General features: G+C 44.8%; 3 protein-coding genes across 3 annotated transcripts in view; 1 reads left to right on the forward strand and 2 right to left on the reverse strand.

The window, feature by feature from the left end:
• Positions 1-19,233: 19,233 nt before the first annotated feature.
• Positions 19,234-30,606, reverse strand: MIS18A (MIS18 kinetochore protein A). The gene is made up of 5 exons (XM_034793663.1): positions 30,319-30,606; positions 30,120-30,186; positions 29,308-29,430; positions 21,025-21,118; positions 19,234-20,290 (listed from the first exon to the last, which is right to left on the reverse strand). The coding sequence occupies exons 1-5, from the start codon at positions 30,512-30,514 to the stop codon at positions 20,213-20,215; spliced, it is 558 nt and encodes a 185-aa protein (XP_034649554.1). The 5' UTR covers positions 30,515-30,606; the 3' UTR covers positions 19,234-20,212.
• Positions 30,607-42,845: 12,239 nt separating this feature from the next.
• MRAP (melanocortin 2 receptor accessory protein) lies at positions 42,846-59,624 on the forward strand. The gene is made up of 3 exons (XM_034793672.1): positions 42,846-43,134; positions 48,921-49,020; positions 57,676-59,624. Exons 1-3 carry the CDS (start codon positions 43,029-43,031, stop codon positions 57,839-57,841), a joined length of 372 nt encoding a protein of 123 aa, XP_034649563.1. The 5' UTR covers positions 42,846-43,028; the 3' UTR covers positions 57,842-59,624.
• A 2,718-nt stretch (positions 59,625-62,342) lies between these two features.
• The window catches only part of URB1 (URB1 ribosome biogenesis homolog), a 79,665-nt gene continuing 70,574 nt past the window's right edge, over positions 62,343-71,433 (reverse strand). Inside the window, exons 30-33 of the mRNA XM_034770176.1 lie at positions 69,636-69,833; positions 67,724-67,965; positions 65,076-65,681; positions 62,343-64,427 (exon numbers count right to left, since the gene is read on the reverse strand). Coding sequence (XP_034626067.1) covers positions 64,222-64,427; positions 65,076-65,681; positions 67,724-67,965; positions 69,636-69,833 — 1,252 coding nt within the window. The 3' untranslated portion in view covers positions 62,343-64,221. The remainder of the gene's footprint in view (positions 64,428-65,075; positions 65,682-67,723; positions 67,966-69,635; positions 69,834-71,433) is intronic.

The raw sequence follows: 71,433 nt of genomic DNA on the forward strand, positions 1-71,433 counted from the left end.
GGAGCTGCACAGAGACAGGGCAGGTAGGGAGCCTGCCTTAGCCCTGGGGCCCTCGCTATGTCCCTGACTGGACTTTTAACAGCCCAGTCAGCAGTGTTGACCGGAGCCGCCAGAGTCCCTTTTCAACTGGGCATTCTGGTCGAAAACCGGACACCTGGCAACCCTAGTCTCTCTCCACCTATTGTCTCTTGTCTTCCACTTAGCTTGTAAGCTTAGAGGGGCAGGGACCTTCTTCTTGTTCTGTGTTTGTAGAGTGCCTAGCACAATGGGGTTCTAGTCCTTGACTAGGGCTGCTAGGTGCTATGGCGGCAATACATAAATATACTATAATACATACATTAGTTTCATGTTAGGAGACAGGTACAACCTGTAACCATACAACCAAAAACCATGAGCAAGAATTGGTAGAATTCATGTGAAAAACATTTAAAGTACAGCTTCTGTGAGCTGTTAACAAGAGATCCAAACAACTGTGATCCTGCCTTTGCTACAGGTCTACCTTAATAGCCTGGCTTTCCGTGTGCAGCTCCAGTTCTTGCCCAGTAAGCTCACAGTGAAATAATTGACACTTTCTTGTCACATCTTGCTACAAATGAATATAAGGCAGGAAGTGAGAGAATAACTCTTTAAACAATCTTGCTGCTGTTTCATCGTGTTATAAATGTTCCATGTCTGAACTCTGAGAGCATCTGACTGAAAGGATAAGGAAAGACCTGTGTTTAACCTCTAATAATAATAAAAAGAACATCCAAAGGATGCCATCTTTGCCACGTCTTGGAAAAAATCCAGACAGAATGGCTGAAACAGGGAAATTCTGGAAGATAGGAAGAGAGTAAGTGGCTGAGTGGTGTTTCTGCTGGCTGACATGTTATGTTATGTGTCATCTTTCCCTCATTTCCAGTGACTTATACATCTTTGCTCCAATTCTTTTGCTTTGAGTTTTCTTACAACATAAAGAAGTGAACAAATGTAAAAATATTATGTTACACAATGACAATCTCTAAGAATGCCCTTACTCTTTTCCTAATTCATTGTAGTTCTAATTCTTCTTTTCCTTCATAAAAGAAAAGAAAGAAAGATCTGTTGTTGTGCTGGAAATGGATACAATGGTTGCATGAACAACCACTCTGGAAGCTTATTTCAACAGAGTAGAAACAGATATGGTACCTTATCCTGCTACCATTGAAGTCAATGGCGAAATTCCCATTAGTTTCAATGGCAGCATGAAGAGGGCTACAAAGCAGGCTACAGTGCACAACAGTGCCAGAATCAGAAAGTGAAACAGAAACAGAAAGCAAAATCCATCCACCCAGTTGCACTATTTAAAATAGGCAAAATACAAAGATCAAGCAAAATAGCTGAAGTGGAGAAAAGTAAATGAGGGAGCTATGGGTGTTTGACACCTTTGAAAACCAGGCCACTTTTATTCAGCTGCCAAAACAGGATTTAGAGGATCATAGTTTAAGTTTAGCCTAGGTACCCATGTTTGAAAATGTGGACCTACCATGTTATCTGCAGTCTGATTGTTGTAGCTGTGTTACCTCACCCACCTGGCCTACCATGTTAGTTAGTTAATAGATATATTGCTTGGCTTCTAATATATATTGATGATTATACACCTGCACATGCACACACGTGTAGTTGATTTATTTTCTTGACAGTGTCCATTTTATATCTCCATTTACTCCAATTTAGTCAAGCATCTACCCAGAAGGTTGAAAAGGATGAGAAGCAATCCACCAGCTCTTTCTGACCAGATGGGGATTTTCCATCAAGCTTTCCTATAAATCTAGCTGACAGAAATAAACTCCATCAGACAACAGAAGCGATGCCTTGAGTGACGGCTTTAATGGACATTGCATCAGGCCCTAGATATGATGGGCCTGATTCACAGCTGCTATAAATCAGTGTAACTCCTTAACAGGCAGAATGATTCTGCTGAGAATCTGGCCTCATGGATTTGGATGCATTAGAAATCCATACGTCAATTAGACAGACAACAGGTTAGAGGCACAAGTATTGAAGTCAACATTGTTAACATGACTAAAGGAAGTAGACAACTCTTTACTGGAGAGAAATACAATGTCTGAAGAGCTTGTGAACCTACAGAGAGTTTTGCTTTCCCTTTAGATCTGTTAGAGTTTTTGTCCTTCAGACACAATTCACATGTGTGTCCCTGCTGTCTGTGAAACAGAGCATTTCTGAATCTCATGCTAAATAATAATTAATAGCAGATTTCTTTTTTTTCACCTCTCACCAGGGTAATTTTAGGAAAACCTGGAAATAAATAAAGATAATTTATTTTGTCAGGTTCCCTACAGTGTTGCTAACATTAGACACATTAACAAGAGTTGTGTGTGGAAATAGTTCTTACCAGACATTTCCTGAACCCAAAACCATGTTATTCATTATTATCTCTCAGTATTACAACAAATAGCCTTCACAACATACAAGATATTGAAGTATAAAAAGGGGAAAGCTACTAAAATTTATCCCCAAGTCACCAACAAACCCCAACCACAAACTGACTGTAGGTTTGGGTAGCCAGGAGTTTTGTTAAACCCTCCACAAAATTCCTGCATTTTTAGGTGCTCAAATGCACTCATTCTCCTTTGACTTCTCTTAAATGTCTCATAGTACCAAAGAACACTGCTGTCTTCTGGAGGTCACTGATCATGATGTCTTAGGCCTGGTCTACACTATGACTTTAATTCGGATTTGGCATGCTAGTAGCAAGTAATCTGGTATCATTGCATGACAAAGCCTGGCAGCATATGGTCCTGATGTTTGCTGGCATTCAAGGTGGCCGTTCCTGAGTTTATGTTGGGGGTGGGGAGAAGAGAGGTCTGGAGGTGCTAGCCATGGGAAAACTAACAGAAAAAAAGTTACTCACCTTCTCGTAACTGTTGTTTTTCTAGATGTGTTGCTCATATCCATTCCAGTTAGGTGTGTGCACACCACGTGCACAGCTGTTGGAAAGTTTTTCCCCTAGCAGCACTCGTGGGTTTGGTTGTGGAGCCCCCTGGAGTGGCGCCTTCATGGCGCTCCATATATGACCCTGCCGACCTGGCGCCTCCTCAGTTCCTTCTTGCCGGCTACTCTGACAGAGGGGAAGGCAGTGGGTCTGGAATGGATATGAGCAACGCATCTCGAAGAACAACAGTTACGAGAAGGTGAGTAACCGTTTTTTCTTCTTTGAGTGCTTGCTCATATCGATTCCAGTTAGATGACTCCCAAGCCCTACCTTGGAGGTGGGGTCGGAGCTATGGTATGACAGACTGGAGCACTGCTCTGCCAAAGGCTGCATCATCTCTAGTGTGCTGGGTGATGGCATAGTGAGCGGCGAAAGCGTGCACCGAGGACCATGTCGCCGCCCTGCAGATCTCTTGAATCGGCACCTGAGTCAGGAACACCATCGATGAGGCCCGTGCTCTTGTGGAATGAGCTGTGAGAGCCGGGGCTGGAACGTTGGCTAATTCATAGCAGGTGCGGCTGCACAAGGTGATCCACAAAGATCCTCTGCGACGAGACCAAGAGACTTTTCATACGGTCTGCCACCACCACGAATAGCTGGTTTGACCTTTGGAATGGCCTCGTGCATTCGATGTAAAAGGTGAATGCCTGTCGAATGTCCAGAGAGTGGAGCCTCTGCTCCTGGCTGCTCACATGAGGTTTGGGATAAAACACAGGCAGAAAGATGTCCTGGCTGGAACTGGGATACGACCTTTGGAAGGAAAGCCGGGTGAAGCCTGAGCTGCACCTTGTCTTTGAAGAAGACCGTGTATGGAGGGTCAGAAGTGAGGGCTTTGAGCTCTGAGACCCTCCTTGCTGAAGTAATGGTAATTCAAAAAGCTATCTTCCATGATAGATACAGGAGTGAGCAAGTTACCAATGGTTCAAAGGGAGGTCCCATCAGTTTGGAAAGAACCAGGTTGAGGTCCCATGTAGGGATCGGCTGCCGAACCTGTGGGGACAGAAGCTCCAGGCCTTTGAGGAAGTGGGCAACTATGGTCTTCGCAAAGATGGAGTGCCCAGCTGCTCCCAGGTGAAATGCAGAGACAGCTGCCAGGTGTCTTGATGGAAGAAGCAGCAAGACCTTGCTGCTTGAGGTGTAACAGGCATTCCAGGATGAGAGGAATGGGGCCTTCAACAGTGGAGTGTGGCCCTGGGAGCACCAGAGTGCAAACCTCTTCCACTTTGCCAGATAAGTGGCCCTAGTAGAGGGCTTACTGCTACCGAGCAGAACTTCCCTGACTGGCTGTGAGCACGTGAGCTCCAGGGGGTTTAGCCATGAAGCTTCCAGGCTGTGAGGCGGAGAGACTGGAGGTCTGGGTGACAAAGCAACCGTGGTCCTGGATGATCAGGTCCAGTAACAGTGGCAACGTGACCAGGACATCCATCGACAGCTCCATGAGTGTGTTGTACCAGTGTTGGAGTGGCCACATTGGTGCTACTAGTATGATCGCCGCCTTGTCCCTGCGGATCTTGAGCAGGACTTTGTGTATGAGTGGAAATGGTGGGAATACGTACAGCAGATGGTCCAACCATGACAGGAGGAAGGCATCTGTGATGGAACCTTGGCTGTGGTTCTGGAAGGAGCAGAACCGCTGGCACTTCCTGTTGCTTCGAGTGGCAAAGAGATCGATGATGGGGAGTTCCCCACCTCTGGAAGATGTCTGCCGGATGGACCACTTGTGGTTGCTGAAGGACCTGCTGAGGTAATCTGCCATCTCATTCTGAGATCCTGGGAGATACGTTGCTTCCAGGTGAATGGAGTGGGCTATGCAAAACTCCCACAGCTGGAGGGCTTCCTGACATAGGGGAGAGGAACAGGCCCCACCCTGTTTATGTAAAACATCATAGTTGTGTTGTCTGTCATGATTCCCATGCACTCACCCTGCAAGGGCACCTGGAAGGTCTGGCATGCTAGCCGCACCACTTTCAACTCCTTGATATTGATATGGAGCGAGAGCTTGTCCTGGGACCAGAGGCCCTGTGTCTGCAAGACGCCTGGGTCAGTGCCCCAATCCAGCGCTGACGCATCTGTTACCAGTGACAGGGAAGGCTGGGCCTGTGGAAGGCTGGGCCTGTGGAAGGGGCCCCCTTTGCACACCTCCTGCTGATTGAGCCACCACTTAAGGGCCTGGAGGACCTGCACTGCTAGAGTGACCACTGAATCCAGACTGTTGCATCCTGGGAGAAAAGTTGATGCGAACCACGCCTGGAGAGGTCTGAGTCACATCCTGGTGTGTTGCACCACATATGTGCAAGACACCATGTGGCCGAGTAGCCTCATGCAGCCCCTTGCTGTGGTAGTGGGGTACTGTCTGAGACTGCATATGATGTCCGAGATTGCCTGAAACCAGGCCTCCGGCAGGAACACCATGGCCCAAGTCGAGTCTAGCACTGCCCGGATCAACTCTATTCTTTGAGTTGGTATCAGGATTGACTTGCTCTCATTGAGGAGGAGGCCTAGTTTGTCGAAGGTGGATTTCACCAGTCGAATCTGCTGTTTCACCTGGTTCCTGGAGTGCCCCCGAAGCAGCCAGTCGTCGAGGTAGGGGTATACTTGCACCTGCCTTCGATGAAGGAAGGCCGCTACGACCAACATGTACTTGGTGAATACATGGGGGGGGGCTGTTGACAGGCCGAAAAGGAGGACTGAAAACTAGTAATGGTTGTGGTTGACCACGAATCGGAGGAACTGTCTGTGCGCTGGATGTATGGATATGTGGAAGTAAGTGTCCTTGAGGTCCAGGGCGGCGTACCAGTCTCCCAGATCCAGAAACGGAATGATGGTGTTCAGGGAGACCATGTGAAACTTCAGCTTCTTCATGAAGCAACTGAGGCCTCGCAGGTCGAGAATGGGTCTGAGACCCCCTTTGGCTTTGGGGATTAAGAAATAACAGGAATAGAACCGTTGCCCCTTAGCTGCTGAGGAACCTTCTGCACTGCTCCTGTGGCGAGGAGCATGTGCACCTCCTGGATAAGGAGTTGCTCATGAGAAGGGTCCCTGAAGAGGGATGGGGAAGAGGGTGTGTGTGTGGAGCAGAATTGGAGAGAATATCCCACTTCTACCGTGTGAAGAACCCAGTGGTCTGATGTTATTTGGCACCAAGCACAGCAGAAATGGGACAGACGATTCAAGAAACAAGGGGAAGGATCCGGTGTCGTGGCTGGTGCACCGTCCTCGGGCACACCTTCAAAAGGCCTGCTTTGAGCCTGACGATCGTTTGGTCGGGCCTTGACTGCCCGGGCAGGGGCTGGGAAGGCTTGCGCCTGCCATTCCTACACCTCCTCCTATAGAAATCCTGCCTTGGCCAAGGGGGATAGGAGCATTGCTGCTGTTGTTGTGACTTAAAATATTTGCGTTGGGTTGCCGGGGTGTGCATGCCCAATGATTTCATGGTAGTCCAGGAGTCTTTTAGGTCATGCAGCCGAGTCTGTTTGCTCCGCAAACAGGCCTGCCCCGTCAAAAGGCAGGTCCTGCAGAGTCTGTTGGCCCTTGGGTGGAAGCCCCAAGGCCTGCAGCCATGAACTACGCCTCATGGCGATTCCAGAGAACAAGGTGCGCACCGCCGAGTCGGCATCGTCCAGTGAGGCCTGTAAAGAGGTCCGTGCCACTGCCTTGCCCTCCTCAACGATAGCTCCAAACTCATCCCTGGACTCCGCTAGCACCAGCTCCCTAAATTTTAGCATAGAGTTCCAGGAGTTGAAGCTGTACGTATTCAGGATTGCTGGCTGGTTGGCAATCCTGAGTTGCAAACCCCCAGTGGAGTACATCTTGCACCCAAACAGATCCAGGCGCTTGGAGTCTGTTGACTTAGGTGTGGGACCTTGCTGCTCCTGCCTCTCCCTCTTGTTCACTGCAGCCACCACCTATGAGCAAGGTTGCAGGTGGGTGTAGAGGTATTTGGACCCCTTAGAGGGAACAAAATTTTTCCTCTCCACACCCTTAGCGGTCGGAGAGATGGAGGCCAAGGTCTGTCAAAGAGTCTTTGTGCTGGCCTGGATATTTTTAATGAGGTGTAGAGCCACCCTCAATGGGCCTTCTGGGGCTAGGATGTCCACCATAGGGTACTCTGACTCTACCACCTCCTCGGCCTGCAGACCCATGTTTCGTGCCACCCTGCGGAACAGGTCCTGGTGGTCACGGTTGTCTATGGCGGGCAGCCCTGAGGTGGAGGACCCCGCAACCGCCTCATCTGGGCAGGATGACAAGAAGGCTCACGGGGGAACGGGTCCTCCTGACCCTTCTGGTCCCTAGGGGCCTCCTGCCCTGCCTTCTTTTCTGGACCAACTACCTCAGGGTCTGGCCCGGGAAAGGGGGTCAGCTCTGGGGGAGGTAGTGTGGCCAGTGCAACCTCGATACCCCTAGGGGTGGGGCAACTGACCGATACCTCTGGCACTCTTGGTTCGGATACCACCGAATGGTAACCCTTGGATTGGGTGTCCTGGGCTTGGTGGTATGCCCACAGGATCCAAAATGGCCACTGCGTTGGTCCCTGCCACTGCACAGGCCATGGACCTGCACCGACATTGGGCTTTCTATGGGCCAACCGATGCCAGTTCCACTCTAAGTATCTAGACACCCCCTGCAAGTCCAAAGATGAGGACCGGGACTGTGATGGCCAGGGTGGTGCTGAGCAGAGCTGAGCTGGGGAGCGGTGCCGCAACCTGGAGCAGTGCTGGAAGTAGGGTCTGCGCGGAGATGCTGACCAGTGCCAAGACGACCGGTGTCGAGACGACTGGTGCCGAGAGTGGGACCTGCTGTGCGACGGGTACTGGTGCCGCAAAGATCAGTGCTGCAATTGGGAGCGCTGACGCAACCTGGAGCAGTGCCACAAGTCCAACCGGTGCCGCAAGCCACAGCAGTGTCAGGACTCTGAGCGGTATCTCGCCTCCATTGGCGGTGCTGAAGGATGAAGCATCGCCGGTTTGCCTCGAGATGGTGCCTCATGTTGTGGCACCAGAGGCTTGTCTCGGAGCACCAGGGACTGTGGTGCCGTCATGGTGATCAAGTCCCTCGCGGCCTTGAAGGTATCTGGGGTGGATGGCAGCTCCACCTCGTCAGCTACCTGGCTTGGGGAGTCCAACGGCACTGGACTTGATGGTCCCCCTTGCGGGGCCGAAGTCGATGGTGCCGGCTCCAAAGTTCTTGGTGCTGGGTGCTCCTCCCTGGGATGCGCCCCATTGGCCAGCTCCGAAAGGGTGGGTCTCGGAGTCGGAGATCTGCTCCTCCCCTGCTTCTGGTGCCGCTTCTGTGGTGCTGAGGAATGGAACTGGTGCCGGGCCATTCCCACAAGTTTCGGCCCCGGGGAGCGACGGTGCCGTGCGTCTCTGTGCCCAGAGTTCTTCCAGGGTGCCGCTTCTGCTACGGATGCCAGAGCACTGTGCATCGATTAACTCGGTACCGGGTCTTGCCGCGCCGAGGAGGGTTGTGGTCTCAAAGCCACTGTCATAAAGAGCTGCTTTAAACGGAAGTCCTGCTCCTTTTTTGTCTAAGGGTGAAACCCTTTACAAATCCTGCACTTGTCCACTTGGTGAGCCTCCCCCAGACACTTTAGACAAGCGTTGTGGGCGTCGCCTGTTGGCATGGGCTTATTGCAGGACTTGTAGGGTTTGAACCCTTGGGACTTAGGCATGCCCCGAGTCCCCAAGGGGGAATACATGGTGGGGATGGAGGCAAAACCCCCACTCCCAACAGCTATCAGTAGTGACTACAATAAAGCTAAAACTAAACTAAAATTAATGCTAAACTACACTAAACTGAAAGGCTAGGGAAAATGAGGAGAACTTGCTAAGCAAGTCACCACAATTCCAATGACCATCACTGGTGGGAAGAAGGAACTGAGGAGACGCCGGGTTGGCAGGGTCATATATTAAGCGCCATAAAGGCGCCACTCCTGGGGGCTCCACAGTCGACCCAACAGGTGCTGCTAGGGGAAAACCTTTCCGATGACTGTGCAAGCAGCGTGCACACACCTAACTGGAATCGATATGAGCAAGCACTTGAAGAAGAAAAGGTGGATTTTCAGGACAGATTTGAGGAAGAGCGAGGCTGTAATGCACAAAACATGAACCAAAACAATCAAAAGCTGGACCAAGTCTCAGGAGCTCTCAGTTGGAGAGGTGAAACTCAACCCACTCTACCACTACTTTAGAAATCTGGACATCATCAAAAAGCAGGCTCATGGATTTTTCAAGTTGATGCAAGAGCACCTTTGGGTGTTTTGTTTTTTTAAATCTTTCCAACTAATTGCTGTGACCTCACAAGTTTATTTGTGCATGGGTGTTTTCATTCTTTTGCATCAGACCTCAATTAACACAAGAGGTAGAAAAATGATTAGCAAGAGTGCTCCACCCCATTGTGGCTATCTGCGACTCAGAGCAGCAAAGATAGACAATTACAAATGTAAACACACCCAGCCACATTTCTACCAAGGAGACTGGCTAGCAGCCCAGGAGGAATATGGTCCAAATATCTTCCACAGGATGACTCAACATGGATCACTTCTGCTGAATAGAGCCTTTGGAAAGAACTTTGCTTCCTTTCCTATGGGTTTACTAACTTCGAAGTCAAGCAACACATCTGATTAGACTGGAATGTTGAGTGCAAGTTCTGATTCTAAAGGCAGCTCCAGTTACTCAGCCTTTACAATTACCCAAAGGACTTGGTTAGTACTTGAATAGGGACCCACTTGTGTCTAACAGTTCTCTGTAATAGATAAAGCAACAGCTATTGCTCCTGGAATTTAGCAGCTTCATTATGATAGGGAATTTATGTAGCTACGTGACCAAAATCCTATGTATTTTGGGTGACGTTTACACAGACTCTTTAAAAAAGATTAATTCTGATAGCACACAAATCTAAGAAAGTAAATATTAAATAAACCTCCTCCAAGGCTTGGGAATTCCTTTTCAACTCTGAAGCTTCATAAGCTTAGCCCCTCTTTCTGATCAGTATTGTACTGCTTTCAGAAATGCTATGCTGTCCTGAAATAACTTAGATATTTACTTATGTAAGGACTATAGGGCAGTAATCAAAAAACAACCATAGTTTTAGGGAGACATTGATTTGCAAGGATTCCGGCTTAAATAGAGGGCCTTTACATGGGTGCATGTTACTCATATCTGGGAAGACTAAAGCAAGTCCCAGAAATTGATGGTTTGAAAAATGAAGAAAACAATTTAAGTGTGAGCAATAAGGAGCCTATTGTTAGTCCTACAGTCTAATACTTAATTGTCTGAAGTCACTGTGTCCCAAGATATTTTTAAATACATATTTTGTGGGGAGATATTTTAGTTCTGTAAGGAATAGACTCATTCAGAGAACTATTCAAGATTTGCCATCCAACCAGAAATGTTAATTGTTCAGTGGTTAATGGTGTATAGTGTTGTCATTCAAAAATTAGGTTGTGAGCTTCATTTTCTAAATGGAAGACTAATTCTGTCAGAGAATACTAGATTACAGGCTATCTGTAAAATCCTTAACAAGCAAGTCTTCATGATTCCTACCTCAGCCTATTTCTCTCTGTAAAAAGGGGTAAATCATTTTTGTTTGTCAGACCATAGACATTTTTTCTTTGACACACAGATTTAATGTGTGCTTAATACATTTTGTTTCTTCTGTAATATCTTACACATTTGAAGCAAATATAGTGGTGAGTCTCATTTTACTTTAAAGATTAGAAAAATCTTTATTATGCCTGTTAATGTTCTTTAGAGAAGCCATCAAAGGAATCGTGCACCCTGCATAAGGAACACCCAGGGTTAATATTAGATGAGATTCCAGGGGATTCTCCTTTGTGGCTCAGTCATAATAGTACTGGAATCTAAATGGTATTCATTCAACAAACCTTGCATCTCCTGCCTAGTTAGTAACAAAGCAGGGCAGTTGGCAATCCCCAAATAAGCCCAGCAAACCATCATTGAGAAAAGAAGGCAAGAAAAGCAGTGCTGTATAGAATGAACCTGAGTCACGAAGAAACAGAATAATTTACTGAGAAAAAAGAAATCCTCATTAATTCTGCTAAGAAGAAATCTCTTATGGAATTTTGAAGTTGAAATGAAAACAGCTCTGGAAATAAATGTTAAATAACTCACACTGTTATCAGTTTGGATTTGGCTGCAAGTTTGACAAGCTAATACCTACAGTCAAAAGCAGGTCAACTGTACAATCTACTTCAGGGAACGGCCACAGGAAGGTTGTGAGCCTGTAAAGGGGAATAATTAGATGGTGGAATATGCCCCCTTGTGTTCCAACTAAGAAATAACAGAACTGGTAACAATTGTCAAGAAGGAAATTTACATTATCCGAGAGATCTTGAAGTCACTGCCCAGTTAAGGGCAGGTTAGAGCCCTTCTCAGCTCAGAGGTACTGGTCTCAAGAAGTCTGAAAAACCACAGGTACATTAGCCAATAAGAGAGATATTGAGTTGGTCACATTAGGGTCAAGATTTTTAAAAACGGTTGCCTAAAGTTAGGTTCTAAAATAAATATTTAGGCACCTATATAAGTGACCTCATTTTCAGAAGTGTTGAGCACATAGCAACTCCCCTGGACTTAATTTGGAGTTGCTGGGTTCTCAGCACCTCTGAAAATCAGGCTCTATATTCAGGTGCCTAAATATGGATTTCAGAGCCTAACTTTAAGCATCCATTATTTAAAATCATGACCTCAGAGAAGAAACCTGAAAAGGATTATTTAGAGTTCAAAAAGAAAAGAAAAAAAGGGGGGGGGGGAGGGAAGGTCCCTATAACTCTAGAGCCAAAGATGGTATCTAGATTAGAAAATCATCAATGCACCAAGAACTTAAACATCCACAACATTTGAGCACATAACATACGTAGATTTTAAGACCAGAAAGGACCATTGTGATCATCTTGTCTGACTTTCTACATAACACAGACCATAAGACTTCCCTGAATTAGTTCCCTCTTGAAATCGAATAGCTGTGGTTGAACTAGAGAATATCTTTTAGTTAAACGTGCAATTTTGATTATAAAATTTCCAGTGATGGAGATTCCACAGTCCTTGGTAAGTTGTTTCAAAGATTAATTGCCCTGTTAAAAAAATCACCTATTTTTAGTCTGTATTTGGTTATCTTCAACTTCCAGCCATTGGATCTTGTTACACCTTTGTCTGCTAGACTGAAGAGCCCTCTATTATCAAATTTTTGTTCCCCAATAGGTACTTATAAACTGTGATCAAGTCTCTCTCTTACCCTTCTCTTTTACAAGCGACACATGGGGGGAAGGGAGGGAAATGGAGGGTCAAGTCTCCCCCTTCCCCCCCCCAATTGGCCTGCCAGGGTCGGAGAGGGAGAGGAGCTCTGTCCTCCTCTCCCTGTGCCTCTCCCGGCATGTTCGCCACTCTCCCTGGCTGCCAGGCGGGGACAGGACAGAACCACTTCTGCCTGAGAGAGCCTGGCTGGGAGGCAGTGGAGGCCTGCTCCCTGCCCGGGCTTGGCTGCAGGGGCCGAGCATGCCAGGGGAGGAGGGGCTCTGGCTTGCTTGGCCCCTGTTCCCGGCAACGGGACCTGGGCAGGGTGCAGCCCACTGCTGCCCCAGCTGCTGGGGATAGGGGCTGAGTGAGCCAGAAACATGAGGGAGGAGAAGGAAGGGAGAGAAGGGGCTCCAGCTCACTCGGCCCCTGTCCCTGGCAGCTGGGGCAGCAGCAGGCTGCTCCCCGCCCAGGGCCTGCTGCCAGGGACAGGGGTCAAGCAAGCTGGAGCCCCTCCTCCCTCCCGTGGCACGCTCGGCCCTGTCCCCTGCGGCCAAGCCCGGGCAGGAAGTGGGCCGCTGTTGCCGCCTCCCCGACAGGCTCTCTCAGGCAGAAGCAGCTCCATCCCACTCCCCACCTAGCTGCCAGGGACAGCAGCAAATGTGTGGTGGGGAGGGAGGTGCAAGGAGAGAAGGACAGACACACACGCTCTTGCAGGTAACATGGGGTGGGAAGAGTGTGGGGGCCCTAGGCTGGGTGGGGTCACTGGTCAGGGGAGATACATGGGGTGGTCACATGTCCTCCCCTTTAGATTGTGCCCCCCCAGGATGGGGAGGCACAAATCATCTATGTATCTCTTTGATTGATTGAGCTCCTTACGTCTTTCACTATAAGGCATGTTTTCCAATTCTTTAATCATTCTTGTGATTCTTCTCTGATTCCTCTCTAATTTTTCAACATACTTCTTGAATTGTGGGCACCAGAACTGGACATGATATTCCAGTAGCAGTCACACCTCTCTACTCTCACTCAATATTCCCGTTTATACATTCAAGGGTTGCATTAGCTGTTTAGGCAACAGTATTGCACTGGGAACTCATGTTCAGCTGATTATCCACTATGACACCCAAGTCTTTTTAAGAGTCACTGTTTCAAGATGTTAGATCTGAGTTGCTAATTGTTTAAGGCAGTGGTCCCCAACCTTTTTCGTCTGGCAGGCGCCAGACGACAAGCCACAGAGAACCGTGGCGGCAGATGAGCATCCGCCAAAATGCCGCCAACGTCAATAGGCATTTCGGCGGCGACGCCTATTGACGTTGCCACTTGTTGGCAGCATTTCGGCGGATGCTCATCTGCCAGCCAGTACGCGGGCACACTTAGACGCCCTGGTGGGCGCCATGGCGCCTGCGGGCACTGCATTGGGGACCTCTGGTTTAAGGTTGCAAAAGCTTAATAAAGCAACATTACTTGGAAGGTTCTGAGCTGCCCACACATTTTTTACTGAACATTTTTTCTGTCCTTCCTATGAGCCTAATCCAAAGCCCATTGAAGTCAGTGGAAAAACTCCCATTAATTTCAGTGGACTGTGAATCAGGCCCTTCTGAGGCAATGTGGAGGTTTGTGACCCTTAGGCTATATCTACGCTACAGGCTAAGGGTTCAATTCTCCTGCTCGCATACACATATACTTGTGGTAGCTCAAGGAAAGCTAGCACAAATCTAAATAGTAGTATAGCCACAGTAGCACAGGCAGCAACAGCACAGCTTAGCCATGCTGAGTAGAAACACTCCTGAAACCAGTGGGTATGTACACGGCCCGTCTAAATCATGCCACTTCTGCCCATGCTACCATGGCTACACTTCTGTTTACACCCACGCTAGCTCTCATCAAACTGGGGGATCACAGTCCTAGCCCATAGTGTAGATGTAGCCTTAGACCAGACATGGGCAAACTACGGTCCACATCTGGCCCGCGGGACCGTCCTGCCCGGCCCCTGAGCCTAGTCAGGGAGCCTAGTCCCTGTCCCCTCCCCCGCTGTCCCCTCCACTCCCGTAGCCACGCCACCACGTTCTGGCCCACCACTCCTGCTGGGCAGTGTGGGGAACGCAGCTGGCTCTGGCCGGGTGTCGCGGCTGCAAGCTCCTGCTGCTGGTAAGGGGGCAGGGAGTCCTGGGGGGCAGTCAGGGAGGAGGGGGCGGTTGGATGGGGCAGAGGTTCTGGGGGGCCGGTCAGGGGATGCGGAACAGGGAGGGTTGGGAGTGGGAGTCCCGGGGGGCCTGTCAGGGGCCGGGATGTGGATAGGGGTCAGGAGGACAGTCAGGGGACAGGGCAGGTTGGATAAGGGGGTGGGAGTCCCGGGGGGGGGCTTTCAGGGGGTGGGGGTGTGGATAGGGGTCAGAGCAGTCAGGGGACAGGGGGGTTGGATGGGGGAAAAGGGGTTCCGGGAGGGGGCTGTTAGGGGACAAGGAGCAGGGGGGGCTGGATGGGTTGGGAGTTCTGAGGGGGGCAATCAAGGGGCGGGAAGTGGGAGGGGGCGGATAGGAGGCAGGGGCCAGGCTGTTTGGGGAGGCACAGCCTTCCTTACCCGACCCTCCATACAGTTGCACAACTCCAATGTGGCCCTCGGGCCAAAAAGTTTGACCACCCCTGCCTCAGACTCAGCTCACTTCATTTAAATCTTGTATCGCACAGGTTAACCAACAGGAGGAGCACTTCAGTATCTAATTCTCACACGTTAAATTCTTTATCTGACGACAAAGTAGGATAGCAAATGATTTCAAAACGTCTAATGCCAAGCAGCTACACTGCTGGAGTGGAGTCATGGTGGTGTTACACAGCTAATGTGCTGTCCCTTTTCAGCAGTCTGGCCACGGAAAAGCCAATTTTAAGGACAAATGCTCTTTTCAAAACACATTTAATAATTTTTACTAGTTGAACCTTTCACTTAGCGCCCTGAGAGAAATGGACAGCTTTTTCTCTTGGTTACCCAAGATTTGTAACAAATCTCCTGTCTCCCTAGCATGAGAACTTGCCCTGGTAGCGAAGACGGGGCACAGAGTTTGTACACTATTGGGGAAGGGAAACAATGTGCTCTTTCCCCACTTCTGCCCCTGAAGCTTTCCTGTTATAAAATTATACAGGTTTGTTCTCCTGGGAGACTTGGCTGAGCCTAGAGTTCTTGTTAATTTAAAGGAAATTAAAAGAGCTGATTGCATTGCTGTGCTTATTTACAAATTCATTACTCTGCTCCATTCCTCTCAAAAAAATTGCCCAAGATGGGTTAAGCCATGCTCAAAGTGTGTAAAACAGTCCCTGCTTCCACAAACTCTAAATGAATTTATTTTCAATGAAAAGGTTATATAAAAATCCTACTGGGTTGTGGGTCATTTTCTTTTTTTCTGCTGATTGCTTCAGTATGAATTTTTCCAATTGTTTCATTTTATCTTTCTCATTTCTTTTCGACTATAGAATGTATTCTTCTTGTGATTCTGTTTTTCTCTTAAATCTGTTGGCTGAGATTTTCCAAGGAACATAAAGCTTTGTCTACATGGGGAAATTGACTGGCACAGCTATTGTGGTATAAACTATTCTGCAGTAGCTATTCCAGAATAGCTCCTCATGTGGACATTCTATTCCAGAATAAAAGACTCTTTTATTCAATAATAGTTACTCCACTTTGTGAGCTTATTCAGCATTAATTACACTGGTCAATTTCCCTGTATAGACAAGGCCTTAGGGCAGAGGTCCCAAAACCGTGGGGAGCACCCCCCAAGGGGGGGAACATGGAGGAATATTTGAGGGGGTGCGATGGGGTCTGGGTCAGCCCCACAGGGGGCGAAGAGGGAGTGCCCCCCAGCCGCAGCCCCAGCCCCGGACTCAGTACTGCCCCCAGCCTTCTCCCCTGGCATGGCTCCGTTCCTGGCCCTGGGCGCAGACCCGCCTCTGCCTTGGCCCCTTTACCACTGTCTCCCACCCACCCCCCTGGAGCCCCAGGCCCACTCCCAGCCCTGGCTCCAAGGGGGATGCAGACAGGGGCACGGGGGGGGGCACACACAACCCTGAAAAGTTTGGGGACCACTGCCTTAGGGAATTACTTGCTCAACTTTCATTGGAATTCAAAAGGATTTAAGTGCCTACCTCCTATACGTGCCTTTCAGAATTCCAGCCTGTATTTTCTCCTCTTGTTCTTCTCTTTTCATATACTGTGTACTAATTTTCTTTCCTTTACCTTATGCTGCTTTGTCCCCTCTGTTCTGACAAACTTCCTGCAGTGCAGGCCCTACGCTTTCACGACAGGCTATATAAGGCTTGTTAGAAAAAAAATGCCCACCCATTGGGACCTTTTAGGCTAATGTCACCAAGGGTTCAGTGAAACTGCTGGGTATCAGTGGGAATTTTTTCTCTGAACTTCCTTAGTATAAATGCAGCCTTAGAGGTACCCCTTTTTTCAAATCCCAATGTTTACCCCGCCCCTCTTTTTTCCTACTCTCTCTGGGTGTAGTCCTAGCCCCACTGAAGTCAGTGGGAGTTGTGCCATTGACTTCAAGGGGACCAGGATTCACCCTGCCTCTTTTCCTATTTTATTCCTCTCCTGTCCCCTCAATTTATTTCCTTGAACCCAGGATTCCCCCCACCCCTTCTCTTAATCTTGGCACCAACAGTTACACTGGTAGGGCCACTAGTATTGCTGGCTCCTGGAGTTCCATTCTGCTGCATTTCCACTACCTGCTAATTATAGAGCTCTTGTTGCACAACCAGCTGTGACTGTGTTCTTTCTGATCCTATTCAAATCAAAACACATATCCAAGAATGCTTGTTACCTGCTTGTATCCAGCTCAATCTCTTTCTTGCTATTAATATGCTGACACAAGGTCTATTCCAGCCAGGAGAGTCTACATCTAATGTTGAGAAGGTCAACTTTTAAATCTTTCATGCCTGAAGCCAAGAGCTACAACTATTTTAATTATTAGCCAAGAACCACTTTTTTGGGTACTGCCTATTTTGGGCAGACATTCAAAGGGCAGGTAATGAGGCTGTAGCAAAAATAACTTTGGCAGTTTAAAAAACAATGACAATGAGGTCAATCTTCAGTGGCCCCATTAGGGTGACCCTGACATTTTTATGTGAATAAAAAGATTCAGCCCTAATTGTAAGTGCATTCCATGACAGGTAATTATGACCCTAGCTACATCACAGTCAAAGCTACCAGCTGTTGCTACTATTCTTCAGGATATTTAGCTATACCTGGCAGATTGTTTGAATTTCTATTAATGCCTTTTGACGCAAAATTCATACAGACACTTAGGGTACATCTATACTACAGGGGGGAGTCGATTTAAGATACGCAAATTCAGCTACGTGAATAGCGTAGCTGAATTCGACGTATCGCAGCCAACTTACCCCGCTGTGAGGACGGCGGCAAAATCGACTTCTGCGGCTTTCTGTCGGCGGCGCTTACTCCCACCTCCGCTGGTGGAGTAAGAGCACCAATTCGGGGATCGATTGTCGTGTCCCGATGGGACGCGATAAATCGATCCCCGAGAGGTCGATTTCTACCCGCCGATTCAGGCGGGTAGTGTAGACCTAGCCTTAGGTCAAAGTACAACATGAGTTACAGGAAGGTAAATCATTCATTTTAAAAACACTGCTCCATTGATTACCTTGACTTTGTCTACACTAGTGTTTTTCTAAAAATCTCTTCATGGCCAGTTAGACAGCTTAGGCAGAGCCATCCTCCAGACCTTCTCTGCACGGAGGTAAAGACCTCTGGTTAATATGCCAGCAGGTGCTCCATACTAATTCTCCTATTGGCACAACACCATTGGAGTCGCAATGAGGGCAGGGTAATAGTGAGAATTTAAAAAAAAAAAAACAGCTAGAGCTTTAAAGATGCCAACACTGCAGTCAACACTTGGGGCACAGTGGCAGCTAATTGAATAAGGAACAGGAAGGGAATGATAGGACAAACCTGAGAACCTCAGAGTAAGATAGTGTTTGCTAAAGTACAGTGATAAGAAAATGTTCAAGATCGCTTCAAGAGTCATCTGCTTGGTAATTGCACTTTTTCTTGAAATACAAATCCTCCATTCTATTTCCCACTCCCCTCCAAGGTGTTTAGAGCATCAACTTCATCTAAGTTAATGTATACTTCTCTTTCTTGCGTAAGCACATTGAGGAGTTTTAAGCATGTGACATCTTCTACGCATCTGTCACTATTTCCTAGTGAATATTCGATACTCTATTTATTCAAAAACAATGAAGATGTGATAATCTACCCATTACTTATCTTCTTTAGGCAGTTAACATCATGGGTATAGTTTGCGGGGAAGTGGGGAGAGGTGCTGCCCCACACAACAGGGCCTGCCTTATGGGTGGGCGCTGTGGTTAGGGAGGCAAGACTCAGTGCACTTATCTTAATGCACCGGGACAAGCCCCTGCCAGTAGCTCACCTGACCCCCAACTTCCTCCTTTTTGCCCCCCAGAAGCCTGGGGTGCTGGCTGTTTGGCAATCCCGGGTGGAGCCCACACAGGGAAGCAGGAGCCTGGCATGCAGCATCCACTTGCACCATGAAATACAGCAGCAGCCGCCTCAGCAGGAAGGTGACCACAGCAGGCCTGGGAGGCACCAGAAAAAATGGCAGCAGCAAGTCCAGCTGCAGCAGCTGGTGACAGAGCAGCTAATTTGAGTTGCACCTTACATAATGCAGCCACAAATTAGCTATAGCCCAATTATAATCTAATCTATGAGAGAGCCTTTTGCAAATAAACTGGTGTTTATTGTTTATTTGAAAGAGAAACAGACAAATGGAGATATGGACCAGGATTTGCTTTCACTGATTGGTTATGAATAGAACGTGCTGCTGCCTGCTGACAAATCTGTGTTAACTACCACAGCCTAGGTTTTACTTGGAACAAAAAAGTGTTGTACAGTTTGACCATTTGCACAAAGTTTCAAGGGACAGAAAGTGCACCAAGTCCTGAAGTAAGAAAGCCAGCAAATCATTGATGTAGTTTCTTTTTTAGTTTTATTAGAAATGTATTTACAAGACTTTAAACATTTTACATTGATTGCCCAAATATCTTGGTTTCATAAACAATTTTATAAACTAATTCTAAGTTTTGCAATATATTAGAACAACCCTTTAAATAAAAATCAAACAATTACAAAATTGATATCAGAACCAGTTAACACTCAGACTAGAGCACTTAACTAAATGTATTGCGTTTAGCTTATATTTTAAATTTGTTCTTCATCTCAAACAAGGTTGAAGGGCTATTCACAATATTTTTTTAAGCTCCACAGTAACTGCATTTCCCCCCCCCCCCAAGATGTTCTATGCAAAGTTTTTTTTTTTTAAAGTCTCCAGTAAAGAAAGTTAATAAATTCTGGCCAGCCCAAGGCTAGAATGCAGAACCTGCTACATTTAAATCCTACTGCTCAATGCCTAGCAGCACAGGTCAAGGGAAGGCTGTAAAAATAAAACAAAATGATGAACAATTCAATCATCATTTCTCCAAGAAAGTTCAGGGTTAGCTTGTTACTTTAGTTTTAGGAAATTGAATAGATGTCAGTTCAGCAGATAATTTTGGATGACTCTCTCAGATACTGGCAAAAAGGGCTACCCAAGTTATACCATGATACTAGTCATGCCTGCTGAAATCCAAACAGCACTAGTCAGCTTCAGGAGAATCTATTTAACTAAGTAGAAGTTACCCAGAGCATGGGCAGGGAGACAGAAAAAAATATATATATATATAAATATACACACCCCAAATATAAAGGTAGCATGGATGTCAGCAGAAGGGAATATTTTAATTTTACATACATCATCCCACAAGTCAGTGTTTTATTCCATTAGAAAGCCTGATGAAGTTTTTGTGCTATTCACTGGAAGGCTTTTGCAGCACTCCAACAGATTCTGAAGATTATGAAAGCAAGCTTTCCATGAAGTGTTCCCAGTAATAAGCTACATATGTGAAGTTTCTTTCAGCTGTTATGACGTGATGCAAAACTTGATTCAACTACAGACAGTCTTGCCTCCAGTGCTTTCAGTATGGTTTCTGCCTATTAAATAAATTGGAAAAATAGTTTCCCAGAAATATGAATTTACAAGAGAAAACAAACCACCACAATGATAGCTACATAACTAGTATTGACCACAAGAGATTTCTGTTTTCAATCTTTACTCACAATCCTCACTAAAAGTAAGAGCATACATAAAGTTTGGAGCTTCGGTTAATTCTGACAACCTACTGTAGCGATGTAGCCACTGCAACTATCTTAGAGTTATCTGACACTTGGCTGAAAGTTTCACGGTGTTCATCTTTTGTAATACAAGTTTAGCTTCTCTCAGAGGTTTCATTCATGTGTTCTCTTAAGTACTGTCCTGGCTGCAAGATTATGGAATGATAGGAGCCCAGACCACAGGCTCAAAAGAAGGCATTTCCATAGTTTAAAATAATTCGTATCTCTGTTGTATAACACTGGAAATATATTTCAAGTTTGCTTAAATATGAGAAATTATTTTACTTTATGGCTTCAAACCAAGCTGGTCAGAAATTCAAAAATGCATCAGTGACAAGTTTTTTGTTTGTAAAAATTGCATCAAGAGAGAAATTCTGAACTACATACACACAATAGGCTATAGTTAACTATATAAAAATGAAACATAACAATATGCATAAAAATTAAGATGAGTTTGGCTGAACTCATAGGTGATTAAGTGGGATTATTCTTGATTTGGCTGTAAATCTTCCTAAATTGTAGTTAACTCTGAATTACTTAAAACAAAATCTTACCCTTTCTATTGCCTCTTCTAAGCCAGCTCGACTTTCAAGAGTTAAAGGTTCATCATCAGTTACAGCTTGTTTTTCTGAGGATCCTAGGATGTAACTAATATGGTAGAGTTACAGTTCACATGATTGTCAGTAAATGCAAAACAAGGAAACCAACTTAAAGAACAATTTAGCAATAAAAGTAGCTCTCTAGGATAGTGACAGAGTGAAGTACTGCAGTGATCAAAAAAGCTTATGCTATTAATCCATGTGAGCAAAATATTAATTTTTTTAAAAATAAAAACAGAATTAAGTCATACTGGTTTATTTTAACTTAAAAAAATGTATTTAAAAATTTTAATTAGGACAACTTATGTTAAGGCCTCAACTTACTATTATCTATTAATCTAAATCAAAGTAATAGTAAACAGTACATCGTTGCTGTGAAGTTTTAAAGAATGTCAAACCATTGAACTAGTGGAAGTCACTGGATAAGTATATTGGAACAGCCTGCTGAAGTGCTAAACCACCTTTAACAGCAGTAGCCTCTTCTGCAGGTGCAGAGAACATTTTCTTCATTTCAGTTTATCAATCTAATTCAGTTCAATGACTGACTCACTCAAAGTTAAGTAACTAGTTGGGAGTTGAAAAAACAAGGACACTGTTTTCCTCTTCCAATCTATGAATAAAAACTAGGTATGAGAGAATGAGATAAAATGGTTACTAAACCTTTCTGTAACTGTTGTTCGAGATGTGCTGTACATGTCCATTCTCATGTAGATGCGTGCACGCCCTGAGCACAGTTGCTGGAAATTTCTCCCCTAGTGGTATCCATCAGGTCAGCTCTAATACCCTTTGGTGCTGCGTGCATACAGCACTGGTATAAAGGGCACTGCCTACCCCGTTCCCTTTCAGTTTCTTCTTGGCGACCGCCTCCAAAGAGGGGACAGAGGGTGGGTCTTGGAATGGACATGAGCAACATCTTGAAAAACAAGTTACGGAAAGTATCAGGGGGTAGCCGTGTTAGTCTGTATCTACAAAAACAACAAAGAGTCTGGTGGCACCTTAAAGACTAACAGATTTATTTGGGCATAAGCTTTCATGAGTAAAAACCTCACTTCTTCGGATGCATAGAGTGAAAGCTACAGATGCAGGCATTATATACAGACACATGGAGAGCAGGGAGTTACTTCACAAGTGGCGAACCAGTGTTGACAAGGCCAATTCAATCAAGGTGGATGTAGTCCACTCCCAATAATAGATGAGGAGGTGTCAATTCCAGGAGAGGAAAAGCTGCTTCTGTAGTGAGCCAGCCACTCCCAATCCCTATTCAAGCCCAGATTAATGGTGTTGAATTTGCAAATGAATTTTAGTTCTGCTGTTTCTCTTTGAAGTCTGTTTCTGAAGTTTTTTTGTTCAATGACAGTGACTTTTAAATCTGTGATAGAATGACCAGGGAGATTGAAGTGTTCACTTACTGGCTTGTGTATGTTACCATTCCTGATGTCCGATTTGTGTCCATTTATTCTTTTGCGGAGGGACTGTCCGGTTTGGCCAGTGTACATGGCAGAGGGGCATTGCTGGCACATGATGGCATATATGACATTAGTGGATGTGCAGGTGAATGAGCCCCTGATGGTGTGGCTGATGTGGTTGGGTCCTCTGATGCTGTTGCCAGAGTAGATATGGGGACAGAGTAGGCAACGAGGTTTGCTACAGGGATAGGTTCCTGGGTTGGTGTTTCTGTGGTGTGGTGTGTAGTTGCTGGTGAGTATTTGCTTCAGGTTGGGGGGTTGTCTGTAAGCAAGGACTGGCCTGCCTCCCAAGGTCTGTGAGAGTGAGGGATCATTTTCCAGGATAGGTTGTAGGTCGTGGATAATGCGCTGGAGAGGTTTTAGCTGGGGGCTGTATGTGATGGCCAGTGGTGTTCTGTTATTGTCCTTGTTGGGCCTGTCCTGTAGTAGGTGATTTCTGGGTACCCGTCTTGCTCTGTCAATCTGTTTCCTCACTTCCCCAGGTGGGTATTGTAGTTTTACGAATGCTTGATAAAGATCTTGTAGGTGTTTGTCTCTGTCTGAGGGGTTGGAGCAAATTCGGTTGTATCTTAGGGCTTGGCTGTAGACAATGGATCGTATGATGTGTCTTGGATGGAAGCTGGAGGCATGTAGGTATGTATAGCGGTCAGTAGGTTTCCGGTATAGGGTGGTGTTTATGTGACCATCACTTATTTGTACTGTAGTGTCCAGGAAGTGGATCTCTTGTGTGGACTGGTCCAGGCTGAGGTTGATGGTGGGGTGGAAATTGTTGAAGTCCAGGTGGAATTCTTCAAGGGCCTCCTTTCCGTGGGTCCATATGATGAAGATGTCATCAATGTAGCGCAAGTAGAGGAGGGGCACTAGGGGACGAGAGCTGAGGAAGCGTTGTTCTAAGTCAGCCATAAAAATGTTGGCATACTGTGGGGCCATGCGGGTACCCATAGCAGTGCCACTGACTTGAAGGTATAAGTTGTCCCCAAATCTGAAGTGGTTGTGGGTGAGGACAAAGTCACAAAGCTCAGCCACCAGGCTTGCTGTGGCCTCATCAGGGATACTGTTCCTGACAGCTTGTAGTCCATCCTCATGTGGAATATTGGTATAAAGTGCTTCTACATCCATGGTGGCCAGGATGGTGTTTTCAGGAAGAACGTCAATGCACTGTAGTTTCCTCAGGAAGTCGGTGGTGTCTCGAAGATAGCTGGGAGTGCTGGTAGCATAGGGTCTGAGGAGAGTGTCCAAATAGCCAGATAATCCTGCTGTCAGAGTACCAATGCCTGAGATGATGGGGCGTCCAGGGTTTCCGGGTTTATGGATCTTGGGTAGCAGATAGAATACCCCTGGTCGGGGTTCTGGGGGTGTGTCCATGTAGATTTGTTCCCGTACTGTAGCTGGGAGTTTCTTGAGCAGATGGTGTAGTTTCTTTTGGTATTCCTCAGTAGGATCAGAGGATAGTGGCCTGTAGAATGTGGTCTTGGAGAGTTGCCTGGCAGCCTCCTGTTCATAATCTGACCTGTTCATTATGACTACAGCACCTCCTTTGTCAGCCCCTTTGATGATAATGTCAGAGTTGTTTCTGAGGCTGTGGATGGCATTGTGTTCTGTACGGCTGAGGTTATGGGACAAGTGATGTTGTTTGTCCACAATTTCAGCCTGTGCACGTCTGCGGAAACACTCTTCAGAAAACTTCAGAAACAGACTTCAAAGAGAAACAGCAGAACTAAAATTCATTTGCAAATTCAACACCATTAATCTGGGCTTGAATAGGGATTGGGAGTGGCTGGCTCACTACAGAAGCAGCTTTTCCTCTCCTGGAATTGACACCTCCTCATCTATTATTGGGAGTGGACTACATCCACCCTGATTGAATTGGCCTTGTCAACACTGGTTCGCCACTTGTGAAGTAACTCCCTGCTCTCCATGTGTCTGTATATAATGCCTGCATCTGTAGCTTTCACTCTATGCATCCGAAGAAGTGAGGTTTTTACTCACGAAAGCTTATGCCCAAATAAATCTGTTAGTCTTTAAGGTGCCACCAGACTCTGTTGTTTTTGAAGTTACGGAAAGTAACAGTTTTCTTCTTTGCGTGCTTGCACATGTCCATAGGTGACTCAAGCAGTTGTATAGAAGGTGGATTTGGCGTTTAAGGACAGGCTGACTGCAAAACTGCCTGGCCAAAGCCAGCATCCTCTCTAGCCTGTTGAATCATGGCACAGTGTGTCATTACTGCGTGACTGGACAACCAGGTCACTGCCCTGCAGATGACCTGAATCAGAACTTGCACTAGGAAAGCCGCGGCGGCAGCTTAGGATCTTGTAGAGTGAGCTGTAAGGATAGCCAGGGGTGTGATGTCTGTGAGCTTGTAAAACTCCTGGATACACAAGGTGATCCACGAAGAGTGTCTCTGTGCAGGGATGGGGAGAGCTTTCATTCTTTCTGCTATCATTATGAATAGTTGAGAAGACCTGTAGAACAGCTTGGTCCTTTACACATAGAAATCTAAGACCCTCCGGACATCCAGTAAGTAGAGATGCTGTTCTTCTCTATTTGCATGTGGTTTAGGATAGAATACTGGTAAAAAGTTTGTCTCAGTTCCACTGTAGTCAAGCAATTTTAGGAAGGAACAACTGGTGTAGCCACAGCTGTACCTTGTCCTTAACAAAGACTGTGTATGGGGACTCCAATATAAGGGCCTGGATCTCGGCGACTCTTCTGGCCAAAGTGATTGCCACCAGGAAGGCCACTTTCCAAGAAGTGTGTAACAATGAGCATGATGCTAATGGTTCAAACAGGGGCTCAGTGAGCTTGATAGGATGAGGCTCAAGTCCCAGGCAGGATGGGATCTCAGGAGCAGCCCTTGATTAATCAGTCGTATAGATACAGAAAGACATGGACTCCCTTTTTTTCTCTGAGAAAAGCTGCTACCACTGCCATACATTTGGTGAAGACTCATTTGGCAGCCAACAGGCGAAACAGGAGCACCGAGAACTGGTAACAGGCTTGATTCACTGTAAACCTTAGGAAGCATCCGTGGCAGTGCAAGATTGAGATGTGGAAATTAGTTTCCTTTGGATCGAGGATGGCATACCAGTCTCCTGGATCCAACAAGGGGATGATTGAGGCCAAGGAGACCATGCAGAACATTACATTCTTGAGGTACCGGTCTAAAATGTGTCTGAGCCCACCCATAGCTTTGGGATTAGGAAGTAAAGGGAGTAAGATCCCTTCCCTCTCATGTTAGCCAGAACCTCTTCTAGGGCTCCCATGCAAAGGCGGGATTGGACTTCCTGTTGCAACAGATGCTCACGGGAAGAGTCCCTGAAGGGAGACAGAGGGAAGGGGAAGAAAGAAATTGGATGGTGTAACCCAGTTCTATTGTGTTAAGGACCTAGCAGTCCAATGTGAGCTGAGTGCAGGCATCCAAGAAGTAGGAAAGGTGGTTGGAAAATAAGGGGGGTAGCTGGATCCGATGCAGGGGGGGATAGTGCCAACCTGGAGCATCTCGTCAAAACAGATACCAAGTGCGTGGGTCCGGGTTGAATGAGGCTTGCTGACAAGGTCAGGGGAGGTGGTCTGTGTCTAAACACCCTATATTTCCTCCTATGTTGGTCCTGCTGAGGAGGCTGATAGAAGTAGCAGGCTGTCTGTTGTGGCCTGTACTGCTTTCTTGACCCTGCTGGCACATAAAGTCCCGGGGATTTCAAGGTTGCTTTTGAGCCCTTGAAGCCATGCAGCCGGTGATCCATTTGCTCCAAAAAGAGTGATGTTCCCTCAAATGGGAGGCCTTGAATCATTTCTTGCACTTTTTTAGGTAGCCGTGAGGACGTCAACCACGAACTCCTTGCATTGTCACTATAGTAGCCATTGATCTGGCTGCAGAATCAGCAGCATGCAGGAAGGCACGAGCCACAGTTTTCCCTTCCTTAACAAGTGAGGAAAACTCCTACATGGAATCCTGTGGGAGAAGGTCCTTGAATTAATCATGGACTCCCACATATTAAAATCATAACAACCCAGCAAGGCTTGCTGGTTCGCTATGCGAAGTTGAAGACCCCCTGTGGAATATGCCTTCCATTCGAACAGGCCCAGTTTCTTTGGTTCCGTTGCCTTAGGCATAGGAGCAGTCTTTCCCTGGTGGTCCTTCTCATTGGCAGCTGCAACAACCAGGAATCCCAGTGGAGGGTGAGAGGCAGAGGTTTGCCACAGTGCCTTGATCGATTTCATAGTGGCATCATGCAGAGGTAGGGCCACTCTAGAGGGTCCCACAGGTGATAAGATGTCCAGGAGTCTATGCGCAATCTCCTCAAGTTGGAGGCTACCCACTTTCACAAGGTGTACGAGGATTTGTTGTTGTCTTGCAGATGGGAGGACCCTGGTGTCACTAATGCCTTGTCTGGAGAGGACATCAGGACAGACTGCGGAGCAAGGCCCAGTGGGCTTCCTTCCAAGGCACAGTACTGACGAAGATGGGGCCGTGGTATACTACCAACAGCCCAGAGAGCCGCAACGTCAACTATGTCAAGGATGGAATAGGGCCTGACCTTCAAGTCTGACAAAGACTCCGATCTGCGGTGCGGAGACCAGAGCAGTATCATGCTGCTTGGAGCCGGAGACAATCTTGTGACTGATAACAGGGGCTTCCCCCTAGACAGGGGTCACAGCCCCAGGTGAGGCTCAGGGGGTGGCTCCCTGCCTCTCTGTGGCACTGGTGGTGCAGAATTTTGATCCTCTGGGGATCCCAGTACTGGTAGGGTGAGAAGGTCCTTGGCTGCTGTGAACGCCTCAGGAGTTGATGGCACCACAAACTGGCTAGTGTATTGTCTACTCTGACACTGCTCCTTTGTAGGTGTCAGAGAAGTTTGCTGTGGCATCAGACTTGCCGACACCTGATACTGTGGTGCCAAGGGAGACGAGCAGTCCGGCCTGGATCTTGCTCTCCCCCTGGTCTCTCAGATTTTGGCACCGGAGACCTGTTTTTCTTTTGGTGCTTGCGGTGCTGCTTCTTAGGCACGGAGGAGGGCAATCGGTGCCAAGAGTCCCAAGTCGGTGGAGAAATGCTCCACACTGAAGCTGAGGTGCTTGATGCAGAGTCCAAGCACAGCTTCAAAGCCAGGCTTTAAGGCTGCATCCATGAGGAGGACCTTCAGTTGGGCCACTCACTCCTTTTTGGTCTGCGGCCTGAGGTCTCTGCAGATTTGGCAGCAGTCTTTTCTATGAGCTTCCTGCAGGCACTGCTCAAGTGGAGGTCGCTCGAGGACATAACTTACAGCAGGCAGCGCAGGGCTTGAAACCTGGGATGCCCCAACACTAGCGAGGCAGACAATCCTGCAAGTCAAGTGTGGAGGCGTTCGAGCTATCTAAAAGTACTAAACAACTATTTACACCAAAACAAGCATGAAAAACCAGTAGGAGAAAATTGCCTAAGAGCAATGAAGGATTCCAGCCAACTATTACAGGCAGTAAGAAGAAACTGAAAGGAAATGGGGTCAGTAGGGCCCTTTATATCAGCATCATGTGCGTGCAGCACTAGAGGGCTCTAGAGCCAACTCAATGGATACCGCTGGGGGAAAATTTCCAGCAACAGTGCTTGGGGAATACACACCCCTATGTGGGAATGGACATGTGCAAGCACTTGAAGAACTATTAGTTCTAAACTCATGAAGAACATGGTGACCAGAACCAATCAGTTCAATTCACTAACTAAAGCTAATACTTCCTTTGTTTATTAGGTGAGTTGTAAATGCAAAACTCTTAATAAAAATGTCTTCTGTATCCAGCACATTTAAGGTAGCTTTATTTAACTAAAAGAATTCAAAAAGCTACTTTGTTAATTTTTTACTTGTGATTTAAGCACTATTTCTGTGGAAATTCAAATTCAGTTAAGATGCACAATCTCAATAAACTTATATTAAGCTATATAACTGGTTAAACATATAGATAGTATATGCTCCTGGTTAGCAAAAAGCACAAAAATTAGCTGCAAATCAACATGTTTTAATGGTTAGCAACCAATGAGAATGAACCTTGCCTTAGGAAAAGAATTAAAAATACAAATGCAAAACAAGATTGAGAGAGATTTAAATCAGTCCACACTGTTAAACAACAACTTAGTCCAGGATTTAGATACCGAAGAATGTTTTAAATCATCTATTTAGCATAATGAAAAACGCATTTCAAATATTGTAGCTATGTCAGCACCTGAACTTCCAGCTTTAAGCACAAGGCCAATGCATCAGCATACCCACATTTCACCACCACATTGTCGTCCTGCTAACTTTGTCCTTGAGGTTAGATGGAACAAATTTTACTTAAGATAGATCCGAGTCCATTTGCACTTAGTGACCAGTCACTGTGGTATCTATGTGCAGTTGTCTTTGGAATGAGACTGGAAGTAGAGTCACCTTCTCGCTATGTTGGGTACCTAGTGTAATTTTATACACTTGTAAGTTGTATTATATAAAAAAGAACACCCAGGATATGTAAATGTCAGGTCTTAGGCAATATTATACTGTACCTGGAATGTTTTCACAACTTAAGTGCTGTGGTATAGGAGACATTAACAGAGAACACTGCTCTTGAACAAAAGGAATTTAGAGGTAATCCATAACCTTCTCCAAATACCCACCCCCATCCTCTCCCTAACACAAGTTTTGCACAATTATCGGATCACTAAAAGCGTTAGCAATGATCCCAAACTACTTGGCACTCAATCTAAAAGGCAAAAACCAATTAGCATATTTATCTGACAACTTAGACCATTATGTCTCATCCTTACCTTTCAATAGAGTCAACACTGAAGCAAAATAAGTCTCGCTTATAGTCAAGATGTTTTGGGGTGCATCTGTAGATGTTCCCAAGGGTCATTGAACAGCCAGAGCAGAATAAAGTTTCAATCATGCTGTAAGCAAATATGTAACCACTTCTTTAGACAACATTTAAATTGATTCTAACTTATTCACTCCTAGTCTTAGAATAGATTCATGTTTGTTTCATTTGTATTCCAAATATACAACCTTTGAACCCTATCCAGGATCTTACCAGGGAACATTCCTGATCTATATAGCAGCGTACATTAGACTATCCCAGGCAAAACTGACTTCCCAACTGGTATTTTGGTTTAGGTTAGTCCTAACTCCCTGTCTCCCGCCCAAGCAGCATTGTATCATATTAGGCAAGATCCTTTGCACTTGCCCTATGTGGGTCTTTATAGGAGAGTTTGCCTATTGGTCAACTGAGATTCGTGGGGCCTTTTTGATTATAAACTAACTCAACAAAATTTCTTCCATTTTTGTTCCCTGGTTACGATTTGGGCAGCGGACATTTTGAAGTCACCGAGCCAAACCCTTCGGACTGGGAGAGTCTCTTCAGCAGCAAGGCCAATAGCCGCACCGACGCGGCACCTTTCCCAGCGGCTCCAAAACCAGCCCGCAGCGGCCCCGGGGAGGCGAGGGGGGTTCAGGCTGAGCCGGCCCGAGGGATCAGACAGTGGCTGAGGCGGGGCCGTGCGGGGGATGCGCTGGGCAGATCCCAGCCGTGACTCGGCGCTGCCGGACTCCCCTGGGCCCGGGGCGCCCCGCGGCCACTCACCATCCGCACTCGCCGGGCCGGCTGGAGAGTTTCTGCTCCTTCTCCACCGAGACGTTGGGGGAGGCGCCTGCAACAGACAGACGGGGACCAACCGTCACTAACGGTCACCGGCGGCGGGCGGGGCGCGGGCAGGAGCGGAGGGAAGGGCTCGGCCAGCGGCGGGGGAGGGCTGGAGCCGGGCACGCTCCGGGGCACTCACTGCGCAGCAGGACGCAGCCGGTCTCCTCGTCGTTGGCCACCCAGCCCAGCGTGTCCCCCACAGGCCGCTTGCAGCCGGCGCACAGGAACACCATGGGCAGCTCCTCCTGCTCCTCCGGGCCCCCCGCCGCCGCCGCCCCGTGGCTGCTCGCCGCCTCCAGCAGCGACAGCGACGCGTCCAGCCCCGCGCCCGCCATCCCCCGCCTTCAAACCGCCCGCCCGCGACCAGCGCCGGAACCGGAAGCGACACGCACGCGCGGGACCCTAACGGGCAGAGCCCCGCCCTCCCCCGAAGGGAGGGGACAAAGAGGAGCCCCCGCCGGGCAGCCCCGCCCCCTTTTCCTGTCTCAGAAGGGCGGGGGCGGAGAAGAGCCCTGCCCCTTCCCGGCTGTAGTGCGTGGTGTGGGGGCGGGGCTGCCTTGTCGCGTGTCTACTCTGCAGCTGCGGTACCCAGAGTAACGTCGCGCCCCCTGTGGCCGGGGCGGCTGGGGCCAGGCTGGTAGCGGCCCGTCTCTGCAATGAAAGCAATGGGGAGTCCTTGTGGCCCCTTCTAAACTAAAACATGTATTGGGCATAAGCTTTCGTGGGCTAAAACCCACTTCATCAGATGCACGGAGTGGAAAATACAGTAGGCAGTGCAGTGAGAGGCAGGGGGAGGCTGCAGGGGGTGCCTAGCAAGGACTGTCCTACCAAGGTTGGTGCTCCCAGCTGCTGATCACCTCGCGAATGTGCTTCCAGCCTGCTCAGGGTGCTGGCCGTGGCTCTGCCAAGTCCCACCCCATGTGGGCACAGTGCTGGAGTTCGGCTGGGGCAGGCTCTACCTTTTCCACCCTCATGTCTGCCACTGGAGAGGATCTGCATCTGCTCTGTGTTGCTTGGCAATTGAAACCCCTAGTGCAGCAAGTGGAAAATTCTGTGGGTGTGGTAGCCGGCCTGCCTCCTTCTGGGCTGATTTCTGCAGGCCTGGGGTCTGAAGAGTTGCTACTGGGATGGAGCACGGGCCTCCTTCCTCGTCAACCAGCCTAAGGAAACTATGCCCCACCTGAACTAGGGGAGTTCTGCCCGCTTCAAGAGCCAAAGGGGGCCCTATCACCCAGCTAAATACCAAGACCATGCTCCCCATCTGCCAAATTAGCCAGGAAGACATTCCTGCATGTAATATATTGCTGCTAGCAGAGGCTGCAGCACGCCCCACATTCTGCTACTATCAACTGGAAGCTATGGGAGCCATCATGAAGAATCTCCATGTAGTACTGGTGAAGGGAAAGTATTGCTGAAGGAGAGATACTGAGCTGGAATGACTGATGGATTTGGGAAGGAGCAGTGTGTGCGATTGTGATGAGGCTTTTTAGGAGGGATGATGTTTTAGCCAGGTAATTTGTCCCTTGTCAAATATTAACAGCACTGAACAGACAGCAGTAATCCTGTTACAGCAGCATCTTTCCCAATCCTGCCACCTTCAGATACAAGACTCTTACTCTCCCCGCTACATTTGCTTCTCAGCTGTGCTCAGCAGCAGCCTTCAGGGAGGAAGTCAATCTCCTGGGGTGGAAGGTGAATTTTGTGTGAAAAAGGTGCAGTAGGAAGAATTTAAGGTACATTGGTAAGTTTTGTCGATGAAACTAATGTCGACACGAAAAAAATCGACAAAAGCAAAGTCGCCAAAGCGAGTCTACATTTGCTCCCTCTGTCGATAGGTCGTGTCCACATTCGGGGCACCATTGTCGACAGCATGAGTAATGCACTGTGGATATGTATCCCATAGTGCCTGGTGACACCATTTGTCGGTAGGTGTTGTGGGAAGGCAGAAACGGAGTGCGGCGGATCCTGGGACATGCAAAATGTCCCGTCATGCACCGCTTTATGTCCCAGCCCTCCAATGGTTCCTGGCTTCCTTTCACGCCGTTCTGGCTTTCCTTTCATGCCATTTTTCCAACTGGCAATCAGTAGTGCACGCCAGCATTTACAGTGAGAGAGGATGGATCTCACACTTCTCTCCTATGCGCTGTTAACTGTCATGAGGACATCGCACATGGCAGCAGAGTTATTCACAAAGTTACTGACAGAGGATGAATCACAGGCAGCCAAGTGTGACAGCAGCAACTTATCAGTGCTTTTGGTATTCACAGAGCAGCTGCATATGGTAGACTGTCGCTTTTGGTCTAGGGAAACAAGTACTGATTGGTGAGATCGGGTTGTCATGCAGGTGTGGGATGATGACCAGTGGGTACAGAACTTTAGGATGCGTAAAGCAACCTTCATGGAGCTATGTGCTGAGCTGGCCCCCGACCTGTGGCGCAAGGACATCAGAATGAGAGCTGCCTTTTTGGTGGAGAAGCATGTTGCAATCGCTGTGTGGAAGCTGGCAAATCCAGACTGCTACTAGTCAGTTGCAAATCAATTTGGAGTGGGAAAGTCCACTGTTGGGGCTGTATTACTCCAAGTGTGCAGGGCAATAAATCACATCCTGCTGCGGAGGACCGTGACACTGGGAAATGTGCATGAAATAGTGATGCCTTTGCAGAGATGGGTTTTCCTAACTGTGGTGGGGCAACTGATGGCACACACATTTCAATTTTAGCGCCAGATCATCTTGCCTCAAAATACATCAATAGGAAGGCATACTTCTCCATGGTGCTGCAGTGCTTGTGGATCAGTGGGGGCATTTCACAGACATCAATGCAGGCTGGTCTGGAAAGGTGCATGGCGCACGCATCTTCAGGAAGAGAAAGCTGCTTTCTTTCCAGACCACAAGATCACAGTGGGGGATGTGGAAATGCCCATAGTAATCCTGGGAGACCCGGCTTACCTTTTACAGCCCTGGCTCATGAAACCTTACACAAGGCACCTGGACAGCAGCAAGGAGCATTTTAACAACAGGCTGAGCAGGTGCCGCATGGTAGTCGAATGTGCCTTTGGCCGTTTGAAAGCTCCCTGGAGGTATCTCAATGGCAGGCTAGACCTTACCAAGGATAATATTCCTGTGGTCATAGCAACGTGCTGCACTCTGCATAATCTGTGTGAATCTAAGGGTGAAATGTTTGCTCGGGTGTGGAGCACTGAGGCAGAGCGCTTGGCTGCACAGTTTGAACAGCCAGATGCTAGGGCTGTCAGAGGAGCCCAGAGGGCTGCTATTAACACCAGAGAGGCTTTGAGGAACCACTTGGACAATGAGGGGCACTAACACATGTCTGCTTTGGAGTTGCTTCCCTGGTGCATCCATGTACAATTTTGGGGCCCAAGATCCATGCAGCAAAATGCTTTAGAAGCCTGTTCCCGAGAGTCAATTGATTGCTATATACTTTTGTAGAACACAGAATAAAAATGCTGTACCATTAAATACCTTAGCCTTTATTTATTGTTAAAAAGGGTAAAACTCTCATAACTGTGTGTAGCTCCAGCTATCATTGTCCAAGCTGTGAGAGGAGATGGGGGGATGGGGAAACTCAGGAATGCTGTGGAGTGAAAAGGAATGTGTGAGCATAGAGGGGGGTGAGGTTGGCAAAGAATTGTATATGTGCATGTGCTGCAGTGGAGGTCGACCATGGATCTGCTCAGTCTGCAGCCGTATCAAAGACTTGAGCATCTGTGTCTGATCTTCCATAACTTTTATCATCTGCTCTGTCGCTTGCCTAGCAAATGCTGCACTGGCTTCCCAGCACTCTTTGCATTACCTGGTCTGTCTCTCATCGCATTGCAGGACCTCCCTGAACATGTCTTCTTTGCGGCGTCTAGGCTTTTTCCTTATCTGCCGAAGCCAGTCGGCTGGGGTGCGTGGTGTGTTCCTCAAGGTCTCGGCTGCTGTGGGTAATGCACAGAAGAGGGATTGTTACATTCCAGCAAACGATTGAAACATTTCAGTAACAAGGGCCTCTTGCAACCTAGCAATCACTTTCTCACTGACTCTAGGCACACAGCTCTGCGAGCACCAGCACCCCAATCATGGTGAGTGTCGGGAGTGTGGGGAAGGCAGTTGTGCATACAGACAAAACGGTCACAGATTGCAGTGTAGCTTTGCAGGGAACTCATTCTAATGTTATCACACTTCTTCACAGGCGGCCAGCCTGCTTGCTGACATCTCACTACTGCAAGTGAGCAGGGAAACCCGGGCACAACTACTACATGCTTGCGACTTTCACCCCGGTCTATGTCCTTGGCTACACTGGTGCTTTACAGCGCTGCAACTTTCTCGCTCAGAGGTGTGAAAAAACACACCCCTGAGCGCAACAAGTTACAGCACTGTAAAGTGCTAGAGTAAACAGTGCCCCAGCGTAAGCTAATCCCCTCGGGGAGGTGGAATACCTGCAGCGCTGGGAGAGCTCTCTCCCAGTGCTGGCGCTGTGACCACACTCGCACTTCAAAGCGCTGCTGCGGGAGCGCTCCAGCAGCAGCGCTTTGGAGTTTCGAGTGTAGCCAAGCCCTATATGCAGCTCAGCTATGTGCCGCTTTGATCCCAGCTCCAGTGATTGTTAAATTGCATGGTACAGTTTCCTACAATAGGAGAACCAGGACCGCCCAGAGGATTCAGGGGGCCTGGGGCAAAGTGGGGGAGCTGCGGTGCTTGTACTCACCCGGCGGCGGTCCGGGTCTTCGGCAGCATTTCGGTGGCGGGGGGCCCTTCAGTCGCTCCACATCTTCGGCAACACTGAAGGACCACCCGCCAAAATGCTGCCAAAGACCTGGACCGCTGCCGGGCCAGGGCTCGCGGGGCCCCTGCGGGGCCCAGGGTCTAGGGCAAATTGCCCCACTTGCCCCTCCCCCTCCCGGCAGCCCTGGGGAGAATTTATAAGTCTGCAATCCCTCAGGCCTGGTCTACACTACGAGTTTAGGTCGACTTTAGCAGGGTTAAATCGAATTAAGCCTGGACACATCCACACGATGAAGCCCTTTCTTTCGACTTAAAGGGCCCTTTAAACCGGTTTCTTTACTCCACCTCCAACGAGGGGATTAGCGCTAAAATCGGCCTTTGCGGGTCAGTTTTGGGGTAGTGTGGACGGAATTCTACGTTATTGGCCTCCGGGAGCTATCCTACAGTGCTTCATTGTGACCGCTCTGGACAGCACTCTCAACTCAGATGCACTGACCAGGTAGACAGGAAAAGCCCCGCGAACTTTTGAATTTCATTTCCTGTTTGCCCAGTGTGGAGAGCACAGGTGACCATGCAGAGCTCATCAGCACAGGTAACCATGATGGAGTCCCAGGATCGCAAAAGAGCTCCAGCATGGACAGAACAGGAGGTATGGGATCTGCTCGCCATATGGGGAGATGAATCAGTGCTAGCTGAACTCCGTAGCAGTAAACAAAATGGCAAAATATTAGAAAAGGTCTCAAAGGCCATGAAGGACAGAGCCCATAACAGGGACGCACAGCAGTGCCGCGTGAAAATTAAGGAGTTAAGGCAAGCCTACCACAAAGCCAGAGAGGCAAATGGAAGGTCTGGGGCAGAGCTGCAAACGTGCCGCTTCTACGTGGAGCTGCATGCCATTCTAGGGGGTACAGCCACCACTACCCCAACCATGTGCTTTGACTCTCAATGGAGAAACACGCAACAGGGAAGCGGGTTCGGGGTACGCGGAAGATGATGATGATGAAGACAATGAAGATAGCTCACAGCAAGGAAGCAGAGAAACCGGTTTCCCCAACAGCCAGGATATGTTTATGACCCTGGACCTAGAACCAGTAACCCCCGAACTCACCGAAGGCGTGCTCCCAGACCCTGAGGGCACACAAGGGACCTCTGGTGAGTGTACCTTTGTAAATATTACACATGGTTTAAAAGCAAGCATGTTTAATGATTAATTTGCCCTGGCAATCGCGGCCAGTACAGCTACTGGAAAAGTCTGTTAACGTGTATGGGGATGGAGCGGAAATCCTCCAGGGACATCTCCAGAAAGCTCTCCTTCATGTACTCCCAAAGCCTTTGCAAAAGGTTTCTGGGGAGGGCTGCCCAACGGGTCCTTAGTATGGGAAATGAGGGCGCTACTGTTTGAAACCATTCCCACATGTTATGAGAGTTAAAAAAGCTAAAAGACTGTGGCTTACCATGGCTGCCTGCAAGCCAAATTCTGTTGCCTGGCACCGCATGAATGATCTCTCATACCAAACCGGCAGGCCCTCAATATAAGAGGAAAAATGCAACCTTGTAACGAAAGCACATGTGCTGTGTAATGTGAACAGCAAAATTTAACGTGAAAGAGAACATTGTTCTCTAAAATGTGTCTTTTTTCTCCCTTCTCCTCCACCAGCTGCAAATGTTTCTCCTTCGCAGAGGCTAGCAAAGATTAGAAGGAGAAAACGGCGGACTTGGGATGATATGTTCACGGAGCTCCAGATGTCCTCCCACGCTGAAAGAGCACAACAGAATGCGTGGAGGCAGTCAATGTCAGACTACAGAAAAGCACAATATGAACGAGAGGAGAGGTGGTGGGCTGAATCGCAGGATGAACAGAGCAAGTGGCGGGCTGAAGATGATAGGTGGCGTCAGCTTGCAAACAGAAGGCAAGAGTCGATGCTCCGGCTGCTGGAGCATCAAACTGATATGCTCCAGCATATGGTTGAGCTGCAGGAAAGGCAGCAGGAGCAGAGACCGCCGCTACAGCCCCTGTGTAACCAAAAGCCCTCCTCCCCAAGTCCCATTGCCTCCTCACCCAGATGCCCAAGAACACGGTGAGGGGGGGCCTCCGGCCACCCAGTCACTCCACCCCAGATGATTGCCTGAGCATCGGAAGGCTGGCCTTCAATAAGTGTTAAATTTTTAAAGTTTTAAACTGCATTGTGTCCTTTTCCTTCCCTCCTCCGCCACCCCTCTCGGGCTACCTTGGCAATTATCCCCCTAGTTCTGTGATGAATTAATAAAGAATGCATGAATGTGAAGTAACAATGACTTTATTGCCTCTGCAAGCGGTGCTCGAAGGGGGGAGGGGAGGGTGGGGTGGTTGGTTTACAAGGAAGTAGAGAGAACCGGATGGGGGGGCGGGCGGAGGGTTCATCAAGGAGAAACAAACAGAAGTTTCTCATCGTAGCCTGGCCAGTCACAAAACTCATTTTCAAAGCTTCTCTGATGCGCACCGCGCCCTGCTGTACTCTTCTAACTGCCCTGGTGTCTGGCTGCGCGTAATCAGCGGCCAGGCTATTTGCCTCAACCTCCCACCCCGCCATAAATGTCTCCCCCTTACTCTCACAGATATTGTGGAGCGCACAGCAAGCAGCAATAACAATGGGGATATTCTTTTCGCTGAGGTCTGAGTGAGTCAGTAAGCTGCGCCAGCGCGCTTTTAAACGTCCAAATGCACATTCCACCACCATTCGGCACTTGCTCAGCCTGTAGTTAAACAGGTCCTGACTACTGTCCAGGCTTCCTGTGTACGGCTTCATGAGCCATGGCATTAAGGAGTAGGCTGGGTTCCCAAGGATCACGATAGGCATTTCAACATCCCCAACAGTTATTTTCTGGTCCGGGAAGAAAGTCCCTTCTTCCAGCTTTCGAAACAGACCAGAGTGCCTGAAGACGCGAGCATCATGTACCTTTCCCGGCCATCCCACGTTGATGTTGGTGAAACGTCCCTTGTGATCCACCAGGGCTTGCAGCAGCATTGAATAGTACCCCTTGCGGTATATGTACTCGGTGGCTTGGTGCTCCGGTGCCAAGGGATATGGGTTCCGTCTATCGCCCCACCACAATTTGGGAATCCCATTGCAGCAAAGCCATCCACTATGGCCTGCACATTTCCCAGAGTCACTACCCTTGATATCACCAGGTCTTTGATTGCCCTGGCAACTTGGATCACAGCAGCCCCCACAGTAGATTTGCCCACTCCAAATTGATTTCCGACTGACCGGTAGCTGTCTGGCATTGCACGCTTCCACAGGGCTATCGCCACTCACTTCTCAACTGCGAGGGCTGCTGTCATCCTGGTATTCTGGAGCTTCAGGGCAGGGGAAAGCAAGTCACAAAGTTCCATGAAAGTGCCCTTACGCAGGCGAAAGTTTCGCAGCCACTGGGAATCGTCCCAGACCTGCAACACGATGCAGTCCCACCAGTCTGTGCTTGTTTCCCGTGCCCAGAATCGGCGTTCCACGGCATGAACCTGCCCCAGTAACACCATGATTTCCACATTGCTGGGGCCCATACCTTGTGTGAGGGCTGTGTCCATGTCAATTTCCTCATCACTCTCGTCGCCGCACTGCAATCGCCTCATCAGCTGGTCCTGGTTTTGTTTTGGCATGTCCTGGCTCTGCATATACTCCAGGACAATGCGCGTGGTGTTCATAGTGCTCATAATTGCCACGGTGATCTGAGCGGGCTCCATGGTCCCAGTGCTATGGCGTCTGGTCTGAAAAAAGGCGTGAAACTGACGGAGGGAGGGAGGGGCGACTGACGACATGGCGTACAGGTACAGGGAATTAAAATCAACAAAGGTGGCTGTGCATCAGGGAGAAACACAAACAACTGTCACACAGAATGGCCCCCCCAAAGATTGAACTCAAAACCCTGGGTTTAGCAGGCCGTTGATTTCACGGAGGGAGGGGGAAGCAAATGAATACATCTATGTTTTTACATCTTAAGCTGGCAGCAGACGGTGCAGCATGACTGATAGCCCTCGGCATCTTCTGGGTGCTTGGCAGAAGATACTGTACTACGACTGCTAGCCATCATCGTCAAGACAGTTCAATTGGACTGCTGGCAGGACTGAGTCTCCAGGAGACAAAGCATGTCTGCCCAGGTGCCTCTGATTGAACTGGAATATGACAATGAAGGATATCAATCTTAATACACCATCTACTGCCAAAAGGCAAGGGGCTGCTATTGTGTAGCAATGCAGCCCCACATCTGCCAGCACCCAGATAGCCAATGAAGGCTACCAGTCATACTGCACCATCTACTGCCAAAAGGCAATTAGCTGCTACTGTGTAGCAATGCAGTACCCCATCTGCCGACACCCAGATGACATATGTTGACAGTGAGCTGAGCTGAGCGGGCTCCGCGCTTGCTGTGGTATGTTGTCTGCACAGGTAACCCAGGTAAAAAGGCGTGAATTGATTGTCTGCCGTTGCTCTGATGGAGGGGGAGGGGCCTGATGGCATGTACCCAGAACCCCCTGCGACACTGTTTTGCATCATCAGGCATTGGGATCTCAACCCAGAATTCCAATGGGCAGCGGAGACTGCGGGAACTGTGGGATAGCTACCCACAGTGCAACGCTCCGGAAGTCAATGCTAGCCTCGGTACTGTGGACACAGTCCGCCGGCTTCATGCACTTAGAGCATTTTATGTGGGGACACACACAATCGACTGTATAAAACCGATATCTATAAAACCGGCTTCTATAAATTCGACCTACTTTCGTAGTGTAGACATACCCTTAGAATCTGCGGCAGAGGATTCTTGGAAACTTTCCAGAGCCTTTCTGGAGGATTCCCTGCAGGTCTCTATGTCCATCGACACCCTGCTTGGCCATGCAGATTAGTTACACAGGGCAATGTCCAGCTCACATAAAACACTACCTGCCTCCCACTTTTCTATTCCCTACACAAACCACAGCAACTTACTCGACATCTCATCTGCTTCCTGCTCCCCATAGAGCACTTCTGGAGTGGAGAAAAGTTCCTGGCTTCATGCCCCACTGTGCGACCCCACTGGGAACTCCACATCCTCTTCTACCTCCGCTTCTTCATCCAGAATTTCAGCCTCCGGGTTACCCCCTCTTTCTGCTGCCTCCGAAGTATCCACGAGGCTATTGGCGATGGAGGTGGGGTCACCACCGAGGTTAGCATTCAGCTCCTTATAGAAGTGGCAGGTCTTAGGTGCACCACAGGAGCGATGGTTTGCCTCCCCCTCCTTATGGTACACCTGCCTCAGTTCCTTTATCTTCGCTCTTCACTGCTGTGTGTCCCGATAATAGCCCTTTTTGCACAAGCCTTGAGAAATTTGCCCATATGTGTCCCGATTCCTACAGTTCAATTGTAGCTGTGACTGAACAGACTCCTCTCCCCATATACTGATCAGATCCAACAGCTCAGCGGTGGTCCAAGCGGGAGCGCGTTTGGTGCAATAGCCAGCCATGCTTACCAGGGAAGCCACCTAGGAAGCTCACATGGGAAGCCAGCAAGCAGGAAATGAGATTTAAAATTCCCGGGGCTTGCAAAGGGGAGGGACGGGTTGGCTGCAGGGCAGCGGAGTTGAAACCGCTGACCAGAGCAGCAGCATGGGAATTGTGGGACACTTTCTGGAAGCCAATAAAATCGTGGAAAGAAGGTGTGGTGTCTATACTGGCTGTTTGTTGACAATAAAGGTAGGGGAAAAGACAAAAGTCACTTGCAGGGGTGGAAGTTTTTTGTCACCAAAACTGGGTGGTGGTTTTTTTTTTGACAAAAGTCCCATTGCAGTGTGTATGCAATCGCTGTTTTGTTGCCAAAAGGCATCTTTTGTTGACAAAACTTGCCAGTGTAGACAAGCCCTAAGGGTGTAGCCATACCTTAAGTGGGTCCAGGAGCAGAATGGGAGCCATTGGAGGAAAGCAGGCAGCCGTGAAGGAGCTGTGAGCAAGCCATTGGGAGGGTGCGGGGAGGGAAACATTGTTCAAGTTTTTCCTCCAAATAAGCTGGCATTTGGGGGCTGATGGTGCAATGTAAATTTTAGGTTATTTTCTCTGTTTTCCCTTCTAAGCAGAATGTAAGCCAACACACACTAGAATGCACACAGAAATGGTGACCTCTGACTTATTTGAAAAACGGTCTGTGCACACTTTTTCGCATGTTCCTAACTGCTCAGCGGGACAAGAGCCTTACTATTGGGTGGGGGAAAACAGGCCTGACAGAAGCAAACCGAGTTAAAAGGAGCAGGCAACTTAAGAATCAAACTTTTGAATTTTGATTTTGCTTCTCTTGTACGAACTACTTTATTGTAACTAAAAATGTTAGCGGGAAAATAATTCTCTCTTTTTTTTTCTTTTCTGCATACTTCAAGCATTTGATACAGCTTTGTTCAAAGTCACTTTCACTGCTTCTCCTTCTCAGTCAGTTTCCCCTGTTTATGTGGGTCTTTCACAAAGCGGCCGGAGAGAGAAAACATCTTAAAGATAGGACAGTTATGACTGTAAACTCATAAAAAAGGGTAGGGAGATTCTCAGGGAGGAAGAATGGATCAGTGGTTAGAGTTCTGGCCTGGGCTGTGGGAGGTGTGCATTCAATTCTTGCTCTGCCACAGATTTCCTGTGTGACTCTGGGCTAGACACATAGGGTATGCCTACGCTACAGCGCACAGCTGTGGCTGTGGCACTGTAGTGTAGATCTTTCCTACATCAAGAGAAGGAGGTTTTCCATCGATGTAATTAATCCACCTCTCCAAGATGTGGTAGCAAGGTCAATGGAAGAATTTCTCCATCGACCTACTCCTGTCTACATCAGGGGTTATGTAGACCAAACTACAGTGCTCAAGGCATGACATTTTTCACAGCCCCAAGCGACTTAGCTAGGCTGATCTAAGGATAGACCAGGCCTTAGTCTCTCTAGCCCAGATCTTCAAAGGTATTTAGGCATCTAACTCCCATTGATTTCAATTGAAGTTAGGAACCTAAATATCTTTATGAATCTGGGCTTCAGTTATCCATCTGCAATAAGCAGATAATGTTATTTCTCTACCTCTCAGGGTGTGTTGTGAAGATGAATGCATTAAAGATTATGAGGTGCTCAACTACTGTGGTGATGGGGACTATATAAGTACATAAGATAAACAGGTAGGTGTAGTACTTTTGAAACAGACAGATTTAATTTTAACTAATCTGCCTCCTACTACTGTATTTGTGATTCCTGCTTCAGGCTGACAACAAATGCTCCTCTGCAGTCTGTCTGTTTTAGAGAGAATCGTAGAGACCCTATGCTACACAGATATCAAAAGGAGAAATCTGGCACTATTCAGACATCACATTTAGTATCGATCAAACTCCTATCACCAAATAAACAACCATGTCTGATTGGGACAACCATGATGTATAGTGTAGTTCTCAGGAATACATTTAAAAACTGATGGAGGATCTGTCTTCCTGTTAATGTTAGTAATTTCTCTTCTAATAAAATGTTTTGCATATGTGTTTGTGTAGGTATTTCAAAGATTACTGTTGAAAGCACTGAATCTCTTCTACTTACATTCTGCCTGGGGCCTATTTTTACATCATTTGTTTGGGAGGGCTGGTATTAAGGCAAATCATTTAAAATATTTGATACAAAATCTCCAGCTGTTCCAATACCGTCTTTTATTTAAGGAGTAATTTATCAGGCCCTCTAGGGTATATGTGTCATAGAGTCATGATTATTTTTTAGGAAAGCTCTTTTCAGTGGGTCAAGAATATCTGTTTCATGCTGAGGGCTTCACTGATGCTAGTTACTCATTGGGAATAGTTTATAACTCATTTTGGCTTTTGTCCATTCTATTACTGTTTACTTGACATCCATGTCAATACAAAGCCGGGTGGAAAATAGCTAGTACATAATTGCCCACCAGCAACAGAGGTTGTTATTAGGTGTCTGTCATAGTCTGACGTTCATTTCTGCTAAATGGTATCTAAGCAGTCCTTGAGTTGCAGGATATGAGGACTTTCAGAATGATTTACACAGGCATCAGTTATGCAATCTCTATATGAGGACACTGAAGTGTCGTAGAAAATAGAAGAGTATTAGATTGGAGTTCTGAGATGATTAAAATGTGCTACTGAAATGGCTATCAGAACAAACTCATCTGAGTATTATTGGTCTTATGAATATTACTGGGACTATTTGGATCCAGTTCCTGTAGATGAAAGGAAGTTGAAGGCTAATAAATGTAAGTATTGCATAGTAACAGCTTCTGATCTAGTATGTGAAGAGTTAGATAAGAACAAAATAGGTTGAATAATCTCCCTTAATATCTTCACTATCATGTTTCTCTTTGTAACATAGACTATAATGGGTTATATATATTTAATTTTATAGCTGACCCTCTGTATTTCCAAACTCTCACAACACTTAGTAGGTTCTAATGGCAGTTGATACTAATCCTGCAATATTATTTCATTTACTGTACAGTATATATATTTAAGAAAGATTTTGATACTAACCCATCTAATTGGAAAGAGATTTTTTAAAAAACAATTTACTAAATGGAAGCTTATTCTGAGATGTTAATCAGTAGTTTGTTGTACTCCTAACTGTTTGCATAATAGAGTAACAAAATAACCTTTTGTTCCTCTATATAGTTGTTGTTTTTTTTGTCAGTAATAGTTGTTTTCTTCATGGAATGCCAGGCTTGCATTAAAATGTATATAAGTTTTTAGATCTCAATAGAGAAAGAAGTTAAATTTTGATTAATCAGTAACAACAAGAAGCTGAACACACACACACTTTTTTTCTTATTTCTTTTATCTGACATTCATCTCTAACTAATCATATTGATGTTTATTACCATAACAAAAATAATGCATTATAATGGGCATCATTGGGTGCTGTGCAAACCTAAGACCAAGTGCTTGTATGAATCATATCTACAATATGGCCATGGAAGTAGATTCCTTTAGCCTTTGATATTTATTTTCAGTTGATGAAGAAATAAGATGTCACTCATTTCATCCAATTATAATAACTCCACTTGGAGAAAATTAGAATTTCCATTTTGAGTGTAATAAACATTAATGTAATCTTAAATTATTACTTAACATGATAGGTCAAATTCATTCCTAGTGTAACTGCATAGCTTCATCTTACGGAAGCCAAAGGATAAATTCACCAGGGATGAATTTAAAACCAATATGTATTGGACAGGTGGAATTTATAGTTAAGTGACAAAAGACAAAAATATATTATTACATTATTGGTTCCTGTTTAACTTACTGTTACCAAAGACATTTTGGAATATACAAGTACAATATTAAAGGTTCAAAAAACTTTTCACATTGTCATCCATGATCTAGTCTACAAAGAATAAATGATAGTCTTGAAAGACTTTTGCTTATTTGTATAACAGCCATACAAGAAACATTCTCTGTAGTGCCAAGTAATTGATAATATTGAAACTGTAAAATTTGAAAAATCCTGGGCTTAACCTCCAGGTGAAGCAGAGCAATGCTTGGTGCACCTGGGAAGGGCAGGGCCATGGGTGGCTTTACATCAGTTTTCAGCCTCTCCTGAAGACTTAGGGACTGCTGGGGGCTGACCCACCCTTGCACAGGATAGAGAACTGCTGTAACAGACTGACAGTATCTTTCTATATTCTAAGTAAACTTTATTGAATTAATTTAAACCTTAATGAATTAGGTTTAATACCTTTGTGTACATTGTATTAAAAATGCCATAGTGTATGTTTATTGTGGAATTATATGTACCTTTTCTAGTAGGGAGGGGAGATGCTAATGTATTTCCTCTGTTATCATCCCTTTGAAGCTACCCCTCTGGAGAGGTTTGCATAGACCAGTTCAAATTGGATTCTCTAGGGGCTAACAGACAAAGAAAGGGGTTTTGGATAAATAGCCTAGTTTTAAACTGGCTCAGGCGTTTCATCCTGAACCAGCAAATGGACAAGACCCCTGGTCCACAGAGGACCCCAATCCTTAGGGTAGGGTTGGAAGGTCTGGGTGCTTGTTCTGAGCTGGAGCTGTGATGAACGTGTAACCACAAGGAATCTCCTTGGGTGGGGAAACTGAAGGAGTGCTCTTGCCAGAATCCCTGTTAGAGTGAACTGTGGTAAACATATTAGCATGTGTGTAGGGTCTTTTATTGTTTTTAATATGTTTTCTCTGAAATGCTTTTTACCTTAAGAATAAAGTAGGCTTGCATAGGAAGTGCTGTGAGTTAACTTATAAGTGTAGCAATTACACCTGTTAACCATCTATAAAGAGAAAGAAAACAAGTGTGTGTGAGCAACTCTGTGCTGGGAATAACACAGTGAAGGCAGGAATGCATGTCTCCACTCAAGAGAGGCAACAGCTTGGAAGCTGGAAGCCTGAGAGTGGATGCCCTTGCTGGACCACTGGTGAAGTTGCCCTGATCTGTGACAGCTGCTAACTTGTTGGCAGATAATGGTCCTCAAATCCCCATTGTGCTCTGGCCCTGCCTTGGAATGGTCCCTGTGCTGGTGCTAGAGGGATGGGCAAAGTTGAGGTTTACCTTAGACTAAAGGAACCATCTGTAAGTCTCCTTTGCACTGATGAATCAGCAAAAATGGGACAGTAGAGCACCCAATTTGAAGCCAATGGGCCTTGCCTGCAAGATTATATTAAGTACATGCTTAAGTGCGTTTCTGCATCTGAGCTTCAGTCTCTTGTGAGATGTCATAATATCACTAGTGTTCTAGAGTAGACTAAACTTGAATTTCCTACTTCAAACAAACAAACAAACAAAGCAAAAAAGGGAACAGCCAATTTTTTTCTCCTGTGCAGGTTAATTTTAGTGCCAACTTTTGTTCCTTTGGTCCAATATTAATAACACAGGGCTGAGCTTTTCTCACTGATGAATCTGAAGCCAGCCATGAGGACAAGAGGAATGATGCATCACTTCAGAGAATTACTCAAAGATTTTTCTTTCTAGTTATAGCATTGGGCAGTTTACCCATTTTTTACTAAAATAATAATAATACATTAAGCTAACCCTGTAATTGGGTTATAAAAGGCAGGTGAAAAATATAGTCATATAAAAATCTTTTATCAACTATTAGAATAAAGTCTGTTGTTAAAGAAAAGAAGAAAATCCCAATTGATGAAAGGCTAAAAACAGGAAACGTCTCCTGTTTATCTCCCAAGTTCAAATACCACCCTGAGATCCAGAGCAATGTTATCCTCCATTACATATGTAAATAGTTGCACCTTGATTGGTTCCAGTGAGTTCCATGTATAACACTTTCTTATTAAAGCTGGACAATCCCCTCTTCTCCTCTAGTTCAGGTTTGTGTGGGGTTTTATGACTCCAAACTGCCAGATCCAGTTCACACTGTTTTTCATCATTTCAAGCCCTTGAGGTTTGCTTGTAATATGAACACTCTGTCTCTCCCAATACAAGAGCCTCCCCCGCCACCCCTTACTTTAAAGACTTATTGGGGAGAGGGGCCAGGCCAGTGCTCTACAATCCCCTCTTCCCCATCTAATATTTCTGAGGCACTGACTGGCTTGTTTATTACGTCTGGCATCTTCAGGTGCTGTAGTTGCTTCCCCAACTTTAGTCTTCAGGGGGCTGCATTATATGTGCTTTATACCTCCTCATAGCCTGGCAAGGGTCTTTTGAAGGAGCTGTACTGCATCCTGAATCTGAGTCAACCCTCTGAGCCTTAACTCCACTTGGCAATTCCTTCTTTATACCTGGGTTGAATTTTGCTTTCACAATGAAAACCAAAATGAGTTGAAACTCTAGTAGGCTTGGAATTTTCTTGCCATCATTTTGCACCATCCTGTTAATCAGTGACCCAAATCTAGTTAGTGTGTCCAAATCTCAACTGCTTGATAAGAATCCTAATAGGTGACAGGGCCACCCGGGGGGGGAGGGAGGAGGGCAAGTGGAGCAATTTGCCCCGGGCCCCGCAGGGGCCCCCACAAGAATGTCGGAGGCTCCCCCCTGCCTCCACCTTTCCCCATCCCCCGGCGCCTCAGCGCGCCGTGTCCAGGAGCGGCCCTGGACAGTGCTGCAGTGGCGTGGCTCCGGCAGGGCCTGAGGTCCTCCCGCTCGGAGCCACATGGTAAGGGTGCGGGGCTGCGAGCTCCTGGACATGGCTCGCTGAGGCTGGGAGAGGGGGTAAGCGGCATGGTAAGCCGCTCTGAGCCGGGCACCCCCCGACCCCATCCCTTCCCATCCCTGACCCCCAGCTCTGAGCCCAGCCCCTCTGAGCCAGGCACCCCCTGACTCCCAGCTCTCCGAGCTTAGCCCCTCTGAGCCGGGCACCCTCCGACCCCCAGCTCCAAGTCCAGCCCCTCTGAGCTGGGCACCCCCTGACCCCCCCCCAGCCCTGACCCCCAGCTCCGAGCCCAGCCCCTCTGAGCTGGGCACCAGCTGACTCCTAGCTCTGAGCCCAGGCCCTCTGAGCCAGACACCCCCGGACCCCATCTCCCCCACAGCCCTGACCCCCAGCTCCAAGCCCAGCCCCTCTGAGCCGGGCACTCCCCTGACCCCATCCCCCCACAGCCCTGAGCCTCAGCTCCGAGCCCAGCCCCTCTGAGCCGGGCACCCCCCTGACCCAGAGCCCAGCTCCCCACCCAGTCCTGGGCAACAGTAGCGCCACCCCCCAGGCAGCGACAGCCCATTGGCACCATCACCCAGCGACAGCCCATTATGTAATTGCAAATGTATACATACCATTAAAGCATTTAATGTTTTTAAATAATGTATTTCGTGTATTTTCAAATTATTACAAATTAATTTTTGAATGTATTTCACTGGTTATTTTTTACATTTTCAAATACATGTTACTATAGTATTGCAACTTTTTTTTATGGAAGGGGCCCCCGAAAGTGCTTTGCCCCAGACCCCCTGAATCCTCTGGGTGGCCCTGATAGGTGAGCTCTAACTTTAGGTTGTTAGTTTAATAGGGAATAAAATGGGTACCCCATGTAGATTAATTAATGTCCCTAATTGCTGATACATTCCAGGTGTTTTCAGTAGAAGCATGTATTCCTACATATTGAGTTTATTTCAATGAACATCAGTGTTTTTTGTTCTTTGAGTTAAAAAATTATTTTATCTTAGTAAACATTTGCCTATTGAGTCAATGACCCTTGTTTTTCACCTCAACAGAAGTTAACATCTGCTTATAAATTCTTTACACGTCACAGATGTTCTGTCCCTGGCACCTCACGATATTAAGGCTGGCTAGCACAGTTCCACACTGACCCTAGAAGAGCGCATCCAGTCCTAGAAATGCCATCTAAATATTAAACACACTTCTGACGGTTAAGCGTGCTAAAACTACTTGAAAGCTACTGTACAGAATTTTCCATGGGACTGACACATTGCTAGGCTCACACGTGACATCACTTTTCAACAAGCTGTTCCCCCCATCCTTAGACTCTGAAAGGTCAATTTTAAAATTCCCGGCTGGCAAGAGTTTCGTAAGGGTCACATTCCATCCTTTGAATGCATGCACAGAGCTCCTAGTGAGTTCAATAGGTATTGTACTCATGCATCTAAGGGCAGAATTTGCTTCATAGACTGTTAGGCTGAGCAATATGGGTGCAGTTTTCCTTTAAAAAAAAGGTGCGTACACTGGAGTTCTGTGATTCTGTGGTAGGAACTAAGTTGTGTAATCTGCAAATGGATAAAATTCTCACAACCTTCTTATGTGCAATAAGCTTTTCCAAAGATATATGTAGTGCTGGTCACACTAGTGATTAGAGCAGGGGGCTAGGATTAGGATTGCTTTATTTCAGGCCCAGATACACCACACAGTGGCTTGCTATATTACTTTGGATAGTCACTTCATCAAGTCGTGCCTCAATTTCCCCATCTTGAATAGTGAGAATAATACCATTCAGTGGTGGTGTGAAGTTTAATTAATTAAATGGTATAAAATGCTTTGAGATCATCAGTTTTATCTGCACATTTTTTACTTGATACTGTATCATTGATGCTGTATGCTTCTTTTTTCTTTTTTAACAGATTCAATTGTCATAGCCTTTTGGGTTGGTATTGCTGCATTTGTGGTGTTTCTGTTCCTTATATTGCTCTACATGTCCCGATCTGGGTCTACACCAGTCAAGTAAGTAAGGCTGTTATACTGCAGATGAGGTACAAACTGATTTGTTTAATTCACATTATAATCAGCATGTAACACTTTTCACAGTTTCAGGGTAACTGCACTTGTATCCCACCTCCGTGGTCCACTCCAGGGGTGCCCAATCAAGTCTCAGGTTTCCAGCTGTCACTTGTCTCTGAGCAGGGACCCTTGTCCCACTTCCTTCAGACCTGGATGTAAAGACTGTGCAGTTCCCTCACATACTCTCTGGCGTCCTCAGCAAGTCAGTCTACCTACATGCCAGCACCTGTTCTGTGCTTTCTCTCTGAGAACAATGCGGAGTGTGTACCAGCAGTTACAAGTACCATACAGCTCTTCCAAAGCAAAGTTCATTTATTCACACAGCAAAACCACAACACATATAAAAAACAACACAAGTTCCTACATGCTTACTAAACACACCAGAAATCACCCAGCTTCCACATGGTGAGTCTGGTAGGCCAACATCCCTTCCAACCCTTCAGCAAGGTTTGAGGTCTGCTTAGGACCAAAGGTCCTGTCCATTTGCTGAATCAGAAGGAAGACCGTGATTCCGTTTAACCTGTGGTAACCCTCCACCATAGAGCAGAACACTATCATACTAAACCATTCATAAATTTAATCCGATGGTCCCCAAAGATACTGCATGGGTTGCAATATCTGTCACAACCCTGACTAACCTTGAAATGACGGAATGACTACATTCTTAATTATATATAGCAGTGCATAAAGCATGACATGTTGTTTTTATTAGCTGGCCTATGGTTGTCAGCCCAATGTTATTCAATATTTTTATCAATGGTCTGGAAGAAAATATAAAAGCACTATCGACAAAGTTTGCAGATGAGACAAAGATTGGGAAATACTTAAGAGAATAGGCCCCTTGTTCTGAGCCATTTGGATTGCTTGATGAGCTGTTGCTATCGTATAATTTGCATTTTAATAAAGCGAAATGCAAAGTCATATATCACGCAAACAAAGAATGAAGGTCATATGTACAGGGTGGAGGACTATATCCTGGAAAACAGCGTCTGAGGAGTTAGGAGACATGGTGAACAAACAACTATCATGAGTTCCCAGTGTGATGCTGTAGTTAAATGTTTGTGACAACTGAATGGATAAACAGGAGAATATTGAGTAGGAATATGAAGGTGATATTACCTCTGCATACAGCATTGTTTAGACCACTACTAGAATATTGTGCCAGTTTTAGAGTAAACATTTTAAAAAGGACGTTGGAAAATTAGAGAAGGTTCAGAAAAGAGGTATAGGAATGATTTCAGGTCTGGAAAACATGTCTTCCTGGGAGAAATTTATGAAACTCAATCCATTTAATTTATCAACGAAGGCTGAGGGGGGATATGATTGCTCTCTTTAAATATATTAGAGGAATAAATACCAGGGAGGGAGAGGAATTATTTCAGCTCAGTACTAATGTGGACATGAGAACGAATGGATATAAACTGGCCGTGGGGAAGTTTAGGCTTGAAATTAGACGAAGGTTTCTGACCGTCAGAGGGGTGAAATATTGGAACAGCCTTCCGAGGGAAACGGTGGGGGTGAAGGACCTGTCTGGTTTTAAGATTAAGCTAGATAAGTTTATGGAGGGAATGGTTTAATGGGATAACATGATTTTAGTCAAATGAACAGTGTGCCATCGCTGGTAAATAGTATCAATGGCCAATGAGGGTATGGCTGGAGAGTCTTGCCTACATGCTCGGGGTTCTACTGATCGCCATATTTGGGGTCGGGAAGGAATTTTCCTCCAGGGTAGATTGGCAGAGGCCCTGGAGGTTTTTCGCCTTCCTCCGCAGCATGGGGCAGGGGTCACTAGCTGGAGGATTCTCTGCTACTTGAAGTCTCTAAACCACAGGATTTGGGGACTTCAACAGCAGAGTCAAGGGAAAGGGTTGGGACGGCTTTGTAGCCTGCATCATGCGGGAGGTCAGACTAGATGATCATAATGGTCCCTTTTGACCTTAAAGTCTATGAGTCTATCAAATAGAAAGTTAAGAGGTGACTTGATGATTTATAAGCACATATACAGTGAATAGATTTCTGCTAGATTAAGGAGCCCTCTTGCATCAGTCAAAGACATACCAAAATCTAACAGCTGGAGGTGAAGCTAGACATGCAAACTGGAAATGGCACACATATTTTTAAGTGAGGATAATTAATCACTGGAACAATTTACCAAGGGATGTGGTAAATTCCTCATCACTTGTTCTAGTTCACCTGCAAGTTATTGGGCTCAATCCTTGAAAATGGGTGAAATTGTATGGCCTGGTTATGCAGGAGGTCAGATTAGATAATTATAGTAGTCTTCCTTCTGGCTTTAAATATATGAATGGGCCAGATCTTCAGCTGGTTTAAATCACTACAGCTGTACTGAAATCCATGGAGCTCTGTTAATTCGCAATGGCTTAAATTCTGGCCCAATGTCTTTTGTTTTAGGGAAGATGTCTTCCACATCCTAGCACAGACCTAAAACTCCCTCCATTTCCCTTGCTTTAATCTCCCTCTCCAACCTCACAACCTACATCTCAGCTACTATCCCACACGCTGAGCAGGCTTGGAAAGGACTCCCTCTTGAGGCAGTCAAAGATGGTCCATAATCAGCTGGAGGGGTTGCTGTGGAATTATTTGAAGCACTTGCCCACCATAACCTTTGTTGGCCAGAAGCTGGGAATGGGTGACAGGGGATGGATCACTTGATGATTACCTGTTCTGTTCATTCCCTCAGGGGCACCTGGCATTGACCACTGTCGGAAGACAGGATACTGGGCTAGATGGACCTTTGATCTGACCCAGTATGGCTGATCTTATGTTCTTATAACTGGAGCTGAGTATGTTGCCTCTGTAGTATTCACAGACCTGGGCAGCCTGGAAGTGAAAGGCTGCATTTCAAATTGGGTTTTCTTGCAAAAGAGTGTAGAAAACTAAACACTAAATCAACTCATTAGTAGCCCCTAATGCTCAAAGGGCTGATTTTATCACCCTTACTCACTTTGGGTAATTCCTTATGTATGAGATGTCCCATTTCAAAGGGACTACTTGCAGAACAAGGTACTACTTGGTGTAAGAGAGGTAGAGTCAGGTTTTGAGTTAGTGACACAGCAGAACATAACAGGTTCCTCAGTCTCATGAGTCTGTGTGACATACTAGGATACACTGAGAGAGATCACAAATTGACTCATAATGTTAGCATTATGCAGTTCATCATTTGAGTCATGTAAAGCTAGACTTGACAAAGTAGGGGACAACTCTCCAGGAAAAGTAGGTGGATTAAGGTGAAGCCATTCATTTCGATCTCTAACCTCTGTGACTGTGACATAGACTAGAAGAAAGCAATGCCCATTGACACATAGCACTGATTTGTTTAGTGGGTTCATAGACCTAACATTACTGGAGATTTTGAACTTTGCCTAAGTAGGGTTTTTGTTTGATGCAGTCCACATAATAGTTTACTTTGCTTGCTGCTGGTTTCCTTGAGCAAACAACTTTGTGCAAACATGGATGAATTTGGAAGGCTGTGCCCACTGCTTTTCATAAACTGATCAGGAGGCAAAAAATTCAGCCTAGCAATTAGGCAGAGAGAGGTTCAAGATTAGGTCACAAACAAGCAGAGACAAACAATAGTATAACATAGTAGTAAAAGGGAGTAATAATACAGTCTAATGTATCAGCACCCTAAGGCCTTTGGGACATTAACAAAAGGTAACAACAATACAAAAAGGCAGCTTTCCCAAAGAAACCGCAAAGCAAGAGGCAAACTAATTTCCAGATAAGACATAAATAATACAAGAAACATATCCAACATAAAATTACATGGTTACAGAGGCAAATTCCCTTTAATTTACTGTGCTTAAAGAACTGGCAGGAGAAATTGTATACAAGTAATATTCTCTCAGGAAAGAGAGATTCCTCATTGTAAACAGAGTACTTGCAAGACCTACACAGAAAAGACTAAACATTAGGTGAGCTTTTATACTGTGCCATTGAGAAAGAACACGTAGGACATGCATTGTGCAGTATTACAATATTGCCATATTAATCTCTAGCGTAACTGGTATTTCCGATGTAACCCATTGAAAGTGCTATGGTAACCAATTAAACCTTAGGGGCATTTTATACAAACCATAGGTGTCAATAACTGAAAGGAACACTGGATGATTGATTGTTTATTTAGAGTTTGAAGTTCATCTTGTGTATTGTTTTTCTAGATGTTAGAACATACCGTAAGAAATTTTAGGAATAGGAGAGGATATCCAGCCCAACACACCTGCCCTTTTTTGATTTACGTTCTACCTGTTTTCTTGCTGGTTCACCATATGCTCCAGTTCTTTCCAACTATCACAAGAGTTGGTAACAATAAGGACAAAGATCCTCCTGCTGCCACTGCTAGACCGTTAGGATAAGATTAAAAAAACAGCCACTAACCAGGGGAAAAGGCAGCAGAAAACATTCTTTAGGGCCCGAGTCCAGCAATTAGATGGGTGTGGCACACCTCTTTACCTGACTGGGGCTCTGTTGAAGTCAGCAGATATCCCCACATAGGTGTAGGGTTTGCCTGCAGGCAGTCAGTTGCAAGATCAGGGCCTAAAGCTTCTAATTAATACAGAAGTGTTCTCTCTCTGTGAGCAATAGCAGATATCCAGGGCCTTGCAGGCTGGTTTCCCAGTGGAGATGAAATCAGTGATATGGCACCTCGGTATGTGTTAAGAGTCACTGGTTTTATTTGCACATATACATCAATCCTGGAACAGAGGTGGCCAGACAGTTTTCAGGGCAATCCCTTCTTTCAGGAATCTCAGCCCAACACCAAAGCCAAGTTCCCAGGGGGCAACCCTGCCTCAAGAATTTACTCTAAGGAAATTTACTCTAAGGAAATTCTTGTGTTACTTGCACAGCTCCCTCTACCCAGAACAAAAGTTAACAGCAACACAGCATGTCTTCCCAAGACCAAACGTTTACAGCATGTGTGCAGTCTGACTTCAGTTGGACTCAGCAGATGCAGCAGCAGGCCCTTGGCTGTCAGTTTCAGGATCACAGCCTGCAAAGACTTTTGAAAACTTTTGTCAGTAATAATATAAAGGTTTCCCCCAAAATCTACGAAGATAAAAATACAGCTCTCGCTTCCCCTTCTTGCTCTAAACCAATGCATTTTCCTTCCCTGGTATTTCAAGATATTGTTAAAACTTATTAGTGTTGTAATCGGTGCTTTGGACTTTGCAACAAGGTATAGAGGGTAGAAAGGAAGGGTTTGGACTTCCTAAGGAAGTGTACTAAGTTTCGAGGCCTAATAAGGATAGAATACTTGGTTTCTAATATTTTCAGTCCTTTCCTCTCCATCCTTCAGAACAAGACAGCAATGGTAACTGAAACATGAATATTCTTCTGGGTAGAACAATACTCTGAATCCGGATCCCTTTCCTTAATTTTTCTGTTTTATTTATTCACAGGGATGGCAGGCTGAGAAAAATGTTTTTGTGGAATTATGCATAATATATCCAGTAACGCTGAAATCACATACCACCCAGCCATACCAGGTCAGGGTTTCATAGAGTTTGTGGCCAGAAGGGACTATTTGATAATCTAGTCTGACTTCCTGTATATTACAGGCCATTACTAAGGCTATGTTTTAGTCACAGGTATTTTTAGTAAAAGTCCTGGACAGGTCACAGGCAGTAAACAAAAATTCATGGCCAGTGACCAGTCCATGACTTGTACTATATACCCCTGACCAAATCTTGGGGTGGCCCGGTGCTCTGTGGGGAGCAGCCCGGGGGCGCCCTGGGTGCTCTTGGGGGAGCAGCGTGGGGTGCAGCAGGTGGCCCAGGACCCTGATGTTGCGGGGGGGGGGCGGGGGTTGGTGGGACTGGCAGGCTCTCTACCTGGCTCCTCGCAGCTCCACCCTAGGCAGAGGTGCGGCCAGAGGGCTCTGTGCGCTGCCTCCACCCCAAGAGCCGGCTCTGCAGCTGGGAACTGCAGCCAATGGGAGGTGCAGGGGAGGCACTTGTGGGTGGAGGCAATGCACGGAGCTGTCTGCTAGGAGCTGAGGGAGGGACATGTTGCCGCTTCCAGGGAGCCCCCCAAGGTAAGCGCCGCCCAGCACCCTCACCCCCTCCCACACCCAAATGCCTGCTGCTGCTGTGGGGGAGGGAAGCTGATGTGGCTGGCCCGGGGGGTTGCCTGAGCTGCTCAGGCAGCCCCCGGGCCAGCCACAGTGACCACTACAGAAGTCATGGAGGTCACAGAAAGTCACAGAATCCATGACCTCCATGACAAACTCACAGCCATAGGCATTACATCTCATCCAGCTAGCCCTGTACTGAGTCGAATAAGATTTGTTTGACTAAAGCATAATTAGTATTTGGCTCAAAGTATATCTTCTGGAAAGGCATTAGTCTTGATTTGAAGACATCAAAAGAAGGAAAATCTATCACTTCCCTTGGTAGTTTGTTCCAATGGGTGATCACCCTCACTGTTAAGAATTTATGTCTAATTTCTAATTTGAATTTGTCTGGCTTCAGCTTCCAGCCAGCTTCTTGTTATGCCTTTCTTTGCTAGATTAAAACATCCTTTAGTAGCTGGTATTTTCTCCCTGTAAAGGTATTTAAGTCACCTCTCAATCTTCATGTTGATAAGCAGATGGAGCTGATATTCTTTAAGTCTCTTACTGCAAAGCATTTTTCCCAGCACTTGAATAATTTTTTCTGTCTCTTTTTTGCACCCTTTCCAATTTTTCAACATTCTTTTACATAAATAAATTAATGGAGATATCCTATCTCCTAGAACTGGACGGGACCTTGAAGGTCATCAAGTCCAGCCCCCTGCCTTCACTAGCAGGACCAAGTACTGATTTTGCCCCAGATCCCTAAGTGGCCCCCTCAAAGATTGAATTCACAACCCTGGGTTTAGCAGGCCAATGCTCAAACCACTGAGCTATCCCTCCCCCAAATGTGGATACCGGAATGGTATGCACTATTCCAGTATCAGCCTTGCCAATGCCAAATACAGAGCTAAAATCACACACACTCTCTCTCTCTCCTATTCACTATCCCCCATTTATGCACCTAAAGATCACATTAGCCCTCTTTGCCACAGCATCACAATGGGAGCTCGTGTTGAGTTACTTTCCCACTATGACCCCTAAACCCTTTTCAGAGGCACTGCTTTAAGTCTCCCATTCTGTAAGTGTAGTCTGCAGTCTTTGTTCCTAAGATGGATAGCTTTGCATTTAGTTGTATTAAAAAAGCATTTTGTTTGAATGGACCCACTTTACTAAATAACCAGATTGCGCTGTATGACTGCCCTGTCCTCATGATTTACCATTCCTCCACTCTTTGTGTCATCCACAGATTTTACCAGCAGTGGTTTTATATTTACTTCCAGATCATTGATGAAAATGTTTAACAGAGGCCCAGTACCTTTCTCTGTGGAACCCCATTCCATGAAGATTCCCCATTGACAACTACTTTTTGAGATCTAGCAATTAGCCAGATTTTAATCCATTTAATGTGTGCTTTGTTGTTATTGTCTAATGCTAATTTTTTATTCAAACTGTTGTGTGGTAATATATCAAAGTATATTACATCTGCAGTTATCTTTATTGACCAAATTTATAATCTCATGAAATAATGAAATCAAGTTTGTCCCTTTTTGAATACTGGCAGATTAGCACTCTTCCAGTCCTCTGGAATTTCCCCAATATTCCAAGATTTATTTAACGTCAGCAAGCCGTAGTTCTCTTCAGCCAACTCTTTTAGGACTCTTGGGTGCAAGTTTATCTAGGACTGCTGATTTCAAAATGTTTATCCCTACTAGATGTTGTTTAACATCCTCCTTAGTTACTAATGGATTGGAAAATACTTCATCAACCTCATGTGATATGAATACATCATCCTGCTTCTTTCCAAATACAGAAGTATTTATTGAAAACTTCTGCCTTTTCTGCATCATCATCAACAATTGCACTATATTTACCCAGTAATGGGCCTATGCCATTGCTCGAATTTCTTTTGTTCTTAACAGTTGTTCCTAACTCATGTTCCTAGCTCTGACTGCCATGGATTTTTCCCTGCTGTCTTTAACTTCTTCTTGTTTTTTTACACTTCATAACTTCTAACTTACATTGATTGATATCAATTTTCCCTTTTTACATGCGTTATATGTTCTTTTTTTATTTCTTACTGCTGCCTTTGCTTTGCCACTGAACTCGGAGGAGCTTTTAGCCAAAGTCATCCTCTTGATTGTGGAATCATGACTTCTGGTCATCTAATAAACTCTTCTTAAAGAACTCCCTGTCTAATTTTGCTCATAATTTTCCTCCATTTCGGGAAATTAGCCCTTTTGAAGCACCAAGAGCATAGATTAGTGGTTGGGACTGTCCTCTGTGCACCCATATTGAATGTAATCAGGTCATGATCGCTAGTGCCTAGACAACCAACTAACTTCCAGTCCAGTAATTAATTCATCTTTATCCATCATAATGAGGTCCAAAACAGTTATCTCATGTTGGATGCAATACCTTTTGTGTCAGAATATAATCATCTATAATGTTTATAAACTCTAATTATATTTATATCAGATCTGCAGCATGTCTCTAACAACACATTTTTTTCTTTCCACACATTACAGACAAGTGTTTGCAGGTAACCGAATAGAACATCTGGAAGGAAGTAGCTCCAATGTTGAGCGGCTGCATTGTGATGATCTCAACAGTCCAGACTCAGACTTGATCGCTACTGAACCATGTAATTCTCTTTCAGATGAAATTGTTATTCATGGAAGCATCTCGGCTTGAGTGAGAACTGGAAACGGATTCCTTAAAAACCAATCATAGTGATTATGACAGTGGGAAGATACAAGAATACCCTTGCTACCTTTTAGTAGCTGTATAAAATTAAACTAAATTAGCCCTGAAAAAGAGAACAAAAATAATTTTAAAAACTAAGACTAAAATTCAAAATATTCAAACCTAGATGCCTAATGATTTAGGCTTCTTAAGCCATTTAGGCACCTAGCTAGACTTGCTGTTTATTAGAGGTGTTGAATAATCCCAGATCTTGCAAATTACTAATGTACTAGATGTAAGAACAACTTAAAAAAATAATCAGGGACAGATTCTGCTCTCAGTTACATGGTTGTAAATCTGAAGCAACTCTTCTGTTGTCAAGTATATTACTCTGATTTACTCCAGTGTGGCTGTGAGCAGGGGCTGTTCCTGCAAATAGAGGTAGATAAAAGTGGTTCTCAATCTTTCCAGACTACTGTACACCTTTCAGGAGTCTGATTTGTCTTGAGTACCCTAATTTTACCTCACTTAAAAACTACTTGCTTACAAAAATCAGACATAAAAATAAAAAAGTGTCACAACACTCCATTACTGAAAAATTGCTTACTTTCTCATTTTTACCATATAAAATACATGTATGAAATTTCAGTTTGTACTGACTTCACTAGTGCTTTTCATATAGACTGTTGTAAAATGAGGCAAATGTTTAGATGAGTTGATGTACCCCCTGGAAGACCTCTGCCTGGGGTTCGTATACCCGTGGTTGAGAACCACTGATATAGAATACCAAAGTAGATTCCAGTCCTGCAAACTGTTACAAATTGAGCTTGCCTTTATGCACTAGATATCATCTTCAGCTGAGCTGTTCATGTGCATGGAGATAAGATGTGTAAATCTTTGCAGGATCAAAGGTTTTATTAATTTGAAGAGAACCCTTTGATTGTATTAGATTTAAATATTTTTCCTGCAATACTTATTCCTTATGAGCTCCATCATGACCATAATCATCAGTCTTATTTCCTCAGGTGCCTGTCCTTAGCTCATCTTCTCATTGCCAACCTCATCTTAGCATATTGCATTATCTTCGGGCCACTTTGCTGAGAAGGACAATTTTAGAGCAAAGTCAAATTTAAAAGCCTTGTGACTGCAGAGCAGAGAATTGCACCTGGCTCCACCGGCTTCAAATTCAGATATTTTTTAAAGTATAACAGAATGTGTTTTATTTACTTTAATATTTAAAAATATCTGGTTACTTTAAAAAAAGTTTACCTGCTTAGTTTAGCCAAAGGTTAAAAGCAGCATTTCTTACCATAAACAAACTGAAGTGTATTTGTAAATAAAGCTGGCAAGTGACACTAATCATGACCCAGTAGCCACAGGTTTGCCCTCTGAAAGATTGTATAAACCAATTTCTAGTCTGCTTTAATGACCAGAAAGAAAATGTTAACACTGAAACTCTGCCATTATTTGATTGCTACCACTGGTCTTAAAGTCGGATGAAAACTTTGCAGTCTTTTACTTCTGACAGTTTTATCATCAGCGCAACAACTTGCAGTGTTGCCAACTCTTGGGATTTCTTCACAACTGATGTGATTTTGGTCAGGGCTGGAGCCAGTCTGGCGATGAAATGAGACGCTCCAACCCTCTGTCGGGAGGAAAAGTAAAACCCCCTCCAACTTTCTTACTGCCTGGGGAAAAGCAGCCAATCAGAGCTGCTGCAGAAGATAGTCATAGCTTTCACGCCTCCTCCTCTCAGGAGCAGGACTGGTTCCAGCTTTTCTGCCGCTCCAAGCAGCAAAAAAAAAAAAAAAGACAAGTGGTGGCACTTTGGCTCAGCTAAATCGCGCCGCTTCTTCGGCAGTAGGTCCTCCCCTCTTCCTCTTCGGCGGCAATTCGGCAGCAGCTCAAAGAGAAAGAGAGGGAATGAGGGACCCGCTGCCGAATTGCTGAAGACCTGGACGTGCTGCCCCGATACCGGACGGAGTGCCGCCTCTTTGAATTGGCCGCCCCAAGCATCTGCTTCCTATGCTGGTGCCTGGAGCCGGCCCTGCTCAGGAGCCAGATAGGTTCTTGCGTCGAGTAGGAGTGAGAGAGAGCAGCTGACACCATTCTTACAAGACAGAATTAGGGACGAGGGACCAAAAAGAGCCCTGCAGCTTAGGGTAACTCCATTTCCTCTTTCCTCCTGTGAACAATGGGTCAGTCTGGTCTCGGCTCCATCCCTGCAACACCAGGCCTGGGAAGGAAAAGGTGGGTGAAGACCACTGGAGCTGCCCCACCCCCAGGCCTAGGAAGGGGGAGGAGGAAGGGCCTGGGAGAGAGGGGTGAAGAACTCCTAATGCTGCAGGATGAGCAGAGGCGAGGCTGACAAGGACAAGATGATGTGGGGGCTAGGGAGTAGTACTGATGTGAGGGTTGCATAATTAATTGCTGGGCTGAGTGGGACACAGAATTAATTAATTAGAAGTGTGGGGTTTGGAGAGGAGCTGGAAGCTCCGTACCATCAGGCAGGTCACCGAATCACCATACTCTACAAATCTGGGAACTGGCAATACTAATTGTCTCACAGACACTAAGAATGGACAAGGGCAGTTCAAAAATCAGAGACCGAACAGACAACATAACCTTTAAAAAAAATCTCATGTCTCATGATTTAATGTTGGGGTTGGCGATACTGCAAATAGTATTGTAGAATATTTTTTAAAGCAAGTCTATCTACCAGCAATAGGCTCAGAAACACCAGGGGTTAAAGTGGGTTGAGTCAGACTGAGTCATGGACCAGGTGGGTGGGTGTGGAAATGATTGCAGGAATTCAAGGCAGGTTATTAGCAAGAAAATGTCAAAGCACCTCACTTTTTAATAGACAAACAGATATGGCCACAGCAGCCTTTCCCCTTTTTTCTCAAATGGGCTCCTCTTTTATTAGAGAGTTCTGCATGAGATACTTGGCAGGGTTCATGGGTGACATAATAAATATGTATTTGGGGTCAAATCCTGGCAAAATTCCATTTTCTTCAATAGGGCCAATATTTCACCCTGGATATTTTTCTGCTTACGTGGTGCTAACAGATCATTGCACCAATTGCCCTGCTCAGGCCTTCAGTCTGAACTGGTGAACATCCTCCTTATTGACTAATGACAGCCTGTGACAGACATCTATTTTATATCAAAACTATTCACAATGGCTGATTCCAAGAGGATTGCTGAAGTATCTCAATCACTCAGTCATTCCATGATCACTGGTGTTCTCTTTTTTAGTTACAATGTGGCCTGCTTCAAGCACAGACCCATTGAAGTTACGTATACTCTTTATTATTTCCTTGACATTATATGTAACAGTTCAGCGTAATATGGAAACCAAAGATGGATTTTTATTTATTTATTTTTACACAAAGTCCAAAGAACAAGGAAATAAAATCTGTTTTTAAATTACTTTAAGAAAACAATAGCTTTATATGCAGAATAAACCAAACCTGGAAAACAAACTAATATTAAATATACTAAAATGCAATCCACCCCTTAAAAAATGCTAAATACTTCTGGGTAAGAATAGCTTCCCTTCTGGTGACATTCCTACCTACACCAATTTCTGGGTATCTCAAGTTTACCAATCCTCCCAGTAGGGACTTTTCTTCACATATTTTTTTGTAGGTGAATGCTCCTCCTCCTTGTGGTTTGCCAGGTTTCATGGTTTGCTGGAATTCTACCCCCTTCTGTAGGCTACAAACTACACAGCAGTAGGACTCAAGTCCAGTCCCTTTATGTGCTTCAAAATCAACCTGAGCTCCCTAAAAAAAAAATCTTGATGCCAAATGACTCTCAGAGGATCCTAATTTCTACTGAATCAGCCTATTAAGAAACCTCCAATCTAGAGGCCTAAAATTCTTTTCTCTTGTTACTTCAGCAACCCCTTGCTGAACCAGTCAGAATGGCCTAGGGCTGTGATACTACCACTGAGCCACATCTTTCCTGCTCTGCTTTAAATCCTGAGAAATACCAACTGCTGCTAAAAACTACAAATATATTTCACACACGGTACACAAAGGGAAGTACTTGCAGACCCAATTCAAAGTCCACAGACTCCATCAATGGACAATGGGATCACATCTTTACTGAACGTTAAAGGCCTTTACACCCTTACAATGAGAACCAAGGGTGACCCACTCATGAAAAGCCCCACTGACTTCAGTGACGATCCATCCACACAGTTCTCATTGTAGGACCAGGGCCAAAGTTGGCAACTTACTTTATTTAAAGTAATGCAGCTCCTTGGTTCAAAAGGTAGATTAGTTTTCTTGGGCATATTCATTGCATTTGTTTTTTACTGACATTGCTGTTATATCTTTTTAATATCAGAGGGGTAGCTGAGTTAGTCTGTATCCACAAAAACAATGAGGAGTCCAGTGGCACCTTAAAAACTAACAGATTTATTTGGGCATAATCTTTTGTGGGTAAAAAACCCCTACATCTGAAGAAGTGAGGTTTTTTACCCACAAAAGCTTATGCCCAAATAAATCTGTTAGTCTTTAAGGGCCACTGCACTCCTCGTTGTTTTTGTCTTTTTATATATTTTTAAATGTTAAATTAAGTGCCCACATAAACAGTTTACTTAGAATGCTTTGTAGTGGGGCAGTAATAAAGAAATCATTCAATAGATCATATGAACTTTTAAAGATCTTTGGCCACTTAACCTGTACCTTTAAAAGTACCTAATTACCACATTTGTAGAACAGATTGCAGCTCACCAGTTGGAAATCAATCCTTATTTTTAAAAGTGCCCAAATGAAGATTTAGATAAGCGCCACCGATAAAAGTCCATGTGAACTGTATGTCCTTCACAGGCCAGACTAATAATTTTAACTTGTCAGCTCACTTACATAAGGAGTTTTCTTCTTGTTAATGTTTTTGAAACTACCATTTAAAATGAAATGTGTCTCTCTACTAGTATAAGCAACAGCAATGCGTTATCAATACGTAAAGGTCTGAAACTAAAGTTTGCTCTTGGTTGCTGGGTGCAGCTATTGCTTTAATATCCTACTTCTTGGCAACAGTGAATTATTTATTTATTTTTTAAGAAAATGCTTTTTTTTTTTTTTAATTGAAAATTCACATCATTTTAAATGGTTGTCAAATTTTAGGCCTAAATTATGTGACTGTACAACCCCTGATGGGCCCTTTGGAATAAAATATATTTTCACTGAACGAGCAAAGAGAATGTTTCTGTATTTTTTAAAAATCATCTTCAAATAGACTGATACTAATCAATAAAAACGACAAGAAAATAAATTATATTTCAGAATATATTAACATATAAAATATAATTCCATACCATGATGTGAATGTGAAATGTTACACTTGTATTAAAAACAGATTCTATAAACATTAAATGGACTGTGTATATCGGACTTTACTTCCAGTTAGAAATCTGTACAAAGTACCTATGCATAGCACATATGAGGCATTATAACAAACCCTGTTTTATATTTCAAAGCTTGAAATGCAGCATCTGCATGTTTGCATATCTGAAATGGTACATTATATTGCCCCTTCCAGGTCTTGTTCAAGAAATCTTTAATTAGATTTCATGGACAACGTGCAAAAGAATACAATTTTATTTGATGAGGAACAATTCATTTAGGTCTTGTTTTGGTCAATTATACTATTTTTTGCCTTAATTTGAAGAAAGCAATCTTTGGATTTAACATAAGTGAAGCAGTACCATAGCATTGTGCTTTTATTGAGAAAATAGGCAGAAGGACCAATCATTATCCTATTGAAATCTGAGTCTTTAGACTGTCCCAGTCAGCAGTAACCTAGTGCATGTCACTGTTACACAGGAGACTCAGGTTCACATTTTTCCCTCTCTCTATGATGCAGAAGTTGGGTTTGCTTCGGAAACACTCATCCCCACTCTCTGGAAAAGCAGGGGTTAGAACTCAGATAAGAACATAGAAGACCAACCCTCATGTCTTCAGAAGTGAGAGAAGATAGATCTTTGCCATAGTTATGTCACCTCCTTGGTTCTGATGGCTAGGACTTGTGTTCTCTGGCCAATGGGGAAATGAAAATGAGTTTGGAGGCACTGCAGTAATCAGCAATTTTTCTTTTTAGTATTCTAGAAAGTAAAAAATGTTTGCAGTATAAATTATATCATAGCTCCAGCATCCCACCTTGCCCTTGTCTGCCACAGAAAGAACAAACACTGCTTGAATATTCTACACATTCTCTGTGTACAGAATTCTTTTAAGTCTTGCTCTCTTTTTCTGAGCTTGAACAAGTGTATGGAAAACAAGTTAGATTTGTACATAGTACAATTCAAAGAGGATTTCATGGTTACCAGCAGTGATGACATAGGATTTGACATTTTGAGTATGAGTCAGTATAGAGAATTAATGCCCCAAAATAGCTAAATAAATGTCTTTGCAAAGAGACACCATGGCTTCTTCCGCTTGTTTGTGCATTTTCTTGTCATCACCATTTAATTTACCATCTGTACCACCACAGATCAATTTGACATGGCTTATAAACATATCTGGTTCCTGTGCGCCAAGCCAAATGTCCCCAATGTAAACAGAAGCCAGGAATACACAAGAAGCTGTGAAACAAAAGTAAAGAAAAAAGGAATCAGTATACTCTTCAGTTTCAAAACAGTAACATGGAAAAATCTATTTTACCAAAATTTCCCTTTCAAAGCTGTTTTTTTAAGCTAGAGTTTGCTAATCCTTTGCTTTAATGGACAATCTAATTTTTTGAGCTCATCTCGGACCATCCACTCCCCACCTCTAATAGAAAATACCCTCTTTTTAGTGGAAACCTCCATCTTTGAATATAGCTAATTATACCATTAGCAACCACTTTTGTCAACAAATGGACAGAACTGGTGTCATGCAAACCAGAACCTGTAATGTGACTTTTGGTGCAAGAATATTTTCCCCATACAACTTCAGATATCCATGTATATAATTAAGCAAGCCAAATTTAATCCAAGACAACAGCTTCTTTTGGGGACCAGGACTAATGTTATATCAAATATTCTTTTGAGGTGAAGACCATATTCTATATTAATTAATGACCAATAGGCTATCTTCTTGGGAAGGACATAACTTTCTGAAGTGATGATCCTCCATCTTAGCAAAGACAGATTTCAAAAACATTTGATGAATGAAAAATATTTAACTACACAACTACTGTCATCTACTCCTCTGCCTTGTTACGGAGTGTAAACAAAAAAAGGACAAGTTACCTTTCTTGATTTCATCCTTTTCTTTCATTGCTGACAGGCAGAACGTTTTCACCACCTTATGACAACTGGCGTTAGTCAACTCCTGAGCATCCAGAAAGTGAAGCATAATTGTATTAAACAAACAGAGCTCTTCAATGTTTGATGACTTCTCTTCGTTGGCTTCACAGATTCTGTTGTAAAGCTTAAACACACTACTTTTCAGTGTGGCATCCCTAAGAATCTCCCGCACTACCGGAGGGTGTGGCAAAATGCTACTGTTTAGCCACTTGAGAGTCAAAAATACATTTTGTATATTGAGGCTATGATCAACCATGGACTTCACTAGCCATTTGGTTACTATGTAAGCAGTTGCACATGTAAGACTGATAGTTTCATTCTCTGGATCAGTAGATTCAAGCTGTTCCTCTGGAAGTTTAGCAAACGGGGCTGGATAAACAGGCTCCCAATGAACCAATATGGACTCCAGATGGTCTCTGCATTTCTCTAAGTTTGAGACCTTCAGCTCTGAGTCCGTTTCTTCTTCTCTTTCTACCACATCCTTTTTCCGAACATGGCGAGATGAAGGCCGAAATGGGACTTGACCTTTGTTCTTTTCTTTAATATTTTCTGTAAATGGGAAAAATAAAAAAACATTTCAAGCCCTTCAAAAACTCTCGTCACTATAAAGCAATAATACAGGGAGGATGGCCTTGTGTAATTACAGCTGCTGGGAGGTTGCAAGGTACATGCTTCTGGCCTGATTTAAAAAAAAAAAAGAAGTATTTGTGTGCTTAAAAAGTAAAGTTACATGCTTAGGTACCCTGTTGAATTAAAGCTTCTAACGGCAAAGGGTGCAATTACTTCACTAGGGCCCTGATCCAAAGCTCAATGAAGCCAATGGGTGTCTTTCCATTGACTTTAGTGGGCCCCACATCCACAGGATGTAGTTTGTCATTGATCTTGTGAAAGTTTAGACTTTTATGTAAGGTTATGTGAAACTTTCAGTTCAATTCATTGCTAGTCATATTATCCAAGCAGTAAGGCTTGTAAACAGCAGCAATGCATTTATTCTACTGCATCAGTACTGAATGGGGCATTGTCAGAGATGCTAATTCTGAAAAATCTGGAAAGTCATCAGAAATCTCAATTATTTTGCAATAAATGCAATGGATTTAAACCAATTTCGATTACTAAAAAAAATTAATATCAACCCCAGCAGGTGATTTTAACAGCAACATTTCATGTCAAAGGGAATTTTTGTGACTGTCTTATAAACTGCTGAAGGCTGGAGAATGAAACTGGACACAATAATTGATTGTTAACTATAGAAATGGTAACAAATGCAAACATAATTCACTAAACTAAAATTATATATATATATATGTTAATAATATGGCACAGGCAAATATACAGAATCCCTAGAAATACCTAAACAAATTTTTTTGACATCTTTTAAAATTTGGTGGGCTTTTAATATATATATACTTTGTTAAGTGACAACATATTCTGTAAAAACTACAGTATCACTGATCCTGGTGCACTGGATTAAAAAAAAATATACCCCTCTTCTTCCCCTCCTCCCAATATCCTTATATATTATTGAAATGGAAAGAGCGGTAAAAAGTCTAATTTGCTTTTGACTCATTGTGCTGTTCCTTTACTTTTTGTATTTCTCTCAGCATGGACAATGAAAATAGACTAGTCAATTTCATTTTTGATTTATACCCAGTTTCAAATCAATTTCATTTTTAGGTTCTCAAGCACTCTCAGAACACTGCAAGGCTTTGGCTGCAAACGCTGTAGACCACTGTATGTTTGTTTATAACACTATTCCCACTGGCATTTTGTTTTCTTTTTAAATCATAACAATATTTTTATATAATTTTCAGTTTTGTTAAAACTTATTTTTACAAAATGTACATTTTGGAAAATGTTCAACTCTGCAGTGTCCTTTAAAAACATGGAAAGAAATGCATATTAACCTATACATAAAGTGTTGTTTTCTATTTTTATTAAAATAATTCCTTAATGTCCTGCTATGAAAGCAAAAAGGTGAAAAACTGAAATCCACTCTGAAGATTCTTTAAAAAAAAAAAATAATAATAATTTAATACCGATATAAAAATAATTCTGATGTAAGGTTCTTGAAAGGTATATACCAACTATCTGAAATGAGACAACTTTATTAAATGGAAGAGACCACTCAGCAAAACTGTTTGGGTCAGAATTTCATCATTCCAGCTGCTTAACCCATTGGCTTCTTGATCAAATATTTCTGTTGCAAGGCTTATATTCACTAACAGAACATGCAACAGATACAAACAGGCTGCCAAACCCCAGAAAATATTGTCCACACAATCTGCCACAGTCATTATGCCATTCTGTCAGATAGAATATTTTTAACACTTTTAGTTTATTATGGCAAGCTGATGACTAAGCCTGCACACAATTTTTTTAAAACTGTATTTACTTTCATGTGAAAATATAATAAAATATATTTTTACAAACCACAATACCTGCTTTATTACTGATTTTTTTCTTACTTTAAAACTGGTTTCCTTTGGAAATATTGGTTCCTAAAAGCACTCAGAATCCACTTTTATTTGTTTAAACAAAGTTAAAAAACACTGCAACCGCTGCGCTTTTAAATCAACATTTTTAATACTTACTAAGCAACTCTTTGACTTGATATTTTTCAGCAGTTGTTTGCACATCTTCTTGGAGCTGCAGATTTCTTTCAATGATGCCCCACTTATGCAAGAGCATTAGGACATCTTTGTTTGAAAGGACACTCTCGTTTACAGTAAATCTGCCCATTTGTCTGAAGGCCTCAACAACAGTAGCTCGGTATCCTAGCACAGAACTGAACGTACTGAAAAACTGAGTGAGCGTGGCAAAATCCAAGTTGGTCCTATTTCAAAAAGAAAAAGGAAATTTTAAAAAAATTCATAAAATATATTTTTCTACATGTTAACCAAAAGAAAAAAGCTAAATACATGGCTATTTAAAGTCCTCTGATTTTTTAAATTTAGTTTCTTAGGATGCAAGAGGCAGTTAATCTCACTCAGACTGAATTTCTGCTGCTTCTCTCCATTAGTGCCTGATGGGACAGAGACAAAAAAAAAAATCACATACACCACAACTCTGCTCTACAGATTTCCTGCAGCCTGGAAAAGGTAACAGAAAAAGCCAGACAGCACACAGTAGTGTGGGAAATGCTCTGGTGCTTCATCTAAAAGTATTTATTTTACATGAGTTTTCAAACTTCAAGAGGGAAGAACAATACATTTATTTTTCATGTTGTGACAAACACCCATCTGGATGAATGACTAAGGTGGAATGAGACCACTGCTTATTGTACCAAACATCACCAGTTTCCTTGTCATCTCTCCTTGCTCACCATGACCTGGTTTGTCTGTTCTCTCAGCATAAACATCAAAAGACATCGGGGAAGACTGTAAACCCTTTGAGAAAGGGACTGTCTTTTTATCACACCTGTATTCTACACCTCGCACAATTACTATTATTGGCTAAGATTTTTCAAAGCCAACTAAGTGAGTTAGCCACACTACTCATTGAAGCTCCACTGAGTACGGAGTCAACTCCACTAGTGTCAGCTTTAAAAAGCTTAACCATGACTATATTTATTATTTGTATGGTAGCAACTAGAGGCTGAGATCAGTGCCTCACTGTGTTAGATGCTATACAAACAGAGACAGTCCCTGCCCCTAAGGGCTTATGATCTAAACAGAGAAGACAAATGATAAATAATAGTAATAAATCCTCTTCCTCTGTCAGGTGGGCAGTCCAGCTGCCAGCACACAGACAGGCTTCCACAGGGGAAGAACTGCCAGAGCTGGAGAAAAATTTTGGGTAACATTTTCAAAAGTGACTCAGGCACCTGGAACACTTTGTCATTTTTGAAAATTCTGCATTGTTAGCCTATACCTCCCTATACCACTTTGCCTGAGCCGGATTCCCCCACACAGACCACTTGCTAACCAAGGCTACATCAGATAATGAATGCAAACCCAGTCGGCGGGGTCTTCAGAAGGTATGGACCTATTCCCAGATCCTCAAGGGTATTTAAGCACCTAGCTCTCATTGATTTCAGTGGGAGTTAGGTGTCTAAATATCTTTGAGGATCTGGCCCAAGCATCAAGTAGGGACCTAGCAGAACTCATCAATGGAGACTGTGCCACTCGCTGTCCAGAATGTGGCCACTGCTCAGGCAGAGTGAGCTTGAAGCTTTTCAGGGAGGAGGCCTGCCAGAGAGCTGAAGTGCTGGATTCAGGCTCTGATCTAGCAGGAAAAGGACAAATTACATAATGCTGCCTTTTTAAAAACTACCTATCCAGTACTTAGAACATGAGTCACCTTACAGTCACCACTACATTGTTAATATTTTTAAAAGCAAAATCTTTCTGCACAAGTTTCTCCACCCAGGTTCATTATCACCATTTAAAATGGGGAAAGGGCTAATTTATCAGAGATTAAGTGAATTCATGATGGCCTAATATATTTCAAACTGAATAACAACGTGATTACATAAGCCTCGAAGCCTGATTGGAAAAGACTTACCGAATGTGTTTAACAAGCATGATCAAAACATACAGAAACTCATTTATAAGCTGAAGAGGAAGGAACTTCTGGTTCTCCTGCGGCTCTTTTTTGCAAAGAGTTTGAAGTGGCATCGCCCTTCCTTTGTTTCCTAAATTTGTTATCCACAGAGTATGGACTAAGGAGATTACACTGGTTAGCACCTTGTTTTCCAGAAACCTGAAAGACAAACAAAAATGTCTTTGTGGAATGCAGAAACTGACCTGGTCACCATCCAATCCATCTCCTAGAAGGAGTCACATGTTAGCATTTGGAGTTGAACATGCAGGCAGGCTTGAAGTCAATGGGGCTCCAAATGGGCTCAGGATTCTACCCAGGTAGAACTCGTTGCAGGATTGAGGCCTTGGTTGCCAGGCTTCCCCTATACATTGAGAATTTCCAACATTTCCTGTTTAGATGCCATAGAATAAAAAACACCTCTAAGGGTGGCAGTGTAGCCTAGTGAATACAGCATTGTTCTGGAATTCTGGAGACCTAGGTTCTATTCCCCACTCTGCCACTGGCCTGCTGAGTGACCTCAGACAAGTCACTTTGCCACTCTGTGCCTCGTTTCCCATCTGTACAATTTGTAACACTTTATAAGAGCTACATATTAATTATTATTATTATTATTATGAGGAATTGACAGAGCTTTCTGGCAAAGGTCCATAAATAGAACTAGTGATTTTTGACTCAACTATATCTTTCATTAAATCTGAGTAATTTTCCAAAGCAATCCATTAAACTGTAAACTATGCAACGGCCACCATTTGTTTTAGATCAATTACTGTTTAAAACAAGAGTTTCCCTTATGGTTTGTATTAAGGATTTTTCATTTGCAGATGACACCAAGCTGGTAGGGGTTGCAAGCACTTTGGAGGACAGGATTAGAATTCAAAATGACCTTGAAAAATTGGAGAATTGGTCTGAATTCAACAAGATGAAATTCAATAAAGACAAGAGCAAAGTACTTCACTTAGGAATGAAAAAAATCAAATGCACAACTACGAAATGGGGAGTAACTATCTAGGCAGTAGTACTGCTGAAAAGGATCTGGAGGTTACAGTGGACCACAAACTAGATATGAGTGATCAATGTGATGCTGTTGCAAAAAGACTAATATGATGCTGGGGTGTATTAACAGGAATGCTGTACGTAAGATACAGGAGGTAATTTTCCCATACTACGTGGCACTGGTGAGGTCTTAGCTGGAGTACTGTGTCCAGTTCTGGGTGCCACAATTTAGGAGAGAGTTCAGAGAAGAGCAGCAAAAATGATAAAAGGTTTAGAAAACTTGACCTATCAGGAAACAACTGGGCATGTTTAGTCTTAAGAAGAGTGAAGTGGGACTTGATAATAGTCTTCCAAGATGTTAAGGGCTGTTATAAAAAGGACTGTGATCAATGGCTCTCCATGTCCACTGAAGGCACGATAAGAAGCAATGGGCTTAATCTGCAGCAAGGAGTTTTAGGTTGGATATTAGGAAAAACTTTCTAACTATAAAGATAGTTAAGCTCTGGAATAGGCTTCGAGGGGAGGTGGTAGAGTCCCCATCATTGGAAGTTTTAAAAACAAATTGGACAAATTGGCCCGCGCCACTTCCCGCAGTTCCCATTGGCCAGGAATGGCGAACCACGGCCACTGGGAGCTGCGGGCGGCCGTGCTTGCGGATGGTCAATGTAAATAAATTGTCTTGCTGCCCGCCAGCGGATTAACCTGACAGACAGCGGGCCAGAGGTTGCCCACTATTGCTTTAGGAGGACAAATCATCAATCTTTCT

Source organism: Trachemys scripta, chromosome 1, assembly GCF_013100865.1.
Source record: "Trachemys scripta elegans isolate TJP31775 chromosome 1, CAS_Tse_1.0, whole genome shotgun sequence".
NCBI lineage: Eukaryota > Metazoa > Chordata > Testudines > Emydidae > Trachemys > Trachemys scripta.

Bases quoted from the DNA above. Each gene is read 5' to 3' on its own strand.
- MIS18A (XM_034793663.1), bottom strand. From the start codon at position 30,514: ATGGCGGGCGCGGGGCTGGACGCGTCGCTGTCGCTGCTGGAGGCGGCG. The intron at 21,119-29,307 runs GTAAGGATGAGA...CTACCATATTAG, and splicing joins AGTGTTGACTCTATTGAAAG to TTACATCCTAGGATCCTCAG. The intron at 20,291-21,024 runs GTAAGATTTTGT...TTTATTTAATAG, and splicing joins TAGAAGAGGCAATAGAAAGG to GCAGAAACCATACTGAAAGC.
- MRAP (XM_034793672.1), top strand. From the start codon at position 43,029: ATGGCTATCAGAACAAACTCATCTGAGTATTATTGGTCTTATGAATAT. The intron at 43,135-48,920 runs GTAAGTATTGCA...CTTTTTTAACAG, and splicing joins GAAGTTGAAGGCTAATAAAT to ATTCAATTGTCATAGCCTTT. The intron at 49,021-57,675 runs GTAAGTAAGGCT...CACACATTACAG, and splicing joins TCTGGGTCTACACCAGTCAA to ACAAGTGTTTGCAGGTAACC.